This window comes from Prosopis cineraria, unplaced genomic scaffold (genome assembly GCF_029017545.1).
Source record: "Prosopis cineraria cultivar Desert tree isolate PC_DT_omini unplaced genomic scaffold, ASM2901754v1 PC1, whole genome shotgun sequence".
In the NCBI taxonomy this organism is placed as follows: domain Eukaryota; kingdom Viridiplantae; phylum Streptophyta; class Magnoliopsida; order Fabales; family Fabaceae; genus Prosopis; species Prosopis cineraria.
In genome coordinates, this window is record NW_026555332.1 from 22,656,083 (window position 1) to 22,728,171 (window position 72,089).

The following is a 72,089-nucleotide window of genomic DNA, read 5'->3' on the forward strand; positions in this document are numbered from 1 at the left end:
ATATTGAGCATTTGGGAACGAGTTTCCTCCGAATGAGGGAAGTAGGCCTTTAGTTAAATCCACCACTTAAGTGTGCTTTCGGTGTAACTGCAAGTAATTTCCTTGGATTCTTGGTCCACAGAAGGGGGATTGAAGTAGATTGGAACAAAGTACTGGCTATCTTGGAGGCAAAGGCGCCAAGCAATAAGAAAGAGCTTTAAAGGTTCTTAGGACAGGTCAATTATCCCAGGTGTTTCATCTCAAATCTAGCAGGGAAGACAAAAGAGTTCTCTGAGCTCCTGAAACTTAAAGACACCGAAGAATTCACCTCAACCGAATACTATCAGGCGGCCTTTGACAAGATTAAAGAATACTTGACAAAGCCTCTGGTCTTAGCAACCTTGAGGGAGAACACCTCGTTTTTTTTTTGTATTTATCTTCTGCCACCATGTCTATAGGTTATATGTTAGCCCAAAATGTTGATGGGGGACGTGAGCAGGCGGTTTATTATTTAAGTACGTGTTTAACTCCCACAGAGACTAAATACTCAGCTGTGGAAATAACGTGTTTAGTGCTATATTATGCTTGTACTAAATTGAGGCATCATATAATAAATACAGTTGTGTATGTGGTTTTTCATTCTGATCTAATTAAATACATGTTTAATCAGCCAATCATGACGGGCTGAATAGGAAAATGGAGTTTGGCCTTAGTAGAATTCTCATTAATATTCTTGTCTCAAAAATCAGTAAAAGGCCAAGTATTAGCAAATTTCCTAATTAATCACCCCTCAGCTAGACTCCCCAAAGATAAGCAAGAACTACCTATGTTCTCAATAGATTCGAGGCCCTGGGTGCTTAAGTTCAATGGGTCTAGTACTGAACAAGCATCTGGGGCCAAGATAGTAATAACTTCTCCTATTGTGGTAAAAACGATATTGTCTTTTCAATTAGATTTTGAATGTACTAACAATCATGAAGAGTACGAAGTACTACTCACAGGGCTTGAATTTTTCAAGAAATGAGAGTCTGTGATGTGGTCATGAAAGGGATTCTCAATTAGTCATCAAATAATTAATTGGTGAGTATGAGTGTACGAGCCCGGCTCTAGTAATGTATTATGTTGGGGTTTCTCAGATCTTAAAAGGTTTCGAGAATGGAAGGAACATCCCTCGATCTCTCAGCAAGGTTTGATAGTATAATGTGGTGCAGTCTCGCAAGAATTAGCCCGGGATTGGCAAGATGATTTCAAGAGTTATCTACAAAATTCCAGTCAACAATATCCTTACAGAACGATGATACGTGCTTAACACTTTATTCTAATTGGAGATGAATTATACAGATAAGGCTTCGATGTTTGGAAGTTTTGAAAGTTTAAATATGGATAAGGAATATTTAGGAAGATATTTGAAGTAGCTTTGTATCATTGTGTTTTCTTCCTCTATGTTATGTTGCACATCTTAAATATGCTCAAACACGTGTTTATTTGCTTTCACAAGTGAGTTTGATTTAGTTATAATAATACTTTCCCATGATGTTTTCGATTCTAACATTTGAAAAATTATTGTTGAGCTAAGTGATAAGTTAGATTCAATTTTATCTTTTAGCATGGAGTATTATTCAACCTAAGTTTGATTTCTATTTCTTTGTTTCTTAAAGTCATACACTATTTTGCATTTAATTTCCATTTGAGATTAATTGAGTAATTGTTGAAGATAATTTTGATTTTAAATGACATCATTTTCATATGGAGATTTTAAATGTGTGGTTAAATGAACAATTTTGTTCTTATTATTTCCCAAATATAATCAATTAAAACATTTGAATGGTATCATAAGAGATTTAAAGAATCTCTGTAGATATTCAGCTTAATCGCCTCATTGTGAAGGATAATAAGTCCTTGCAATGTCGTGGTTATCAATTTATATAATAAGTAAATAAATGGATATTGTAAATAATAATATAATAAATGATTGTTTTTCTTTAATTATTAATTAATTAAATTAAAGTATTTAAATTATAATCATACTTAGATGGTTAGATCCTCTTGTCACATGAGATTTAAAAAAAATCTCCACAAACATTTTGGATAATCATTTTATCGTGTGAATTAATAAGACTCTGCTAGTATAACGATTATGATTTTTATCATATTTTTTGTCATGAGTGATAAAAGTCCTCGTTGGCACTTTGAATAAATTTTCAATATATAAAAAATATTAAAAATAAAATATTGTGTAAATAATCTAAGATTTCATATTGTAAGGAAAATATAGAATTTTAAAAGGCATTAAGGTCATTTGAATGTTCATGAGTGACAATAAATCTCCGTAGGCACATTAGGAACTTTCTCTTTTAAATTACTTTTCTATGTTGATAAAGTGAATCTTCAAAATAAGAGAAAGTATAACAACGAAAACATTTTCAAAATATAAAATGGGAGTAAAAAAGTGAAACTAAATTATTTTTGCAAATTAAAACGCAGCAACCCACATCTTAGAAAATTGTTTTGTTTGCAATTGATAAGTTATTTTCATTTAACTTTCTCTTTTTTATGAAAATTATAAAGAAAGAAAACCATTGACGTTAGTCTTTATCCCGAATTACGTGGACTTTGATTCCCATCACAGGGTATGTAGGCCTCAGAGTCTGATTTTGAGTCAAATTCTCTCTTGTAAATAAATAAATATTTCTCACTTAATTATTATCATTTTTTTAATCCAACACATGAATAAGAAAGGGATAATTAAAATAACTTTAAAACCATATTAATTTAGCACAACAAACTTCAGGTAACCATTCTTACGAATAGGTGTTGTAGGGTGTCTAATACCTTTCCTACAATCAATTGACTCTCGAACCTATTTTTTGATTTCGCAGCCATCCTTATTCTCCTTTAAATGATTTCCCAAGATTTTCCTCAAAATTTTAGTGGCAACTCATATTCCGCCGGTTCTCTTTCCGAAGGCCAAAACCTCCGCTCTCGCGTGCCGTCTGTGTCACATTTTCGGGTGTAACGGACTTCAAAGCCTTCATTGAGGAAAGTGGGATTAAATTGTTAATGTCCTTCCCATATTACCCCCAAGCAAATAGGCAGGTGAAAGCTTCTAACAAGATAATCCTTAGAATTTTAAAGAAGACAATTGAAGAGAACCCTAGGGAATGGCACGTACGATTGCCGGAGACACTATAGGCATACCGAACGTCAAAGAGAGAAGCCTCAGGACACATACAAGCACGAAGTCGTATTGCCTATGAAAATAGCAATCCTTTCTTTACACATTGCAAACAGTTTAGAAAGACTGTCTAAGGATTACACTGAGGCTATGATGAATGAGGTAATTCAGTTAGATGAAATACATTTACAAGCACTGGATCATATGATCGCTCAGAAGAAAGAAGTCTCAAGAATATATAACAAAAGAATAAAAAAGGAACACTTTCTGATGGACGAGCTCATGTGAAAACTTGTGTTACCACCTAGTTGTAAAGACTAGACGCTTGGCAAATTTTCACCTAATTGGGAAGGACTGTTCAAGATAAGTGAAATACTTAAAGTAAATGTGTATGTGTTATCCAACATTGATGGGACTTCACACAAACTGACTATAAACGGAAAATATTTAAAGAAATATTAGCCGTCATTATAATATAGTTTGAAGAATGAAGAAACAAAGGACCCAAGGCCTAGAATGGCCTCAGGGCATACAAAGAGCAACAATAAAAGAATTTTACTCTTTATTTATAGGAATTATGTTACAAGAGATAGTACAAATTAAAGAATAAAGAATAAAAATGAAGAGTAAAAGTACATATGTCCACTATTTACAAAAAGTACATAGGGTCTCCCACATCGCCAAAGCTGAGTCTAGCTCATCAGATAAGCTCTGATGTCGACTAAGGGCCATCTGAAATTCAAGCATGGAATGAAATGTTTCATTCAAAACGGCCCGTGTATCATCCAGAGCTTTAGTCATAATGTAACATTCCAATTTAAATTTTAATAGTTAATTTGGGTTAATAGAAATTTTAAAAAAAATAATATTTAGAGGTAAGCAAATTAGTAAGAGATGATTATTAAATCTAACTTAGGATATAATTCTAAATTAAAAAAATAAAAAAATAATTAAAAAATAAAAAAATAAAAAAATATTATTAAATTATTATTATAATAAAAAAAAGGAAAAGGTATTACAAAAATGGGAAGAAGAAGAAGAATAAAATTTGCTTTCGACCGCCGCACAACAATCATTATGTATATAATAATAAAAAAAAGGAGAGAGAGAAAAGAAGAAATAATAAAAAAATATGGGACCCACTGAATTTTTATAAAAACTCACTTCATTCCTTCGTGCGCGAGCTGAGGCAGAGTGAGCGTGAGTCGCCGGTGTGGGAGATCTGAGTTTTTAAGGTAAGAGTTTTTAATAGGATATTTAGGGTGTGATTTAAAGTTTTTCAAGACTAAGTAAGTGTTCTAAAATTTTTTCTTAGTCATCCTTCCTCTTTAGTTTCTAATTTTGTGGTGGTAGAAAATTTAGGATCTAGAAGAGGGATGAATTTATGTTGAATAAATATAGCTTATGAGATTGTTAGTAGTATAATAAATGTTTTAGAGTATAAATTTATTGATGATCTTTGAATTTGTGGCTTATGGATCAAATTCTAAACTAGATCTGAAAATATATGTTGATTTATTGAGGTTTAGATGATTATTTGGGATGAGAAATGAATTATTATGGCTATAGGATTATGATTCTAAGCTAGAGACTCAATTTTTAATTTTTAGGTATTTTAGGTGCGAATTTATAAAATAAAAAAAATTTTGATAATAGAAATTAGTTTAAAATTTAATTTTTAGATTATTAATGTTTATTGATAATTAAAAGAGGAGTTAAAAAATTTTACTTAATAATATTAACTTTAGATTTGTATTAAGATTGAGATTAGGAATTATGTTATATTTTTAATTCTATTATTAGAATTATTTTATTAGTTTCAAAAATTGAAACTAATATTTATAAAGAATGTTATTTATAGATTGTATTACTGGTGAAGATTGTGGTGAGAGAGAAATTTTAAGGAATAATTTATTGAAAAAGCTACAAGGTAACCATGCTTTTAATTTGTGATTAGTGTTACTTCATGTTAATTGGGTGATTATTGAGAAAATTATAAATTTTGTAATATTGTATAATTGTGCAATATTATTATGATTTTGTTTGATTATTGTGGGAGGTGTTGGAAGACTTGCTATTGTTGTTGTATTTATGTGCCACGTGGTACACCCCTATTGGAGCTCAATAGGTGGCTTGTAAGGGCTCGGGCTAATCTACCTTTGGCTGGGTAATTTAACACCGAATGAGGGCTACGGCTCGAGGTTAATGGAGGGATATAAGGATGGTTATTTGTGTGTATTGTAATATTTCTTATATTTTGTTAGAATTATATTATTTTTGGTTCTCACTTAGTAAGCACACACTTAACTGTTTGTACACACTATCATAAATTGGCTTTGGTTACTAAAACTTTTGAGTCTCATTATGTGGTTAACAATTTTTAGGAGAAGAGCCACGAGTGACACGTGGAGGAGTCCCAGAGGCTTAGTGGCATAGATCCACTGTCTCTTTTGGATATTTGATTTATAATTTATAATGTGTTATATTGCCAATATTAGGGCTTTTTGTTTATTGACAATTATATGAATATATAAATGTAATCATGCCTTTCAAACTATTTCTATTTTTGGTACACTTTGGATGACTGTAATTTTAATATTTGGTTTACTTTGAATTGATTAAAATGGCATGATTATGAGGCCAAATAACTGGCTTGTGTTGAAAATTGAATAAATTATTTATTTTACTTGTTGGGAGTATAAGGATGGACAAATGTGATTTAGCCTAATGGCATGTGGGAGGTAAAAATTTATCTGAAATGTTATATTGTGTGAGTTGAAGCCAATTATAAAATATTTTATATTGAAATTATTGATATAAAAATGTGTTGGGTGGTTGTAACCCAACTATAATTGAGTTAAATTATTTTTTTTAAAAAAATTGGTGTGTTACACATAACTTCCAGTTCAGACTTAGCTGGATTGTCTTCAGCTTCAGCCCATGCCAACTCCTCTTCAGCTGCTACTAGTTGGCACCTCAAGTCCACCACCTTAGCTCGTAATGCTTGGAGATGATCCACGCGAGGAGCGATCTCCTGGACCTGATTAGTGGTAGCAGTTGTTCGGGTCTTGGCAGCAAGATACTCATCCCTTACAGACCAATTGTTTTTCAAATAGTCTGAAAGAAGGGAGAGTTCTTTACGGCAATGATTGATGATACTATAGCACGCGAGGACTTGAGTTTAAAGGAGTGCCAGCTCAAGCATAGAGACTGCCTTCTCCACAGCCTTGAGAGCCCAAATAATCTCCTTGCAATTTTGCTCGGGCATGAGGAGTGGGTCTCGACTGAGTTGAAACTGCACGACCCTCCAAGCATCAAACACCATGTCTATTTTAGGGACATGAATGTGGGCTAGAAGGGCATTAGTAGGAACCACCTCTGATGAAGCAAGATAAAGAAAAAGAAGCAAGGTTAGCAATAAGAAAAAAAAGAAATAGACTAAAAGGAAAGAACAAAACAAGCTAATACCTGAATCGAGTCCACAAGTGCTTTGTCTTTGCTTGTAGAATGGGGAAGGGTATGTGCAGACCACACAACTGATTACAAGACCTTCTCCACACGGCCCACAAGTATAAAGGAGGCAATTTGACCTTGCACCGAGACACCTTGGGTGGAGGCCAGGGCGACTATTGCATTCTCCACAATTGTCGCCTAAAGTCCTTTTAAGAGCCTCTCAAAACCCTTAATAACTATTAGGGTGCTTGCCAAGTTAGTGGGCAGGACCAAACTGATGGGAGGAACCATCCTTGGAGTAAAGGCAGGACCTTGAACTTCATTAGCCCTAAGCTCCAGCTTTATCTACAAACTCCACCTTGCATTGTCTTTGGGCAGTGGATGGGAAGGCTATCTGGTCGATAGCCTCCCAGTCCAATAGCTCCACATTAGGTTGGGGGAACAGCCCTCGAGGGATGCATTAGCTCAATCAAAACTGACTTACCACTAATTGAGGATGATATGACTCTAAGTAGACCTTCAGAGACTTGGAGGAAGAACCAGTTTACGGTAGCCACATTTTTCTAGGAGTAGTGGCTGAGAGAAAGACCTCATCCCTTAACAATAGGGCAGGCTTATTCTTTTGGTCCACTAGATATCTGTACCAGGTGAGAAGGCAGTGATCTAGAACATTGAAAGCCTTTAAGGTCTTTTGTAAGGGACCAGCTTTGTTGACTGAAGAACTCAAAGTTCTTTAAGTCAATCAGTGGATAACTACCTAGAAGGCAACTGAAGGGGTGGTTGGCGTGGGAGTCTTTAGGGAAGGGCTCCTCATGGAGAAGGGGGAAGTAAGCCGTCGTCCACAGCTTCAAGAACCAGATGGGCCCATGGAAGTTGCTGAAAGGCTTCTTCATCAATGACTCCCTCATGCCATCATAGAGGCGGTACAAAAACATCATCCCCAAAGCTATCTGGTTGCCGCAGAGTAGGGACTGGGCAATTCTCAAGTGCAGCTACACTGGGTTCCCACCCCCGAGGCTAGGATCCATTGGCTTAGCAGGATCTAGACAAAGACCAAGTGCTCCTGGGGGTAACTGGCTCATCGACTGGCTTCTTGAAGAACAGCCCCATGATCTTCATATAGGAGCTCGTGCTCTTAATCTTACTCTCTAGTTCGGCTGAGAAAGTGGTGTAGGAGTCATACTTCTCGAGGATTGTGTGGAAGTTCTCCTCCCCGGTGATGGGTAGCCTCAGGTACATGAAGATGTCCTATAACATGATGAATATAAGGCTGAGCTCAAAAATGAAGGCATTGCAGCCCGGAGCCTAAAAACTCAAAAGGGTCGTCAAAAGGTCGATCGGGATGTAAGCTTTGGCCAGAGACTATTGAATCAGGTTGCAAAGACCCATTTCCTTCCACTGGGGCACATATGTCTGCTTCAAGCGTCTCACCCAATTGACCTAAGTGCGAGGAGATCGAAGCTAGTTTCTCAACTTTTGGTATGACAACTCAAGAAAAGGCAAGGTCGTTTGGGCTAAGACCAAATTGCGGATGGAGGTCAGTAGCCAGGGATTTGGTTGAGTGGGAGTAGTCACTTCAAACAGGTCGGGAGAAATGGTCAAGTACCCGATGTCACTCTTATTGGAGATTTGAAGACTCCAAGGAGAAGTACTGGAGAAAAAACAAAGAGCAATTAGTATATTTCCCCTAATAGAATAGAAGGGTCAAACGAGAAAAGTAAAAAGCTTACTAGAAAGCTATGGAATCATGGAACGAAGAGTTTTCCTGTAAAGAAAATAAAGAAATATCATAATGAGGAACCAATCTAGGGGAAATAAGGGTTTTGACATTCGAATACGTATTGTCACAAACCCGCCAAGTGGGGTAACATGATCCCTAATGGTTTCTAGAGAATCAGGCAAACTTTCGATGGATGTGGAAGATGGAGTGATAGTAGAGGTAGTGGCAGAAGTGGAAGAAGCCATTTGAGAGTGAAGGTAAGATAGGAGCAAAGGAGCAAATGCTTGAAGGTTAAGAAATGGCAGAAAGGGCAAGAGAAGTGACCATAAAAAGAAATGAGTTTCTATTAACAAAGGGTGCTCAGAGATGAACTTACGTTATCAGCCACTGGCACGCAGAGGCATTATTTGGGCTAAAATATGAAACGTTGCTCAGATAGGTCATAGGGCTAGTTGGGTTGAGTAACTAAAGAGTCAGGCTCAATATAAACAAAAGGGCTGGCCCCGAAGCTTAATAAAGGCCGCGATAAAATAAACATGTCGAAATCTCGCCAGTTACAAACATTGGATCATTGGCACAAGAAGACACGATCTTGAGTAATTCCTAAATTCGCAAACATCATGCCCAAGTATCTCGATGAGACGGGCTAATTACCAAAAATGGGGAACTGGGAATAAAGATTGTGCCATGAGTTTTGTGAGATCTCTGATTCCTTAGCAAAACGTGCTAAGTATTAAGGGAGAGGCTACCACTACTCTGACCTTATAAATAGAAGATGAAGACACAGAAGAAAGACAGTCAACACTCAATCAAAGACTCGCATTTTACACTTTTTAGCTTTTAGTTTATCAGTTAATTGTTCTACCAAAGTCTTGTATTTTTTTACATTCGAAGTAAACTATGGCAAGGGAGCTCGGGACCCTTTTTGTTATCAATTGAAACTCAGTGTCTTTGACATGCTTGGTATTTGTTGTTTACCACGAACAACTATATATTGTAATGTTATTGTAATTATAATTTGTAATTTTTTTTACTTATTTGTAAGTTATGTGTTTTATAACTTCATTATGTCAAAATTTCAAAAGTCATTCGATGTAAATGTTCTCTAAATGTGTTTTTTCAAATATATTGATCATGTTAATTTTTTTTTATAGTTGTTAACTTTTTTTCAATCAACCTTTGTTTTAAGTGTTGTAGATATCTGATATATAAAAACAAATAAAATCAATGTTAAAAGTAAAGTAATAAATTAATATAGAATACATAACAATTGTTGCATGTTTTCAAATTGGTAAAGATTTAAGATTTCTAAATTTTTTTTTTGGACTAGCTATGCTCTCTTGGACTTTGTATTTATTCCATTTTTATTTAGAGCAAGTTCTTTTTAAATGAATAAGTTAAATAATCATTCATAATTAAAATTCAATGCAAAACGAATTGATAAAAATTAATTTTGAAATTAAATTAATTGGAATCATTTTCAATTTTTTCCAAATTAGTAAAAGATTAACTTTTTGGTTTATATCTTTTTCAAATTTATTTTGAAGACTACTTTAAACTTAATTGTATCATAATTTTAATTAAAAGAATCTACACAGAAATATCATGTGTTTCATAAATTATTTTATTTAATAATTAATTAATAAAATTTATAATTTTTAATTTGAAACCACCTATACTTTATAAATGTTAATAGCATTTAAAACTTATTATTCTAATATTTATAATTTTTAATTTGAAACCACCTACACTTTAGAAATGTTAATAGCTAGTGTTAAAAACTTACTTTCACATAAAAACATTTTATGTTATGAATAATTATTAAGTATTATTATCTATTTAAAATTATTTTTTTTATTTTTTACACAGCCCATATGTCATAGGGGTCACATATTGATTATTATAATAATAAGTTAAGACTAAATAATTAAGGACTTATTTGACAACCTGTTTTAAAAATAATTTTCTATTCTCCAAAATAAAAAAAATAAAAAAATTTATTTAATAACATGTTTTTAAACAGTATTTTAAAAATAAAATAAAATATTATTTTAAAAAATAAAAAATAAAAAATAAAAAAAACTTTAAAGTATTCTGAAATTACTATTTAAAAAATAATAAAAAACATTTATTTTTATTTTTTTTATTTTTAAAATATATTTTATAAAATATTAATTCTTAAAATAATAAAATAAAAATAATTTCAAACGGTACTAATGATTAGTAACTTGGTGCCCCTGCTCTCTCAGCTCATTCCTCCCTTGCGTAAACGCCCATTCCGCCATCCACTCAGCCCGCAGCAAACGAAGCCCTGGCCCCTTCCCTCCGCCGCCACCGTCGATCGGACGTCTTTTAGTTGCCTCTCCTCTGATCTGCACTACTCCGTCACCTCGCTCCTCTCATTAGCGCCGCCTCTCCTCTGATTGGCGCTGCTCCGTCGCCTCTCTCCTTTGATTCGCGAGGCGCCATCGCCTCTGCTCTGATTCGCATCACGCCGGCTCTCTTGCCTCTGATTCGCACTGCGTCGTTGCCTCTCCTCTGATTTAGATCTCGCCGTCACCTCTCCCCTCTGATTCGAGTTGCTCGTTGTGGGTTCTCTGATTCCTTCACGTCTGCTGGCTCTGAGGTATTTTTGCAACTTGCTAATGTTGTTAATTTCTTGTTCATTATATGAGATTCTCTCATGTTGTGGGTCCTTCGATTCCTTCACGTTCTGCTGTTAATTCGAACATGAATAATGAGTTATGACAATTGTCTCATGTTGTGGCATTTAGACATTGTATTTGAATAGCTAGAACAAACCAGCCCATTTAATAGTCTAAAATTCTTGTGTGTATTGCTGTGAAATGGCAGAGATTAAATTGTTAACGACTCTCTGTTTTTTTATTTAATTAAATTGGCAGCGACTAAGCTGTGAAATGGTTTGTGTGTATTGCTGTGAAATGTTAGAGATTAATAAGTTTTTGCTGTGAAATGGATTATTGCTTTAGGAAAAAATTTGTGAATATAAGAAGGAAAGTTGTGATGTGAATTGTTTTATTTTTAATAAGAATAATTTGATTATTTATATAAATTTAATAATGATAAAAATTTTTTTAAAGATTTTAGTGAAATTATGGTACTCTGAAGAATTAAATTATCATTTTATATTAAAAAAATTTTATTGTTATTTTTTTATTTTTTAGCATACAAAAAATAATTTTTTAATCTATATATTTTATTTTATTTTTATCTTTCAAATATTAGTTGATAGTTGATGTTCATGGTAGGCTACTTCGATGCGATTATCTTCCCAGTCAAATGATAACCCCTCTCCTTTTGTAAGGACTAGAGATCCATTTTTCTTGGCCGACGCTCGACAGAACAAGCATTCTACACTCAGTTGAGTTCGCCGTCTGCTGTTGTCAGAACTGTGTGGTTGTTCTCAGGCAAGTATTGAAGAAGGTTCAAATCCTTTGGCTTTTTCTACTCCCAATATCCTGTGAGATTGATTTGTTCAATCTGGCTTTGAATCTAGACTTTAATGTATTCCTTGCGTCATCTGTTCCATGTGTTGTTACCAACCGTTTGCCGGACATGCCGCACTGTTTCTTATTTTGTTTTAAAATTTTCATTTTAATTTGGCTTTGAATCTGACCGTGTAATCGTTTGACTATTGACGCTTTTGAATAAATATTGAGTTTACTTGTTTTTTTAAAAACTTTTATTACTAGTTTTTGATTCAATTGTGTGTAATCTGCTATTATACTTCTCCCCTCTTCATTTTTGATTACTAGCGACTTCTATGCTTTGGATTATTTGTTGTGCAATGTTGGATTTGTTATATATTGGCATTCTGTTTATTCTTTATTTTATCATCTATTTAGAAAATTCTCAAGGTATTTGTGATGCATGATCTGGTAATTGCTTAGGTCGAGTTGTGTTTAACAATTTAGAAGCTTGAAGTTTAAATTGTCATTCTTCAGTGGCTTACTAAGCATCTTTGTCAAATTATCTGGAGCAAAAATTAAGAGGATACTATATCAATTATTCATATTTCAAAGGGGCATCTGCCCCCTGTATATTTCAATGGTATCGAGTTAGGGATTATTATTCCCAGATCAAACCTCTTAATTAAATTCAACTTGTGCTTGTAAATTTCATCTTCTGTACCTTAGTGAAGTTTATGGAACTGCTACGCTGCATTGTTCTCCTAATTTGTTGACGCATCTATTTTATGGAAATGGAAATTCATTGTCATTTGCTCATGAATTTGGGTTTATTTGAATGGTTTCCGAATCAGGTTGTCTCCTTTGCTGAAATTTCATTGTTCTGCTGATGCATTCCATCAATTTGGTCAGATGTGTTTATCTTGAACTGTAGTTTAGGTGTTTGCCTCATTTCCTATGTAGGGAAGACGAGTTGCTAAAGAAGCCCAGCGCTTCTCACAACTTGAGCGGTATTAGCTTTAGCCAGTTGCTTGATTGGCGGTGCCTTTGGTATCTTCAGCATCAGCCAAGGTCTGAGGCACCTTGCTGGACAGGAAGGGCCAGAGCGGAAACCCAATCCAAATGTTTGAAACATTCATAAGATGAAATAGGAAACTGGAAAATCTAACCTTAGAAGCTCAGACCAATTTTAGATGTATACGAATAATGTAAAATATTGATTCTCGGAAAAAAAAAAAAATCCCCTGAAAGCTAAAGACTAAAATGAGGCAGTAGTTAAGCTGTGAAAGCATCACATGGTGCAACTGGATTATGGAATGTTATTGCAATTTCATAGCAACCCAAATTTTTCCTTTTTATGCTGTATTGTGTGCTCTTGTAAACCTGGCTGAAGAGATGGCCATGGGTGCCACGTGAACCTAGGCTACTAAGTGATCAATTTTATATCCACTTCCCATCCACAAGATTGGGCAAATTTGACTATTCTATATCCTTTCTTTCTTCTATTCCACTTGAAGGAAATGGCATCACTTTTTCCAACAAGAATCAGCCCATGTACTTTCTCACATCAATTCCCTTTTAATTCCTCCAATCTCCCACCATATCACCATGTACTTCAATAGTTAGTGCAAAGACAGCGATGCGCTGTTATTTTAGGGATGACAAATTGTTTGGCTATTATGAGTACCCTGGTATATGTCAAGTATAACTGAACATATCTTTCTGTACCCAGGCCACGTCACAATATGGGGTATGGATATATTAAAGAATATATGTACAAGGTACACAATGGACTTGGTAGGTGTAAAAATGGAAAGGCAAAATAATGGGGGAGACAGGTAAAAATGGTCAGTCCTGCCAGGCACTTAATGTCTAGATATTTTGTAAATTTTCACCATGGTTCTTTGTGGGGTGCATTTTTCTGCTTTTTTCTGGTACATATCAGATGCATGGGTTGGCCAATTTGGAATTACTGTGCTTATGTAATTGACAGGGTTTTGACTTAATCTGCTGTGCATCCCTACTGATAGAAAATGCAATTCTTTGGGGGATCAGAGATCAGTCCATCTCCACCTGCTCGTACAGGAGCAGGAAACAATGCCCATATGATGTATATTTTCAACAGAAATGGGGCATGCTTGCTATACAGGGAGTGGAATCGTCCTCTTTGGACGTTGAATGCTCAACAAGACCACAAATTAATGTTTGGTCTACTCTTCTCCCTTAAGTCGCTAACTGCCAAGATGGATCCTACCAGGTATGTTTATCTCATCTGGGTTTTAAAATACCAGAAGTCTATTATTGTATTGCCATTTTCTTCCAATGAAGATGCATACTATTAGATTCTAACTTTTTAGTTTCTCAAGGCAACAAGTAACTTAATGTGACAAAATTGGTGGAATGATTCATGTGCTATCAGTTTTAAATTTCTTATTTAGTGCAAGAAAGATTGATGGAAATCTACATTATCTTGTTGTAGAAGGTGCAAATGGCTTAAGCTTTCCTTAAAGGTAGGCATGGTTACCCAGATTTGTGTAGAGCAAATGTTTCAGCCTAAAAGTTTGTTAGCATATTAGCCTTTGATAAGGGTCTAAGTCAGCATAACAGGCCCATAATCACTTATCAACACAGAAAGAGGAGGAAGATAACAGAAAGTGATGCTGTTATGCAGATTATGAGGATTTATCTGATTTAAATTAATTATTTTCTGTTATTTTAATTAATTGTTGTTTTGTTTTGCTGTTAGCAGCTGAATAATAGGACCTCAACTTTGTTAGTGAGGTACCGACATACTAGTCAGTTATTCTCTGATTTTTAGGCTATTATTTTGCATTATTTGATATGTTTAGTTGTAATTTCTGATTATAAATATCCTAGCTTCTATACCAGCCGGATATGATTGAGAAATAAACCTTATTTTCCCTTGGAGATCCTCCTATTTGGCTATTAAGTTCATTAGAGTGAGATTCTTGGTCTATTTAATTTAATAGATTTTTCCTTTTCTTTCATAATTGTATCGAGCTTCTACCAAATTGGTATTCAAGCCTCGTTTGATCGATATGGTGACCACTCACTCCGGTAACAAAACTAACCATGCCAACTCCTCTAACAACGCACCCCATGGTCAGCCTAATGAAAACCTATTTGCATCATACCCTGTAGCCATCATTGTATCCAGACTTGTAACACTTATTAAAAGAGAAGGTTGAAGCACTTGAGGTATCTTTTAGCAAAGGTAAAAGACACGTGGGAGGCTCTTGTAGACACTCACACTGGGATGAAGACAGTGATGAAGAGTTAGACTATAGAAGAGGTCCAAGTCCACGACACACTAAAATTGAATTCCCAAAATTCAGTTTAGGTGACCTCTGTGGTTGGATTTTGAAGGCTGAGAAATATTTCAAGTACTATTAGACATCGAAAGACTCGAAGGTTGATATGGCTTCCATATATTTAGAAGGAGATGCTTTGGATTTATTCTGATGGATAAATTTAGAGCGTACCTTGGTTTATTGGACAAGTTAGTCAGAACACTGCAAGCACACTATGGTCCTCTAGAGTATCAAAATCCTAATGAACATCTTGCCACCATCAAGCAGACTGGATCAGTGAAAGAGTTAGTCAGGAATTTGCTAAGTGAGTTGCATGAGTTCATAATGGGCTAGAGCACTGCCTCTTGGGTGTCTTTCTTGGAGGTCTCAGAGATGACTTGAAATCTTATTTGCGAATTCAGAAGCCTCGCATAGTGTATAAGGCCACTAGTCTAGCCTTAGAATATGAGAAAAAGGCACAGCTGCATTGTGGGCCCAAGCCATGCTCTTCTTTAACCCAAACTTGATTCACTATGACCTCCAGCATGCTCGCACTTGACCAATAGGGATCTGCCCTAGCCTTCTTGCTGAACGTGTTCAAGAGCTCTTTTGCGCCTTCTTCGAGTGCAATAAGCAAGCACAGCCACGCCATGCCTTCCTCTCTTGGACATTGAATAGCAGCACCATAGGGATAAGGGGCTTTCTTTCCATTGTGGGGAGCTTTTTCAGCTTGGGCATCATTGCAAGACAGCTTCTCTATTACTCATGGAGATTGATGAAGATAGGCAACCCATTTCCAAGACCATCGAAGGTTTACTAGAGATAGAGGACGAGATTTCTGAGGTAGCTGAGATTTCTTTTAATGCGATAATGGGTAATTCAATAGATGCCACCATGAAGCTTAGTGGGCTGGTTCAAACTCACCACGTGTTGCTGTTAGTTGATAGTGGCTCCAGGCATAATTTCATCTCTAACTCCTTGGTGGAAGAACTGAGTATACTCACATAGTCTGTGTCTACCTTCAAGCTTTAGATTGGCCGGGTCATTCATTGCAAAAAGGTGTGCAAAGATGTTGAAGTAAAATTACCAAGTTTGTCACTTAAATAGGATTTTTTCCAAGGTACTAAAAACTAGACTGGTCATTGAACTGGCGAAGGTTTGGGGTTCAACCTCAATTTGGGATCATATAAACTAATTTATTTTTAGTTCTACATAGATTAATTCAAATAAAATATTTTAAAAACAATAAACTTACCTGATAATAAGATTAAAGTTTTTTTGCAGATTAAAAAATAATAACTAGTATATAATATTAAAGATACATGCAAATATAATTTCATTTAAAAAAATTAAATGAAATATTATATTGTTTTGGTAAAATATAAAATATTATACCTAGATAACTATTAATATTTGTATATGGGAAATTAAAGGTTTTTTGAATATGTAAATAATAAACAATGCTGTTACAGATTTCTATAGGCTAACCCTAGGAAGAAAAAAAAAGTCTAACAGGTAGGAGTAATAAGCAAGGGATACGTGTGTTGTGGTGGCAGAAAAAGTGTGTTGGATAGTGTGAAGGAGATAATTTAAATATCAGCCCGCCCAACTCGCCTGACTCGTGGGGTTGGGCAGGTTGATCTGGGTTAATCCTGGGTTACCTGGGTCAACTGTGTCCACCTTGAAATAGAAACTCGGACCGGATGCACGGCTGGTCCGGTTTTAAAAACAATGATTTTTCCCTTTTTCTCTTGTGGCCACTAATTTAGTATTAGGGATCAAATGGTTGGCTTCCCTGAACACAATTCAAGCTAATTGGAATGAGATGTTTTTAATTTTTTGGGTTGATGGCAAGAGGTACAAGCTTCAAGGAGTACCTTCGACCTCAAACTAGAGAGCTAGTCTTCACTCCATGTTCTTTGTTGAGCTCAAGTTAGGGTCTCCTAGTGTCAAGTCATTAGATGTGGATGAGCTCACGGTTGAATTTGATGGTTTGTTTGTTGAACCAACCATACTGCTAGCTTTCAGAGATTACTTTTGTAATGCCCCTTCCAACATTACAATACTGTGCACTCAACTTCAATAAATACATTTATACACAAAAATCATAGTTTTAAAAGGGTTGGGATCCTAAGGAAAAAAATATTTGAAAACCATTTAGAGTTATTCAAAAGTACACATTTATGCTCAGCGGAAGCACATGGATTACAAACATAGCGTGTGAAGAGAAAATTGGTCATAAACAAAGCATGTGGTACAAAGCCACGAATCCTCATTCTGTGATGTGCCTCGGCGCACGTATTAGATTTTGCTATCAAACAAACACTTGATACGAACTTTCGACATGCACAGTTTTTACAATCGGTGTTCGATTGGGGTGATTTAAGTGCTCACACGAAATTTTTTTCAAATTCTAACTAATGACATCGGTTTCACTTTAATTCGATATTTTATTTGAAAATTTGACATCTGAATGCAAAATGACTGTTTTAAGTCATTTTTCACTCACCCAAGCACCCCAATTTCAAATTATATGTCATTAGCGACTTTTAGGGCCTTGATCACATCCGGTAGAACATTTTACACTTGATTGAACATTCATATTATCAATATCACACATACACACAGTTTAGCTGCCAAGTTGCTCTTACACATACTCACTTGGGCAAAACCGCATATTTACACATGTCTATACACGCTTGGCCAAACTTCACACATCTACCACATCAAACATACTAATGCACTCAACATAATAACGTAGTCCTTATTTACCAAAGGTCATCACACATCACACACATACACACAATAGGGCTAAGTTACACATAATGGCATTAGTGCATTAGACATCACACATATATGCAATTCTAGGGCAACTTATATACAACAACAACAACAACAGCAAGCCTTTATCCCACTAGGTGGGGTCGGCTACATGGATTGCAAGACGTCATTGTGCTCTATCATTTATCAAGCTTTTAGGAATATTATTAATTAAGAGATCGCTTTCAATAACTTCCAAGAGTGTTCTCTTAGGCCTTCCTCTACCTCTTTTAATTGGACTCAAAGTTATATATTCCACTCTTCTCACTGGTGCTTCCCTTGGTTTTCTTTGTACATGCCCAAACCATCTCAACCGATTTTCCACCATTTTTTCCTCAATAGGTGCCACCCTCACTTTTTCGCGTACATGCTCATTTCGAATTTTATCTTTACGTGTATGTGCGCACATCCATCGTAACATTCTCATCTCTGCTACTCCAACTTTATGCTCTTGCTGTCCCGTTAGAGCCCAGTATTCACTACTATATAACATTGCCGGTCTGATAGCAGTGCGATAAAACTTTCCTTTAAGTTTATTAGGCACCTTACGGTCGCAAATAACTCCTTTAGTTTTTCTCCAATTAAACCACCCAGCTTGAATTCTATGTGAAATATCTCCACTGATTTCGCCATCATTTTGAATAATGGCTCCCAAATATCTAAACTTTTCCACTTGAGGTATAATTTGGTCTCCCAATTTCACTTCCAAATTATTGTCGAATAGTCCTTTACCAAATTTACAATATAAATATTCCGTCTTACTTCTACTCAGACGAAAACCTTTCGACTCCAATGTCCTCCTCCATAACTCAAGTTTGCAATTAATCTCTTCTCTTGTCTCTGCTATAAGAACTATATCATCCGCGAAGAGCATACATTTTGGAATTTCCCCTTGAATATGTTCCGTCAAAACATTTAAGATCAAGTTGAACAAATAAGGACTCAGAGATGATCCCTGATGTAGTCCAATCTTTATAGGAAAATCCTTTGTTTGACCACTAGGCGTTCTTATACTAGTTCATTACAATATAATCATGAACTCAAGTTCATTACATCCACTCTATTAAGCTATTAGTAGTCCACTGCTACTCGTGGCCCAACTTTTTCCTTCTACTACTCATGATGTCAAATCCTATAAAAAAGGATAACCATGAGTAAGATGAACATCTTAGTAACCAAAATAACTCATTCATGTCTATTAATAGGAATGATTCTAAATAAGGAAACAAAATGATTATGATGCATTCATGAATACTATTTATATATTTACGCTTATAATCATTTCCATAAAACCAAACACATACTCGCATGATCATTTATCCACCAAACCTTCTAGCTCCCCAATTGAACTCAAGCTCTATTAGACCAATTCTATAAATGTTGATTTGAGCACACTTGTAGTGGTAGAAGCACCTGGCCAAATATTTTCTATCCCACTTTTGGATTGTGGTTTTTCCTTTCAATTTCAAACATACACGATAGGGGTGTTGTTGACTCATAATTGCACCCTTTCAAACACTAGGGAGTTGCGAGATTGCCTTGATGTGCCATGGTAATAGCCTCAAATATGTAGTTGCACTAGATGCCACATGGTACCAGTTTGATCATATGGATTTTATTTTCATGCATCTCCGCATACTCAAGGTGAACTCTGACCGTTTAACATGATCATGCCACTTTCTCATGCAAATAATCACCTTAGCATATTTCACATGCTTATATATGTATATATATAATTCCCTTTTAAAACAATTCGTAAATACTTTAATAGATGTATCAAAACTTTTTTCAAGGCCAAAACATGTAAGTTGCAAAACATGTCGATATAAAAATCATGAATTATATTATCACATTCACTTATAAATATTTAAATTTAAATCAGTTAATAAACATAACAAATTATTTGGTTACCTCAACCTATCTGTACTTTAGAAAGGTTATCTGTGGTGCTATATACTCTCTCCAATTCCTTTTGTTAGGTCAACGTAAAATTCATAGTAATCTACACAATTAAATTCTATTAGTCAATTATCAAATTGACTAAAAGCCTTAATTGTTATAATTAATCACAATTAACCACCAAAGAATCCTTACTTAAATAGTTTAGGTCCCTATCATCCTATTAGTTCATGTTATCACTTTTAACAGCCCTAACACACTTCTTACTCCTTTTCACCCATCAAATTAGGCCGAATCACGCTTATAGCTTCAAAACTGAGCCGTTAACTTTCAAACCTTAGTTTAACTCTTAAGAGTCTTTTTATTACAAAAGGGTAAGAAAACAATCCCTAAAACCTCCTCGATTCAATTTTTCTATACCTCAAACTAAGAGAAATCATTTTAGAATAGGAGCTTCGTGAAGTATGAAACTTACTTGATAAGCAATAGGTCGAAAATACCTCTTAGTGGTCTATTCTTCCTTGCCCCAGTAGAGGATTGTTTCTCCTCCTCCTTCGTTCCCTTTCTCTCTTCTTCTCTCCTTTTACAAGCTGATAACGTCCTTTAAAGTAAATTTTTTGTGCCATGCGCCGCGGCGCATGCAACATTTGCTGCGGTGTGTGGCATAGTAAAGAAAATTTCATTGTTGCTTGCGCATTTTGTTTCGAACCCCCATTCTTTCACTTGTTCCTATCCATTCAACAACTCAAGAAGTCAACACATCAATTTATCACCTAAAATCCTAATTATCTAATTAACTGACTAAATTATTAATTTATCCTTTAGTTAGTAATTAATTTTTGGATTAGAAATTTAGGATATTACAACTTTCATGCCATCCATCTTCTGCAGGGAGCTCAACCTCCTCACTTGTGTCCAATGATTAAAAAACCAGACTGAACCAGGTTGGTCAAGCCAAAAAAAAACCGTTTGGGTAGTTGGGTCGGATTGGGCCACTTTGGACTAGCGGTTGGACCAGGAATTGGGATCAAGTCCGGTTTTTTAAAAAAAATACTTTTTTTAAATTTTTTAATCAATTTTTATTTATAAAATGACCATTTTTTTAATCATTTTCTGTTATGCTGTATCATGTAGCTTGTTAAGTCAGGATAAATTTAAAATATTTGGTTTTATTAAGTTAAGTAGCAATTTTATATTTATTTCTCATATTTAGATTATTATATACATATATAGTTTTTTTAATTTAATTATTACGTCATTGGTTTTGACCATTAATCCAACCCGATTAGACCATGCGAATTGTGAATAGCTGGCCTTTCTGGTTCAATATCCGGACTGGTTCTGAAAACATTGCTTGTGTCCTTATTGCTATCCTTATTTCCAGAAGACTAAGATTGAGTAGCAGGTGGATGAATTATTACAGAAAGTTTTCATATAGCTAAGTTCAAGCCCTTTTACTAATCCGGTTTTATTAGTGTAAGAAACAGGATGACCCCTAGAGGTTGTGTGGACTATAGGGCCCTGAACTAGATCACGGTCCCAAACAAATACCCGATTCCCAACATTGATGAGCTTTTGGATGAGTTACACGAAGCAACTTATTTTTCAAAGATCGACCTTCGCTTTGGTTACCACTAGATACGGGTCTTGCCAGGTGATATTCATAAAACAACATGTTGAACTCATAGTGGACGCTATGAATTCATTGTAATGCCCTTCGGATTGACAAATGCACCAGCCACTTTTCAAGTAGCCATGAATGATCTTTTCTATCCTTATCTTTGGAAATTTGTGTTGGTTTTCTTTGATGACATCATAGTTTGCAGTCCCACTCTAAAACATCATGTAGATCACCTCCAGTTGGTGTTTACTATGCAGCAACAACCATATTATGCCAACTTCAGGAAATGAGAGTTTGGGCAGACTCGTGTCTTTTTTAGGGCATAAAGTTTCAGCACAAGGAGTGGAAATAGACTTTGAAAAGATTAGTACCGTAAGTGAATGGCTAGTACCTACAAATGTTACTGAGCTCCCAAGCTTTCTGGGGCTCACTAGTTACTAAAGAAGGTTTGTCAAGAATTATGGTATTATTGCTCGTCTCCTTACTGGATTAACTAAGAAGAATGCTTTTGTTGGACTCGAAAGTTTAAAGAGCTTTTGAGAAGCTTAAGCTTTATCTTATTAGCCCCTATTTTGAAACTTCTTGACTTCATAGTTGAGTTTGTTGTGGAGTGTAATGCTTCGATGGAAGGTGTGGGGGCTATCCTCATGCTGCAGGACCACCCCATTGCCTTTTTTAGCCAGGGGCTATCTTTCTCTAGAAGGTTTCAGTCAACTTATGATCGGGAACTATTAGCTTTAGTGCTTGCTCTCCAAAAATGGCATCATTATTTGTTAGTAAGACATTTTACAGTAAAAGCCAATCATAGCAGCTTGAAAAATTTGTTGCAGTAGAGAACTTTAACAAATATTCAATAGCGTCTCATCCTTAAGCTCCTTCCATTCAATTTCTCCATTTTGTATTAGGCTGGTAAGGGGAATATTGGAGCTGATGCACTATCCAAAAGGCCACAGCATGCTGATTTTCTCAACTTGGTTGTTCTTGTGCCTTCAGATTTCTTAGAATTAAAAGAGGCTTTGACAACAGATTCTTTTACAGCTTCTATTGTCACTGCTTTGAAAGAAAATCCCAGTTCTTGTCCCTGTTACAGTCTAGTTGAGCAGAAATTTTATTTTAATGGGCGCTTGGTCATTCCCTGCAGTTCCTCTCCTCTCCTCTCCTCTCATCTCTCCAAGTTGCTGCAACAGGCACATGTGACACCTTTTAGGGGCCATGGTGGCTTCTTAAAAACTGTCAAGCATTTACCAGGTATGGTTTACTGGCCTAAACTGAAATATGATGTAAAAGCTTTGGTTCAACAATGCTTTACTTGCCAAAAGAACAAATATCAAACTCAATCGCTAGCAGGTTTGCTGCAACCTTTATCGGTTCCTGAACAAATTTGGGAGGATAACTCTCTTGATTTTATTGTTGGGTTGCCCAAATCTGATGGTTATGATGCTATTTTGGTGGTAGTTCATAGGTTGAGTAAATATTGTCATTTCATTCCCCTTTCACATCCCTATACTGCAAAATCTGTGGCTGCTTGTTTTTGTGAGGAAATTGTTTGGTTGCATGGCATGCCTTGTTTTGTTCTATCAAATTGAGGCTCGCTTTTCTCGAGTTCTTTTTGGTAGGAGTTATTCAAGCTAAGTCAAACTTGCCTTCGGATGAGTATTGCATACCACCCTCAAACCGATGGTCAGACTGAAGTGGTAAACTATTGCCTTGAGATGTATCTATGGTGTTTTGCACATGAGCAGCCACATTCTTGGAGTAAGTTCTTATGTTGGGCTGGATTCTCATTCAACACTAGTATCCATATTTCTGCCAACACTACCCCTTTCAAAGTGGTATATGGTATCCTTTCATTATGGGTGAAACTCACGTTGCTGAGCTTGCTGACCAACTGGAAACTAGAGATCATATGCTGCAACTAGAGATCAATATAGGCGTGAGCTTTCTTTTGAGGTGGGGGATGCAGTTTTCTTGAGGATACAGCCTTTCAGGCAGCATTGTTGTCCCATAAGAAGTATGACAAGCTGTCACCTCGTTTCTTTAGACCTTACACCATATTTGCAAGATTGGATCAGTGGCCTATGAATTGCAGCTACCTTCAACAACTAAAATTCATCTGGTCTTTCATGTCTCATTATTGTGACCAGCCCACGGGATGCCCTCTCTTGATCCTCTAGCAGATTTGCCATTGTCAGCTGATTTTGAGCTTGTTTTGGAGACTGAAACTGTTCTATCTCACCGCTCGAAGGGACCCCAAATGGAGCTGTTAATCAAATGGTGGTCTAGATCTGAAGAAGAATCAAGTTGGGAAGATATGATTTGTTTGCACAGCAATTTTCCAATTTGTGCCTTGAGGACAAGTCGTCTTTTTTTTTTTTTTTTTTTTGGAGGGGGAGTAATGATAAGCGTCCAAGTCAGCATATCAGACCCATAATCACTTATCAATGCAGAAAGAGGAGGAAGATAACAGAAACTGATGCTGTTATGCAGATTATGAGGGATTTATCTGATTTAAATTAATTATTTGCTGTTATTTAAATTAATTGTTGTTTTGTTTTGCTGTTAGTAGCTGAATAATAGGACCTCAACTTTGTTAGAGAGGTACCAATGTACTAGTCAGTTATTCTCTGATTTTTTGGCTATTATTTTGCATTATTTGATTTGTTTAGTTGTAATTTCTGATTACAAATATCCTAGCTTCTATAACAGCAGGATATGATTGTGAAATAAACCTTATTTTCCCTTGGAGATTCTCCTATTTGGCTATTAAGTTCATTAGAGTGAGATTCTTGGTCTATTTTATTTAATAGATTTTTCCTTTTCCTTCATAATTGTACTGAGCTTCTAACAGCTTTGTACAAGTATGCAATGCTAGCATTAAAATATTTTAGACCCGTTTTTCCTTTTTCTTCTTATAAATAGATAAGCCTATTAATCTTTGACTCCTTTCTTTACCTGCTTTAAAAAAAAATTATAAAGGTAACATTTTTTTTGGCTGAAATAACGATACTTATTTACTATAATTGGATCTGTGTTTTTGTACCCTGATTCTCCTAGTTTTATAAGCCCCTTGTCTGTTGTATGCCATACGACAGCCACATGCATGCTCCATGCTTTACCTGTTAAGTTATTTGATTATCCTAACTATCATAGGTCTTATTTTATTCTAATTTTGAATTTGAATCTTTGTGAAAAGAATAATATGCTGATGAAATCACGGGAGGTCTCGTGGCATTATTGCTATGGGTAGGTTTAATATCTTCATTCTCCTCAATTTTGTGCAGTGCAGAGAAAGGAAACCTTGGTGTGCCTCAGTTACCTGGCCAAGGTTGTTCCTTCCATAGTTTTCACACCAATACATACAAACTTAGTTTCATGGAAACTCCTTCTGGAATAAAGGTCAGTTGCAATGATATTCCTTTTATCCCTAAACTTTATAGAGGTCCTTTTGTATGCAGTCTGTTCTGAAATTCTGAATTGGATTATTTTGCTCTGACTTGTTAAATTAATCTCTTTGGTGTTGTGATAGATGGTTACAACTATGGGGCATGTTGCATGCAATATTTTATATAAATTATTGTCAATAGTGGCAGCCATGGTATAATGGCTTGGCTATTTAGATGCTTCTTGCTTTAATACCCTATAGCAAGATTGTTGCTATCTTCAAGTTTTCCTTGCCTCAGCCAATGCACTTACTATTTTTGGATGTATAGTGTCTATGATAAAATGTAGTAGTTAACAAAACAGAGAACCTATGAAGCACGGAAATGCCAAAATGTGCACCGTTTTCGTGTCAGACATGTATCTGACACGGACATGCATCCTGTACGCAGATGCGGCGTGTGCTTTTTTTTTTTTTTTGTTTTTTCTTTGGGCAAAACGGGTGGCTGCCGGTGGACATGGGTGGGCATGGGCAGGATGTGAAACAACGTTTTGGGTGTTTTTGGTCATAAGAACAGTTGCCCAACTTTGCTAGACGTCGACTGATCCCTTTCATTTCCAAGTCCCTCGCCTGACTCGTGTTGCTTTGTCTTTGACCCAGTACCCTCCATTGCCATCAACTTCTGTCCTTCCCTCCTCCTCTGTCCGGTGAGGTAATATTCTCCTCTGTTGCTCTCTATCTTTGGCTCCACTTTCTCAATCACTGTTTCAGTGTCTTCCTCAGTCATTGTGTCACTCTCTGTCTCTCCTCTTTAGTTGTGACTCACGAGGTAATATTCTTGAGCTTAGTTGCTGTTCTTTGTTATTATGTGCATAGAGTGAGCGCTGATTGGAGAGCTATTAAAAAAAAGTTTGGTTTCCCCTTTCATCTATTGACTTTAATTTTGTCCTCTTTCACGATCCTATTAAAAAAAATGTTTGGTTTCCTCTTCTATTTCTTGTCGATATTGGAAAGTCCTTGTAGTTATAATTATGGCAAAGCTTGAATTTTGGTAATTTTTATTTGTTTGTTTTAAATTTTTATTAGCTCTCCTCATGTTAAAACATGCAGGAAATTATTTACAATTTTTCAATGTTTATTAATTTAAGTTGATCATGATCTTTTGCCACTTAATAGTGCTTAATTATTTAATTATTTATATGTGTATCTAAATATTTAATATTTAATTATTTATATAGCCATACTTATGTCCTAAAATTTTTGAAAATTGCTGTATCCGTGTATCATACAGTACTGTATCCAATACTGGTACCCATATCAGTGCTTCATAGCTGAGAACTCTCAAGAAAGCATGCTTCTTTGTGATCTTGTTTTTTGACTTTGAAACAGAGAGTTCCGTAAGGGGTTTCTTATGCCTTTAAATCTTGACTACCCTTGCTGAAATCCACATTCCAGTCTCTAGAGAACTGCTGCAATCTTAATCCAGATTTTCCTTCATTGTTGAGTTTTCTGTACACATCTCTGACTGTAGGTCTTTCATCTCGTAATGACATTGATGATAATAATACTTAGGATGAAGAAAAAGATGGCTGTAAATCCACTGGTAGTGATGAGAGGGATGCGGGGCTGATAATATAGGCTATGAAGATGATGATTTCAACTTCTTCAGAGACTTAATATGAACTGAATGTGAAGAGGATTACTTTATACCGTTTAAGTGTGGCTTTTAATGCTTTACGTGTTGGTAGCAGAATGATAAAATTAATGATTTACATCCCATTGGCCTGTTCTGAAGCAGGGAAATTGAGCCTCTTAGGTGGAGCAAGAAGTGCGTGAATCATGATTGAATAAGTTAACATGTCAAGTTTAATTAATATCTGTTGTATGATAATGTTAGGATAAATTTTAAATTGTCTAGACAAAAAATGCCCTCTTGACAATCAAACAAATATCGCTGGCAGCTAACACTTTTTGCTGATATTTTGGAAAAAAGTTCTGATTTGTGTTCAGGAATGAGATTTTAATGTATTAATATTGATGCACTTCTATTCTGACGTTACTAGGAATTCTACATGATTTTTATGCTTCATGCAGATTATCTTGGTTACTCATCCCAGGACAGGTGATCTGCGGGAATCACTGAAGTACATCTACAACTTATATGTTGAATATGTAGTCAAAAATCCGCTCTATACACCAGGTTCTCCAGTTAGGTAATTTAATTCATATCTAATAAATGACAGTTGTCCAGCTGTCATATGGTCTCATGCAATTTGCATTCCTATCATTTCAAACCATAGTTATGGGCTTTGACACATCTGGCCATCATCAAGCATCCTTCGTACTGATTGCCTACCCTTTACTTGCTAAGTTCATGGCAGTAGATGTAGTTGGAACAAGACTTTTAATATCATTGCATGAATTGGCCCTGCTATCACATGCATTGTGTGTGGATTTCACCGTGATTGGATAATTGAGGTTTAAAATATTCTCCTTTGTCTAAGTTGGAACACCAAATGCATCTGAGATAGGGAGAGTTGAACAGATATTGATAAGGCACTGATCTATTTGCGGATGTCATTAGCGTAATGAGGGAAATTATTGGCTTTCTTCTATTGGAGGGTTGCATTTGGTTTATTTACAGTTGCCATCTCGGTGGGTACTTCATACTTTTAGACTTGAACATACTCCTTTTTTTGTCGTCAGTTTATGTTTATATATATATCTATATATCTTAAACTTTAAGAATAATTACAGGAAAAATAAACAGTAAAGTATCACCCTGCTTCCATCCCATCTCTAAGATAACAGAATTGGTGCCGAGTATGAGTCTTGGGACATTAAAGCATTAAAGAAAGGGGGTTGATCATAAAGAAGTCTAGTATCACTTATAATTGGAGTTGATGAAGGAGGACTTTTTTCCCATCAAGGGAAGAGTTAGTCCTTTATTATAGCAGACAATGTTGATGCAACTGATGTAAAGTCACTGTTATAACCAAGGTATTAAAAACTGGATTGGTCATTGAACTGATTGAGATATTGGGTCAGGGGTTAGTGGTTTAACCCGGGAGTCAAATCAGAATTAGACCGGTCATAATAAAATAATATAATTTAAATAAAAATACATTAATTCTTGATACATTTAGCCATATCCAATACTTAATATCTTATATTATATAAAATAATAATTCAGGTGATAATAATATTTGGTAGAAAATATAATAGTAAAACATTTTCTTAACAAATAATAGGAATAAAATTTTAAAAATTAGAAGATAAAATATAATTAAAAAGAGATATAAATAATCATTTAAAATTAAAAGATAAATATTTAATATAAAATAATAGGCTGCATAAAGCTGTTAACATATATATAGTTTTAGATTATAAAAATAAAATAAAATACAATTTCAAAATAAAATAGCCAGGAGCACTTTTTTCAGCAATTGAATTTCAACATTGTTTTGGAAGATGTGAGACGTGTAGCAGCAAAAAATGTTAGCCAAGAAATGACAAGATATGTACCATCATTTATTTTAAATGAAAAATAAAAAAATCCCTTCCTCTCCCTCTTTTAGAACGCTAGTCGTAGCCACACCTGCTTTAGTTTTTAGGTTTCACTCTTTCTTCTTCTAGCTGTTCGGCATTCTATATCTATATTTTCAAATCTGCTTCTTGCTATTTTTCTGTCCTTGTTTCATCGACTTGTAGTTGTTTGTCCTTTATATTTGTTCTAGATCTACTCAATATCTTGCTGCTCAGATTTGCTCGTCGTTCATATCTGGAATGGAGCAGCATATCTCCGCCGCTAGCTTCTTCTTCATCGCTGCTCTTCTTCTTTTTCTGGCATCAAAATGGAGCCTTTGGAAGGAGGAAAAAGGGACCTGTTCAACTTGCCCAACTCATGGGGTTGAACGGGTTGCTTTGAGTTTTTTCCGAGTCAACCGGGTTAATCCGGGTTGAGCTCTGTTTGATCTATGTAGCAAACCGGACCAGACATGTGGCCGATTTTCCAGTTCACCGATTTATTTAGCCAGTCTGGTCCGGTTTTTCAAACCATAGGTATAACTCCTCTTTCAAGTTAGTTACAGCCTCTTCAATGGGTTAATGGAAGAGGAAAATGGATAGAAATAACTAAGTCTATTACAGTGAATATAGCCGCAACAGGAATTTAAACTAGTGAATGAAACAATAAAGAGACAACTTCCCTGACTTTCGAGAGGTCAGGCCTCCCTCCAGCAAACTATTGTCTGAATGACCCTCTCCTATGGCACACAACCCTAGAAAACAGCCACTGCCTTCCCTGTATTGGGCGTTGGGCCTGACTGTTATCTGTCTTTTCTTCCTCTTAGTAGGCTTCTTTCTTCTATAAACTTGGCCCACTTGAACATGGGCACGTTGGGCCCAACATCTCCCCCTAGAAGTCTCACCTCTGCAATGGGAAAATTGGGAAACTGAGTTGCAATAGTATTTGCATCTTCCCAAGTATTGTCACATTCTGGTAGCTTCTTCCATTTGACAAGATCTTTCTCAGCTTCTTGATATCTTCTGGTTGAACTTACAACTTATAGTCCTTAGAGAGAAAATCTGGAAGGGGCTGTGCTGGTGTTGAGGTCAATAGGGATTTTTTAAGCTGGGATACATGGAAAGTGGGATTGATTCTTGCCGTTTCAGTTAGTTTGAGCCTGTAGGCTACCTTCCCAACACGCTGCAGATTTTCATAAGGACCATAGTATCGTGAGGCTGACTTTTCATGCTTTCTCTTGGTCAAATTTCTGAACTTATAGGGCTGGATGTGCAGAAAAGCCTTCTCTCCAATCTGAAATTCCACATCCCCCCTCTTCTTATCAGCTTGCTCTTTCATCTTAGCTTGAGCTTGCTCAAGATGAAATTTCTACTTCTGCAACACTTCATTTCTTTCCTGAATCTGCACATTAACCTGCTACGCCATTGAGTAATCATCCTTCCATATAGAGCCTTGAAAGTAGTGGTGCCTGGTGATCGATTATAAGAAGAATTAAACCATAATTCAGCCCAGGGCAGCATCTGAATCCATTTCTTGGGACATTCCAGCAAAACATCTTAAGTAAGTCTTCAAGCTCTGATTTACAGTTTCGGTTTGGCCATCATTTTAGGGGTGATACCTTGAACTATACTTCAAGGTGGTTCTGCATTGAGTGAACTACTCTCTCCAAAATAGGCTAATGAATAGTCGCTATCAGAAACGATGGACTTAGGAAAGCCATGCAACCTCACTATTTTTTGCTATAAAAGTATCTGCTACATCTTTTGTAGTGAAGGGGTGTGATAGTGTGGGAATATTACGTTATAATTAGCAGTTATTAGTATTATTCATTAGGCTTTATTATTATTTAATTGGCTTTATCTATCTTGATGTATATATATGTAGGACCTATTTGTACATCTAAACATATGAATAAGAAATATTGTTTTCTCCGAAATTGCATATGGTATCAAAGCTATGCCAACAAAATTTTATAAATAATTGTTTGGGTTTCTGGGTTAAGGATTGCATATTGCATCCTGTACAGAACCTTGGGGTGTTCATATGAGTGCTTTTGGAGGCTTTGTTGATGTTCACCACCAACCCCATGAGGAAGAGGATGCTCCGATCAGCTAAACCTAGGAACGCCACGACCAATGGTGGCGTGAGTCACATGCGCCCTAACAGTGTTAGATGCCAGAGAAGCTTCAATGGCGTGTGGGGGAGCGTGGGTGGTCTGATGTGGCTTCGATGACTTCCTCCAGTGTCGACTTGTAGATTTCGGCTAGATCCTAGTATGTCCTACATCTGGGCAGCCTTCGTTCATGGACTTATGTTTTTTCCCTTGATATTCTACACTGCCACTCTATTTTAATGGGTCTATGGTGTCTCATTTGTCTCGGGTATGGGAGTCTATTTATGTTTGGCATTATAGGATCAATAATATTCCTATGTCTCCTACCAAAAGTTGCCAGAAAATACACCTATTGCATCAGTGGCGAAAAAGGGTTCCTTCCTTCAATCTTTAACAACGTCGCGCAATAAAATAGTGTGGATTGTTGACTCTAGAGCCTTCGATCACATGATTAATTGTCATGAGTTGTTTATCAGCATGTGCTGGGAATATTAAAGTCAAGATTGCAAGTGGCTCATTAGCACCTGTAGCGGGAAAAAGGAGTATTTGGATTTTAGATTCTATAGTGTTTGAATCTGCACTTCATGTGCCCAAGCAATCAAATTGTTATGCTAAATTTTTTCCATCCCATTGTGTGTTTTAGGATCTATCATTTGGGGCAATAATTGGAAATGCGAAGGAGTATGAGGGGCTCTACTATTTCAAAGTCTCCACTCAAGCGGTGGGTAACTCCTCGATTGTTGGTAATTTTGCATCTACCTCTAAAGTTAATAATTTTATGTTGTGGCATAAGAGGGTGGGTTATTCTAATTTCCATTACCTTCATCAATTGTTACCTACTTTATGTCCCAACTTGAATATTAATGACATTCATTGTGAAGTGCTTGAACTTGCCGAACACCAGAGACCGTCCTTTCCTAGAGCAAAATACACACCCACCAAACCTTTCACAACCATTCATAGTGACTTGTGGTGACCATCTCGTACACCCAATCGTACTAAAGCGACATGTTTCATTTCCTTTATTGATGACCACACTCGCGTCTGTTGGGTTTACCTTTTATGGAACCAAAAATTCATGATGTCCATTGTGAGTGTGGAAAGTAGTTTTATGCTCATCTCTTGCTCGAATGCGAATTTGGTGGTATCTGTATTTGAGATCCAGTTTTGAGAGAATAAATGCACCTCCCAATATGTCTTACAACTCATCTTTGGCTAGTCTGGTGTATCTATCTGGATCTTTGATTTTGCTTACGGCCCAGTAACCCACACAATCATTAACTCCCATCTTTTTTCCTCACCAAGATAACGGGACTAGAGTAAGGACTGTTACTGGGCCTTGTCATTCCAGCTTCTATCATATCTTTCACTAGCCTCTCAATCTTGGTTTTGTTCATATATGGATACCTGTAGTGGCAGATGTTTGGAGGTTGGGCACCTTCCTTGATGCTGATTGAATGGTCTTTAGATCTGCGTGGAGGTAATCCAGAAATTGGCGCACGTGCCTTGTATTTTTCCAGTAGTTGCTGAATGTCCCTGGAGATAGGGGTTGCTACAAAATTATGAGAAAGAGTCTTGTAGCTCAGCAATGTTAATTTCCAACACAGACCCTTCAGAGCTTTTCTTAGAGCCTTGATGGTGGCTTGGGATTGGATAAGAGTGGGATCCCCTTTTAAGTAGATCCTTTTTTTTTTCTTTTGTGTGGATTTTTACCTTCATGAAGAGCTGTCCCCAATTCACCCTTATTTCTCCCACTGACACTAGCTAAGCCAGACTGACAACCAGGTCAATATTAGTTAAAGGAAATGGGTAAAAGGTTTGCATTATCTCAAGACCCTGCAAGTTGAGCTCGACATGCTTGCACTCCCATATCATGGGTTGCAATTCTACTCCTGTCTCCTTTAGCATCTGGGTTGATATGAAATTTTTGGTGGCCAAGCTATTTATCAGTACCACCATGGCTCAGTCCTTAAGCACCCCCCTTACCTTGATGGTTTTATAGTTTGTAATTCCCTTGACCGTTGTTTGTGAAAGTCTTTCTTGTCAATTTCATCCTCACTCTCACCTTCCATGATCAACAACTGCAGCTGTTTCGCCTTACATTTTTGGTTAGGTCTGAATTTTTCCTCAGATTTAGAACATAACCCAAGCTCCCTTCGTTGATTAATCTCTGCCCCCAATAATCTCCTTGAGCTTGGATGGGTGCTACTCCAACTTCTGGGAGTAACCTTGTTTGAAGCCTTTGAAGCCTCGACCCCCTTGTTGCTGCCTCCATGTGTCAACAGCGCCTCCACTTTCCTCCAATTGGTTATTTTAATATACTGGTTATTTTGCAATACTTGTCCCAACTCCGGAAGTTGCATGATCACATTTCTCCTAGTTCTAACATTTTGTTGGGCCTCCAAACTATTCCAACAGCCTTCATAGATATTCAGAGTCTTTTGGCCATCTGCAGTGTCAATTGAGGATTATGATTTATCCCCTTAAAGATCACATCATTCCTGTAAACCTATGTAACCAAATGCTATAGCAAATTGTCATTATCCATTTAAAGGTATCGGGACTTTCATGCTGGATATTATACTTGAACCAAGCTGTTTTGAGAATCAATTCTTATTCCTAATGCTGAACCGAATTATACTGCTCTAGGTAGGTCACTCAGGAAAAAGAGATGTTTTATACTCTTACTGTTAACAATCGTAGTTATTTTTTGTTTTTCTTATTTTGTTTTTCTTCCTGCATCTATACTGTTTCATCATCTAGACTATATTATACAAGGAATGAAAACTGAACTAGAACGGTTGGTTGGATAATAAAGCCATTGCTTGATTTGGTCTGGAGTCAGAGGAAGAATCAGGAATTGGTCCAAAATTCGTCGAACAGGCAAAATTTTTTTTTTTTAATTTTTATAGAAATTTAAGCCATGTTTTGAAACCATATTTTATGAATATCTATACAGAATAAGCATTGGAAAAGAAATACTAGTGAGGAAATATGTTAGAAATGTGTATGTATATTATAAAATATTATATAAAATATAAAATAAGCATATACATATAAAAATATTTAATGAAATACTTATTTTATTTTTTATTTTTAGATAATAAAATATTTACTAAATTTTTTAAATTATATTTTTACCTTTAATCTTTACTGACTTTATATTTTTAATCAGTTTTATTGTTTTTTATTTGAAATTAGCTTTCTTATATATTATTGTTGTTATTATTTTATCTTAAAGGAAAATTATTCCGCAGGTCTTGATAGGTTACCTCCATTTTAAATCAGGTCCCTGTAGTTTCTTTTGTTTTTGTTTTTCCAATTAGGCTTTTATAGTTTGATATGTCAAGTTTGTTAATCTTTGAAGATTAAAACTGTTAACAAGAATTAACAGAGTAACCAACACCACTTAGTAAATCCACGTAAAATGAGTTGATTATGCACACATTGATTTAGCTTTTAACTGGCTCCATTTGTGCAGATTTTTGTTTTAAAGGGAGTTGGGTTGTGTCTTACATAGAAGTCGAGTTAGGCATTTGGGAGGAAGGGAAATCAAGCTCGAAATCATGGATGGGGAAAAGTGGAAGAGAAGGTTGCTGGGCAACTCTAACAGTGCTGCCGTTCTGTGGGTGGTCTGAGTGGGGTTTGTCTGTCGGTTTCCTCTTTCTCCTTTTTTCTGATTGATCTCCGATCTGATTTTTCAAATCCACATTCCAATTGTCATGATGGTGTTTGGTCTGATTTGGTGTGCTTGTCAAACAGGGTCCCTGTTTGTTGGTTGTCAGATTGAGTCCTTCGGTGTCATTGGTTCTCACTGTTTGATTTGATTTGGCATGCCTCTCTGCTTCTCACCGTTTGACGCTTGTCTCTAGTTTGTTGAAGATGTCTTTGTGTACCACCATGGCCAATGTTGCTTCTGGCCAAAGGTTCAAGTCTCCTGAAACTGACAGGGACCCCTATTTTATGTCAATGGATGGAAAAAACTTGTTCAGAACTAGCTTCAGGTTGTACTTGACTTAATATGCCTACTGTGTGCTATTCATATGTTTACAGTACTTTTGCAGTCATATAAGAAGTTTCAGAAAGCCATTATGTGTGAATTGGAAGACTGATTTAAACATTGTTTGGCCGTGATGCAATCATTGAACCATGAACCATTATTTCATATAATATCTGATCTGATATTTAATAGCTTGATATTTTAGTTGATTTTCTTACAAGTAAGCTCGTAATTGTATTTGTATCTAGATTTGGAAGGCTGATGATGTATTTGTGCAGGTCTGAGCTATTCAATACAACGTTGGACCAGTATGTGAGAGGCATTGCATAGAGGTTGAAATGTAGTTCCTCGGTCACCGTCTTTCGTCCCCACTTTATGTTGGGTCAGTATGCTTTCTAAAATGAACTTCGAATTTCGGAAGATTGATAACCTCAATGTGTTAATGGGTGAACATATCGCTTATCAGAATTGCACCCTTTGCTTTTGTGTTATTTTCACTAGCATATATTCGGCACATGTTGGGAATTGTCATTTGTCTATTCTAATTCTGTTTGGTCACGGTTATTACACCTTACTAATAATAGTTATCACTTGCATTGGACAACATATTGAGGAAAGTTCACTGTATTGTGAAATTAGGGGCAGGAGGCTATAGGAAAGGAATGCATTTCGGACAAATATGAAGCGAAGGCAGAGAGAAACTTTGGAATACGCAAATTTAATTTGAGGGTTAAATTTTAAAGCTCGTTTGGTTCCTGTAATATTTTTATGGTATGAGAAGATTTTTCCCCCTTACTATCAAACTGGATTTTACACTGGGAAGGGAGATTTTAATGGACATCTTATGGTTAAAAATTTATAACCCCATTTCTCTGTTTTTTTTTTAAAATCAAATTTATGATTAAAATTTCCTCTCCTTTGCTCTTCTATCCTGCCAAATAAGGGTTAAAAATTAATAGAAATAATCATTGAGTAAATATGGACTTGATAATATTAAAACAAATGATGTAAATTCAACTTAGCGACTTATTCAATTAATCATCTATTAAAGTACACACTTTTCGTTTAATTGAATTTTCCCAACACTTTGAAAGTGTACTAAGTTGGGTTTCTGACTTCAGGAAGTCCTGGAAATCTATCACAACTAATCTCATCTTCTAATCTTCCATAAATTTACCTTAATACACTTTATCATGTTTTCGTAATTCACATTTAAGTTGAATAAATTTATGAGATACAATAAATTATATGTGCATAACTTATTTTGTGTTTTAGGCCATGGAAGGTTTATTGATGAATGTGGTAGCCCTTTGCATGAAATTCATTATTTGGAAAATCAAAGTGGCCGATTAGACCGACAAACCGGCCTTATGTCCAGTGCGATTTGCTAGTTTTTAAGGTGAGATTCAATTGAGTCAACTCGAATGACTTGAGGAAAACTCAGATTGACTTGTTTAATTTTACGAGTTGGACAGGTTGAATGGGTTACTACTTTTTCCTCTAAAACCCCAAGACAATGGCATTGAGTTTAAAAAAAATTTAAAAAAATCATATCAAAATCAGATGTAAGCTACATGCTTAGCCAGTAGTGTCTATCTCCTTGTTCCTCACTCATCTTTGTCTTTGTTTCTCTAGCTCTTCCCTTCATTTTAGTAGACTCTCCATTTCAGCAGCATCTTTCTCGTTTGTCATGGGTTTGTTGCCGTCGCCATTACCATGGTGGGTCTGTCGCTGTCATTGATTGTGGTCTTTCCCTCTTCATTTACGTCGTCTCTATTGTAACTAGTTTACTATCTCAACTGCTCTCTCTTGCCTCTTTAGTCTTCAAATGTTGCTTTTCTTTTAACTTTGGGTGTGAATTTTGAAGAGTGGAGAAAAGATGGGCAGATTAAATGAAACAGATTCATTATCCTCTGGACAATTAAATTACACTCTTTATCTTTATCTCGTTTCTTTTCAGACATGATGGCCTAGGTATAAATGAATAGAAGTGGATTGAATTTCTAAATTTTTAAATATGTAATGTTGTAAATAGTATAACAGGCAAGGGCATAAATTTTTTAAATGCCCATTTTCTCTAGTTTGTGTAATTGTGCGTGTATGTATGTATGTATGTTAATAATGACGCTTTATATATTTTTACCTTAATATTGTTCTTAGTCAAAATTTATTTATTGTTTTGTATTTTTTACAAAACATAATATGTAATTTAAAATATATTAATTTCATTATAAGGATGAATAATATTTGAAATATTGTTGTGTTATTATTGTTAGAATTATTATTGTATGTTGTTTGAGATATTAAGTCTTGAATATGGATAAATGTATTAAGAATTAATGTGCTTTTATTTTAATTACTTTATTATGACTAATTTGACCTATGATTTAACTCCGGTTGCACCCTTGGCCCCTTGACTTTTTGACTTTGGCTGGTTCAATGATTAGTTCGATTTTCAATACCTTGATGAAATTTAACCCTTTGGATGAGCTCAAATTATGATCCAAAGGTTGCAAATGGTAGTTGCAAGTGAAAGAAACCTTGAGGACAAAGATGACAATTTGAATTTCCAATTTCATTTCCTTTCTCCATTATTTTTACCATGCATTTTTCAATCATTCCGATCATCTTATTTTCAAAATTTACTCTCCATTTTCAGATTTAGTTTTGCCTTTGATTTTCATTTCCTGCCATTTAAATAAATAATACCAAAATGTATTGTGCATGCATGTCATTGCCATTGGAAAATATCTTTAGATGCACTTGTTCCTCACACCTCTTATTCGCGAGAAGGATGTCGGCCAAGGGTTTCTTTCTCTTTTGAGCTTTCAAAGAAGAAGAAGCTCGCCAAGATTACATTTGAAACAAGGGAAACGAAACTGACTTGAAAAAAGGTTAGTACAGATTTTGAAAGGCAAAAACAGATCGAAAAATTTCCCATTATATAACAAACAAATGAAGTTCTTAGTTCAGTTATAGTTTCGGAAAAAAAACGAAAGAGGAGAAGAGTCGAACAAGCAGTTTATTTGAATAGCATTTCCTTTAGACCGTTGTCCAAATAAAAAAGATTGAAAAAAGAAATAAAAAAAAGGTAAAAAATAGAAGACTAGTGAAAAATTATATTCTTTTTTCTTTTTAAGACAAATAAAAACCACCTTAAGGCACTTTTAGGGAATCATTTCTAACCATTAGATTGATTTAATTTAGCCATTACACTCTTAACACAATTAGAATTTTGAATTCCAGATTGCACACACCCCGTATTCACATTACACTATCATCTTCATCTTATTCTTCATTTCTTCTCAACACACAACTCAAAACCCTCGCTATTCTTCACCATTTCTCCAGCTTTAAACACTCCATTTCCAAATCCAATTACATCATTCAACTCTCCATACAGTCTGCATCATATCCACATAAACAGATTCCTCATCCACTTCATTTTCTAGGCGTGTTCTTGGAGGTGCTCTTCAATGGTGTCTTGGGTTGGTGAACTTTAAGCTTTGGGATCTATGGCAAGGAGTGGCTAGGCTTTTTAATTCCTAAGAGCATGAACAATCCTTCTTGAGCTCTTCAGAATTTTTGGAGATTTCTTGAAGCTTCACCTCTAGTTTAATCCTTTAGATTTTTATGTTTATAACATTGTAATATCAATGAATATTGGATTGAGCCTTGTAATACTTGGCTGAGTGTTACAAGAGGTTGTTTGAGATGTTTAATTGTCGATTGAGGTGCTGTTATGTGCAATTTTGGTGCTGTATGAAATGTAATTATCTTTTCAATTCCTTGTTGGATTAATTGCTAGCTACCTCTTATGTGCATGTGAACGAGTCACAGTTGTGCAGTAGGTGCATTTGAGCTTGACTAATCATTTTTCTAATTAATTAAGGTCTTAATTGTTTGGGGAAAGGGCTAGAATTGACAATTAACATCACAACTATTTGGTTATCATTATTAGTTCCAAGGATTAATCAAGGGCCCTAGTTTGTGGCAAATAGGATACCTTAAAACCAATTGGGGGTCAAGAAGATTAATTAAATAGAGCAAGGATAAAAGAGTGTCTTCATGAGCCTAGGAAGTCCATCACATTGCATTTAATCACACAAATCCACTCATTTTTTCAAACTTTTCTACTATTTGGAAAAAAAACAAAAACGAAAAAAGCTGTCATTTAATTCTTATTTGTTTTAATTCCCAATCACTCAAAAAATGAACTTATCACTATACTTAGGTGAATTTAATCAATTAGGTTTAATTAGGCCAACACCTCAATAGAATCGATCTAGGTTGCCACTATGTTATGTTTGGTAATTCTAGTTTAATTTGTGAAAGAAACGATTATATTTTATAAAGTTTTGACGCCATTGTTGAGGAGTTGATTTAATTGACTCTTCGATCATTTAATTTTGCCTCTTATTGTTGATATACCCCATTTATATCATTTGCATTATTTGTTTGTTCAGTCGTTTGCTTTGTTTTGTTTTTACTGATTTGACTTTTTTCGGACTGACTGTGTGCCTAGAAAATTCTCAAACTCACTAGTTCAAGGTTTTTGGGTATGTTGAGCCAAAAAAAAAAAAAAAAAGAACACTTTAGGTATTAGGTCTTCCCTGAAATAGCTCTATTCGACCATTTTTTTAATGATTTTTTTTGAATTTTTAATATTTTCTCTATTTTGCGTGATTTTTTTTTCCATATTTGGATTTTGTGCCCACCCCCCTTTGCTTTCTTGTTTTAAGTGATTTTCTTTATTTCTTTTGGGTAATTTGAATAGTTTATGTCCAGCATGAGGATTTTGGAACTTCAATTGAAATATCAAAACTCTTCAAAAAAATTCTATATACTTTTTAGTTGGGCAATAATCCACTTAGCTCCCAATTTTCTTCTATTGATTTTGTTGACAAGTCTAGTTTAGATATCATGGCTGAGCAAGTTAAAGAACATGAAGCTAAAATTCATAATGGAGGTAATGGTAATGGTGGTCATCATGAGGTTCATGATGAGGAAAGAAGTATTAGGGATGTTGTTGCTCCTAATATTAATGTTCAATATTCTTATGCGTACTTTCCTGATCGTGATTTTAATTTTCAAATGAAACCTTCATTGATGTCAAGCTTATCAAAATTGTAATGTCCATCTTGACATTACTTGCACAACCACATTTACACCATGCAAAGGAAATTAAGAGTTTAACCCCTAAATTTACCTTAATAGAAGAGTTTAAAATAATTTATAAAAGCATTGAAAACATTTAGAATCCTACAAAACTTTTGAAATAGTGTTTGAGCTCAAACTATAAACCTTTTAAAACATGAGAAGCATGGAAATACAAAACATATAACTAAGGTTGTACAGGGGCAAGGACGGGCTGGGCATCACCCTTGCTTGGGCCCAAGCTCAATGTGCAATTTGAGCTAGCCAGATGCCCAACTGTTAGGGTTAGGTTTGGCTTGATTGGCTTGAAAATATCTTTACAAGTATTTTTTGAAAAATATATAAAGAAGTTTTCTTTGGAAAAATATTATTATTATCATTTAAAATATATTTTTCATAAAGCTAATATTAGAATCAAAAGTAATTTTTTAAAAAGTTCAAATGAACAACAACTGTCAATTATTTTTATATAATAATAAGTTTAAAACAAAATTTAAATTTTGAAAGAGATTTAAAAAATTGTAATGATAAAAAATGTCTAAAAGATCATAAAAATAATATAATTCATGGTGACTTTCAACAAAAAATAATACCATAAGATAAATATTATTTAGAAAAAGTTTTTAAAAAATAGGCACATGTTTAGGTAGTGTTGGATAGGAAGGCATAGCGAAAGATTAAAATTTTAAAGTTCATATCCTGATATGGATCGAAAGAACTCGTTTAAGTCAAAGTGGATAGAAGAGTTATTTTTTTAATTCTTTGAAGTTGGTGCACATTTAGATCTCAAGAACTGACAATATAGATCTGCTCCCTCTATCGGTATTCACACGAACAGCTCTTTAACTCAAACAACGTGCTAGTGCTCTCAATGTCTGTTCTTCTTTGAACGTTAATTTTCTTTTCTATAGGGTGTTTCATGGCTTTCAGAGTGTTTTTACCGTCAGAACTTTTCTAACTCTCTCTCTGCCTTCATCAGGACGTCCCTATCTATATATAGTATATAAGATAAGGGTTTTTGTCTTTCACTTAAAAGCTCACGAAAATTTAATTAAATTTATCTCATAAATTTAATCCATAATATCATATCTAATTTGAATTTATCTTATAAATTTAAATTATAAAATTGACATGATATTCTCTCTTATCATTTTAGTTATTAAATTTAATCTATCATATAAAATTAAATTTAAAACTAACATAAGATAATATAATGTAATATAATATAATATAATATATATCACATATACATATTATATTATATATATACGAATATATATATACATATATATTTCAAATATATATATATATATATATTATCTATATTTAATTTTATATATCATATACATATATCATATATATATATATATATACATATATGGATATATATATATATATATTTCAAAAAATATATATATATACATATATATAATTATATTTTGAATTTTGTACTTCATATAAATATATATATAAGTATTTATCAAATAAATATTCAAATATATATATATATATATATAATTCATTCACCCTATATTACATTCATTGAATATAGACATATTTCAGATTCAACGAACTTGGACATTATAGCTCGAGTTAGGCCGTTCTTGTGTGCGACATTGTAAGCCCATATGAAATTGACAGTGGGCTAATTACGCTATTAGCCCACAAGTTACAAGTAGCCTCTAGCAAGACATTGCAACTACCCAATTCACATGGGGATCAATGATCCAATGTAACCTATCATGCAACCATATCACATCCCTTTTGTCATGCGATATTTTGATCAAGTATGAGACATGGAATTGTTATTCTCCTTTACCTGACCATTACTTTCTAGATCTTTGAGTAGACTGACAATAGCAATGAAAAAACCCTTTCCATTGTAGTATGGCCATATATTTTTTCAGTCTTACTCAACGAGGGGCCTAGGAATATCCCTCACTTAATGTGAGGGACAAATTTCATCTTGACCACTCATATTCCTCTGCATGAATATCACTAAACTCAATCATAACCTTTATGATCACCCGATCAAAGGTGACTTTTGACTAAGTCAAAGTTTAGTGGTCATCATGTAAGAATCCATGATGTTTTCAGGTCAAAGGGCTTAGTGATATAGTTACATATGAGATAAGCTTATGACTTGTACCATGCAGCTTTCTCATAGCGGGTCGGTCCAGCACCTTGTACTCTTTCAAGTGCCTATAACTTTAATTTGTATCTCTAAAATTAATCAAAATTATACCAATCTTGTTTCATTTATGATCCTTCAAAGATAACTGACCTGGGGCATTTAGGACAATCACTATAGTTTGTCCAAGGATATAGTTAATCATATTGAATATGCAATTGTTATGATAACAAAAGAGATATTCATTAAATAATAATATGCATAATACAATGATTGGCCCTAAGGCACAATTTCCAATAGGTAAGGCTTAAGTAAAGGAGGGGGTTACTCGGCCTAAAGCCCAGCCTAGATTTGGGCATGGCCAGGTTGATCTGGCATTTGAACATAGTGTATAGCCCTAATATAACCATACAAGACAACAGGGGAAAAAAATAATCATTTTGTCCCAAAATGACTGGTGCACCATGGCTTAAGTGTCATTCATTGCAATTGATAATAAGAGAGCTATGTCTCCTTTTTGTTCATAAGCCACGGTAGACAACACCTGGGATGACAACCTTAGGCTGTTATGACAACATGTACAACCAGAGACTAATTTTTGATGTGCAACATTTCCTTATCTAATGTCTGATTGGAGGGATTTTAGTGCTCACATAAAACCTGTTTAATAATTAGCTAATAGCACAAGTTTCATTTCAATCTAATATCATATTTGAAAATTAGACACCTTATTGCCAAATGACCACTTTTATGTCATTTTCATGCATCCAAGTGCCAAAACTATCAAACTTGTGCCATTAACGCCCTATCCAGGGCTTAAATCACATCCGATGGACCAATTTATACCTGATTAAGTAGACATATTATCAGATATACAATTTATGCAGAATATGGCCAACTAATACCCTTAAATTCATTCAAAATAGGGCCAACCATCTCATATATCATACTTCACACAATTTCACCAATTCATTACAGCATACCATAATTGTTATATTAATCATGCATTTGTATTAGTATTTTAGCCTCACACTTCCCATGCATCTCAAAACATACATTTCAGGCTAAAATACCGATGTTAGCACACATTTCATACTGTTTAACTATATATTTCAATAATTACAAAATTAAGAGAAGAGGTGTTTCTTACTTGTAAAGATATCAAGATCCATTGATGCAATAAAATCTCCAAGAACATGAAGAATCAAGAAAAGAAGAAGTTCTATATGTTTAGTTATTTATTTCTCTTTGATTCAATGTGAAAACTATGAGAGCTTAATCAGATGTCATTAATTTAAAGTGAATGCATCATTTTAAAATTATCTTTAGGCTCATAAGTCCTTTGATCTTAATTGTCACACATTTAGAGTGCACTTGTGTTTAATTATCCATTTCAAACTTGATCGGGGATGATCCACGCTTGAAATGATCTTTGTTGTGCATTTTAGGACTTGTGTTGGTCAATTCAATCTTGAAAGAAAAGTGAGTCACGCTTAAATTGTGTAACATCCGTCTTGACATTACTAATATTCACCATATAATCACAACAAAATAATGATAATTAGGAGTTATGGATTACTCCTAAGCTCATAGTAAAATACGAAAGGGTTAAAACCAATAATCCTTTAGAAATAATTTAGAGTATTTGGGATCCTATAAAAAACCTTTCAAATAAGTAGTTTGAACTCAAACTTAATGATTTATAAAGATATGGGAAGCATGAAAAAGTTTTGGGAAGCAAAACACTTAAAAACAGGGCCAAAAATGTCATTTTTGTGTATTTTGGTACATATGCTGTGGGTCGTGGTCCATGCATCATGGCATGTGGCACAGAGAGGCCAATTCAACCTCTGTAGTGTATGCTACGGCTTGCATGCAACATGCCATAGTGCACATGTCCCTGTCATGACAGCTTTTCTAGAACTTCAAATGCTCGGTATTTTTGCATCCAATGTCTGATTGGAATGATTCAAATACCCACGTGAAGCTTGTTCAATAATTTGACTAATGGTATAAGTTTCATTATGATCCAACATCGTATGAGAATTTTAGATACTCAGATGTAAAAGTTAGTTTTTAAAATGATTTTCAAGCATCCAAGTACCCAAAACTCAACTTATACCATTAACCCATTTTGAGGCTTGAACCAAGTCTATAATATCGATTAACATGCTAAGTTATAACAAGCTTTAAGATATGTGTAATGCCCTCACTGACATTACCATACGCTCCACTATAAAATTTCTAATTACTTCAGATATTTAAGTTAAATTGTTGAAAACATTAGGATCTTAATAAAAGATTTTTAGAAATCTTTATATAATTAACACAAATATAAATCTTATTATATACAGCAGAAGCAATAAAGCATTATGCATCAAAGATCTATAAAACATATGCATCGTTGAAAAATAAAGTAAAAATTTACGCTGTGTGCTGTGGCTCGTGCCACATGTGCCGTGGCATGTGGCACAGAGGCCACAATCGCTTGCTCTGTGCCATGTGCTGTGGCATGTGAGTACATGCGCCGCGGCGCACACACCTAACTTTACTGTCAAGTGACAGTTTTTGATACGAAATTCAGATGCATGCCATTTCCACATACAAAGTCCGATTGAGATGGTTCAAGCACCCACACGAAGCTTGTTTCGAAATCTAACAAATGACATTGGTTTCATCCTAATCTGATATTTATATCAAAAATTGGATACTAAAGTGCACTTTGATCATTTTCTATCAAATTTTTGTCACTTAAGTGTCTCAATTTGAAACCAATTGTCATTAGCCTCTTTTTGGGCCTTGATCAAGTCCAAAAGGACAAAACACACCTAATTGACCATACACATACACAATGTAACACACATACACAACTTTGGCCTATAAATCGCCCCTTTTCTCCTTTTGGGCTAAATTCACATTTCATTTCTTTAATCTCATATATGGCCAAAACACTACAAATGATCTCCACCCATCTCATATTCACACATAATTACATCCATCCACTAGCCCAACCAATCTTTTCATCATGCACACATATACAAGGGCTAGGGAGTTCAAAATCACAAAACATACCACAATCATATTTCATGCACATGTATAACTCTTATGGCAACTTATACATATACAAGACTAATATCAACCAAATTCATTACACCATATCTTACAAAGATTTAGGTGAGAGATGTTAACTCAACCTATATCCTTTCCCTTAGACCCACTAGTACCAGAACCTAAAAAATGTAAATAACTACGGGTGAGATAAAAATCTCAGTAACCAAATATAGCTCATTAAATATCTATTACCACAAATAACCATGCCAAAGTAACTGAAATCATCATATAGCACATATATACATAGTATATCATAACTAAATTATCACTTTTGCATATAAATTACGTTTACAATACTATTACACCTTAGCATGATCAACTATCCATCGATTCTCCAAAGCTCCCCGACACGAAACCATAGGCTCTTCTGGATCAACCACTTATTGACTCGAGCTCACTTTTGATGGTAGAAATACCTATCCAAAGATAATCTAACCCACATACGAACTATGGTTTCCCTCTTCACACTTGTGATAGAGGTGTCATTGACTCCTAACTGTACCCTAACGGGCACTAGGGGGTTGTTAGACTGCTCGGATCTCCCATGATAATAGTCCCACAACATGCTGTACTAAATTACCCATGGTAACAGCCCATATAATGTTGCACTAGATGTCCCATAGTGCTAGCCCGACCATATGGATTTTACACTCACATATCTCCACACACACACAACCCCATATATCCAAGGTGAACTTCCACCCCCTATGATCATGCTCTTTCACAATTTCCACTACTTATATACCTTTTCACAACATATATTCTTCCATATTATATACATATATATCCATTGAAATCAATAACTTTTTAAATTTATTTCACAATGCAAAGTTTATGCTAAAAACCATTTCAATAACAATCATGCATAAAACTCATAAATTCACAATTTATCATTTAATATTCACTTCTACACAGTTATAATAGTTAATAAACATAATAAACTATATGGTTACCTTAACCCTTCTGTTCGATAGAAAGGGTTACCCATATAACTTTAACCTTATTCAAGCTCCTTTGTCATAATTCGTGCGTCACACACTATAATTTACACAAAATTGGCATTCAGAGTCAATTTCTCTATTGACCAACACTGCCAATTATCGCATTTAAATACTCAATTGCTATCAAATCCACATTTCACACTCGATTATGCACATTACCACTAATCACCCTTCATTTCAAGCTTTAACATTTTCTAGCAATTTTCTCTTACCACTCTCTCTTTAGATTAGGGCAATTCTTGCCTATAGCTTTAAAACTTTATCATTTTGACTACAATCAGTCACAAAGCACTAGTTTAGTTCCAAAGAACCTTTTTATTACTATTGGGTAAGAAATCAACTCCTTAAAACTCCTGAATTCACTTTCTCATTTTTTAAAACTAAGAGAAAATAGGGTAGATTTGAAGGTTAAGGCAGTACGTGACTTATCAATAAATAACGAATCAGAAACACCATCCTTGCTCTTGATTTAGCTTGCCCTAGTAGACCCTTAGCTCTTCTCCTCACCAGACCTCTCCTCCCACGTTTCTCCCTTTAATTGTTTAAGTTGGACATGTCCTTATTAATCTGATTTCTGCTCCATGCGCCACGGCACATCCATCACCTGCGATGACACGTAGCACAGTGAGGGAGGGAAATCCTCACTATACTTCACGGTCTACTTTGGGACTCTGCTCTTTTACTCATATATGTTCATATAACATCCTAATGAGTCAATATAACACTTCACTACTCAGAACACTAACCCACATTAAATCACTAATTCATCCCTAATCAGTGATTAACGCAGGATTAAAAATTTAGGATGTTATAGTTACCTCAACCCTTCTGTTTGATAGAAAGGGTTACTCGTGTAACTTCAACCCTATTCAAGCTCCCTTCTCATAATTCGTGCATCACACCCTATAATCTACACAGAATTGGCATTCAGAATCAATTTCTCTATTGACCAAAAGTGCCAATTATTGCATTTAAACACTCAATTGTTATCAAATCCACATTTCACACTTGATTATGCACATTACCACTGATCACCCCTCATTTCAAGCTTAAACATTTTCTAGCAATTTTTTCTCACTGCTCTCTCTAGATTAGGGCAATTCTTGCCTACAGCTTTAAAACTTTATTGTTTTGACTATAACCAGTCACAAAGCACTAGTTTAGTTCCAAAAAACTTTTTATTACTATTGGGTAAGAAATAAACCCTTTAAAACTCTTGAATTCACTTTCTCATTGTTTAAAAATAAAGAGAAAATAGGGTAGATTTGGACGTTAAGGCAGTACATGACTTACTTGATAAGTAATGAATTGGAAACACCATCCTTCCTGATTTAGCTTGCCTTAGCAGACCCTTAGCTCTTCTCCTTACCAGACCTCTCCTCCCACGTTTGTCCCTTCTATTTTTCGAGCTGGACACATCCCTATTAATCTGATTTTTGCTCCATGCGCCTCGATACATCCATCACCCGCCACGACGTGTAGCGCAGTGAGGGAAATCCTTACTATGCTCACACACTCTGTTTCAGGACTCTGCTCTTCTACTTATATCTGTTCATATAACATCTCAATGAGTCAATATAACACTTTACCACTGAGAACTCTAATCCCATATTAAATCACTAATTCATCCCTAATCAGTCACTAACATAGGATTAGAAATTTGGGATGTTATAATATGCATAACAATCACACCATATATAGTTCACCATAAATAAATGCATGATTGCTAATCATTTGATCCTCTAATACTCTTGATTGATTTGGTTAGCTATTTTACAGAACCAAATCACATGTATGGTTCCCAAGCTCACCATCCATGGTAGGACTACCCAGTTGAGGCATCCTAAACCACTTATGGAATACAGGTTCCCCTTATTACAATTAACTGGGGTTTCGTTACTTCAAAACCGCATCCTATGGATGTTAAGGAGCATAGTCTCCAACTCCACACTTTTTTGGATACTAAGGAGAGTAAGTCTCCAACACCATACCCTTTTCAGGCACTAAGAAGAAATATGAGCTGTACTTGACATCCCAAGGTGCTAGTAGTGCCATATGGACTTAATCTCTACTAACTCCACTTGAATGACTTCTCGCCCTCTAACATGCCACATTTCACTACATATGTCTACTTGACCGCAATAAACCACTTTCTAAACTAATATAATAAATTTTACCACTTACTTCAAAAACATGACATTGTACAAATCAATACTCCACTCATTTTCTAAAACACTTTTACAAAATTTATACATATATACATAACAAATCACGCTAGAACAATTTAAGAATAACTTGCACAAGGTAATAAATAATATAAATTATCTAGTTACCTTAACTCTTTTATTACTAAAAGGATTACCTATGGTATTAAATCTTCTCTTGTGTCAAAGCAAGTTTTCCCACACCATAATCTATAACAACAAGCATTATTAGCTACCAATATCACTTAAATTCTCCCACTTCTCACTCATATTCTCAACAAAGAGGCTTGTCAAGATTACAATTTCTTTACACAATCCTCTCAAGCTTTATCACAACATAACACTTGACATCTCAACTTGTCACACCTTAAAACCCCATAATCAAGCTAGGGCTTGATCCAATTTACACCAAACAATAAATAAGCTTCATATTACTACTTATCCAAGGTTAAAAAACTTAAATCAAACCTTTAGATTCACTTGAAGTCTTTAAAACATAGACTTATAGCTTAATCCATTTAGAACAAATTTACTTACTTCCCAAATCCAATGAAAAAGAGATGTAGAGGTAGAAGAGAAAGGTGAAAAACTTACTCAAGAGTTTGAAGGCACAATTTAGCTTCAAAATCCTCCCAAATTAAAGCCTTAGTAGAGCCTAAATCCTTTCCCTTTGTGTTCTAGGTTTTTCCCCATAAAAACTACCTTTTTCTAATGATTTTCAATTTTATGCTGTTTGTGTTGTGTTGTGCACTATCTGTGGCTTATGATGCAGTGACTAAAAAGCCACTTTTTCTCCCCCTAATACCACCCAATTTGATCTAACTTCTATCCTAACTCAAGTTAGAGCCTAATATGACTTAAAAAGCCAATTGGCAACTCGGGAACATAATTAAATTAATTAATCATTTTCTTAACTAATTTATCCCTTAATTAACAATTTATTCTAGATTTAAAACTTTTGGATGTTACTAATTGGATCATAGAAGTTGAGCTTTACACTACATGATGTTTTAAGCTTGAATTAGGATTGATTTATGCTTGATTTGTCACTTTGGGCACACTGCATGACGTTTCATGCTTGAATCAAAAATGGTCTATGTGTGATTTTTCACCTAAGCATGTGAGACGTCTTGATAAAGCTTTTGTGCTCTAACTCACACTTAAAAGTTATCTGCACACATACTTAAATTGTCATATAGCATCAGATTGCATTTAGAAGAAGTGACGATTCATGCTTGGAAGGAGAATTTCCACCCTTGATTTGTCACTTGATCACTTGAACATAAATTTGGCATAATAGAGCCTAAAGTCAATCAAGCCAATTCAAGCTTGATTTGTAACGTGGTCAAGCATGATTTGTCACTTAAGTGAGCTAAATGTTTCTATCATACTATCTACACTTGAATGCACTTTGGATCTACACGTGATTTGTCATACAAAATGGTTTGGGTTTTCTATCAGCTATTTCACCCATAAGAGGAAGAGAGTTCCACCTATGATTTGTCATCCCGAATGGTTTTGGCTTTCTATTAGCCATTTCATGTATGTGAAATTGAGGGATCCATACTTGATTTGTCATACAAAATGGTTTGATTCTTACATCTTACAAATCACGCATGAATCACCATGTGTCCATGCTTGAATTGTAATCTATGCTTGACTAGAACTTGGCCAAGCTCCATTTCACGTGTGAATCTTCTAGTTCCATGCTTGAAATGTCACCAATGGTTACTTTCACTATTCTAATGGTTTGAACTTCACTAAAAACCATATATATATATATATATATATGACTCAATTTAAGTTTTAAGCGCTAATTTTTATCATTGACTAAGCTATTCTAAGTCTGAACATTCTTGAAAAGATTCGTTTGTGCATCAAAGATCCTACATTCAATGATATAACAACTCTTTGAGAAATTTGTGAAAAAGCTCTCATTAGTTCTTAAATCTTCATTGTATTTAATCTATTCTTTATAAAGAGTTAGTTTTTGAGAGATTTCTTCTTTACAACTAAATTAAAATCTTGAAAAGAGATTTTTCAAGTGAGTTGTAACAACTTACTAATTATAGCAAGGATTGTTGTTGAAATAAGACTAGCTAAGTCTTGAGAGTTGTACTGAGGTTACCAGCACCTACTGAAGCTTTTGATTATAGTTGAAAATCTAAAAGGTGACCTTGAAGACTAGAAGAAGGCCAAGTTATAAGGTTGATGTAATGTCCACCTTGACATTATTAGGACAACACTCATACATGCCATTGTAATAACTAGGATTAGATAAAAATCTCAATTAGAAGTTACCACAACTTAAGAGTTTAAAAGATAAAATAATGGGATCCCAAGAAAATCCTTTTTAAATATTGTTGTTTGAGCTTAAACCATAATTAAAAATTAATTAAGAATAAATATAGAAGCATGGAAATCAAACCACATCAAATTAGGCTAAAACAAGCTGCTTTTCAAAAATTTTGGCTTGTCCTCCGTAATGCAAGCCGCGCCCGATGTGGTAGATGACATAGAGGGACGAGTCCCTCAAAGGCTACTTGTGTCATGGTGCAACTATCATGCACCACGGCACGCACCTATTGTCATGAAAAGCCCTTTAAACTTTTGGAATACACCATTTTGCCATTTAATGTTTGATTTAGGCGATTCAAGTGTCTACACAAAGCTTTTTGAGCCCTCTAGCTAATGACACTAGTTTCATACTCAAACAATCATCCATTTAAAAGAAGGACACTTAAACCTGAAATGGTTTGTTTACACCTCAAAACGTGCATAAGGGTGTCAAACTCACAATACCTAATACTATTAGCCCTAAAGACACATTGACCACCTCAAATAGACCATACACAACATGACAGTTCATTCATATCACACAAATAAGCAATCACACTTAAAATGACTACCAAACCCCCATTTCACAACAATATAAAGGGGTGGATAAATTCTAACATACATGTCAATTGGTCATTTTGGCACATAAATCTCTTCAAATTCTTTACTTATGATTGTAACTTGGCCAAGCACACATTTAATCCACAACATCAACCGTGGACCAAGATACACACATTTATCACAAATTCATACAAGTGATATTCCAAAATAATATCATGTTCCTAAGTTAGCATTATATAATGGCAATATTTATTGCAAACCTAAAAGCGAAAGGGAAAGAGCTATATTACAATGCTCTTTACTCTTCAATTTCCCTTTCTTTCCTCTTGCCCCTACTGGAGCTCTTACCTGTAAAATATAACCACAGGATGAGAGATAAACATCTCAGCAATAGAATAATTTACTACTATTAATTAACATGCACAACCATAAGAGAGTAAAACTATAAAACTCTAAAATATACTTTTAGCATATTAGAACATACTCTTTTTTCATCAGTACAAATCATTTACCACTAGCATGATCATTCTACCATCTGATTTGCCATATCACCTCGACTGAAATTATAGGCTCTTAGACCAAGTGCACATTCACAATGATCCGAGCTCACCTTTAGTGGTGGGATCACTCGACCAAAGGTGTCCTATCTCACTTTTAGACTATGGTTTCCCCCTATTGCACATGAATCAGGGTGTCATTACTCTAATACTATCATAGATGCTAAGGAGCGTCACTTTCCAACATCATATCCCGCATGGATACTAAGGAAAAAATCTCCAACATCGTGCCTCATTAGACACTAAGGAGATATGTGCCATATAGACTTTTAGTACTCCTTCCTACGGGTGAACTCTCACCCTTAACATGATCATGCTCATACTCATCATATATAACACATATACACTTCAAATTTCTTAACCCATTCATATAGATAACTTTTATCATTCTCATCATTTGCAAAGATATTTTTCATGCACATAATCACATTTCACAATATGTAAGGTTATCAAATCTCAAGTTGAAATCAACATATCTACTCACAAATAGTTAAGCAATATAATCAATTAGTGTAAATTATTTTGTAACCTCAATCCTTTGTCACACAAAAGAGTTATTGTGGCTTAATGTTAGCTCTATATGTTCTATATGTATGAGGTAGCTCAAGCAATACAATCAAGTGACAATCGTCAATTATCACTCTGAATAACCCCCAATTCACTAGGTTTTCGGTCCTTATGACACCCAAATTCCTTATCTAAACACACCGAGCATTTTGAAACACTCTAACTATCCTATTAAATATCCTAACATACTAAATTCATTATCCAAATTCCCACATTGTCTCAAAATCTTCAAATTATACCTAAGGTTCGTCCAAATCCACAACAAAAATTCTCAATTACTATAAAACTCATAAACTTAGGGTTAGAAGCTTGATTTAACTCCCCAAGACCTTAAATGAACTAATGGGTTTGGTATAAACCTAAGGGAACCAAAATCAAAGCCCCATTATCCCGAATATCTAGATTTTCACAGAATGAGGAAGAGGGAGAAAAAAGGAAGGTTTACCCAATGTATATGAAGCTTGAAAAACCTCGAAAATTATGTTGGAAGCAAGCCCTAGCAACCACAAAGTCTCTCTTTGTCGCTGCTCTCGAGTTCCTTCTTTCTCTCTTTTATTTTTCGAGTCTGATTCGTGATCTAATAAGTGCAGAATTTGCACATACACTATAGCACGTTGACACACTCACTACGACGCATAGCACAAAAAGCCACACCAGAATTTAAACTCCCTTTCATGCCATGGTTCGCTTGAACATCACCTTAGCCCTCTTCTAAAGCTGTCCAAGGATCTAAAAAGTATATTAGTTTTTCATAAACCTCATTAATCAATAATTTATTTAAATTGACCAAATTATCCTTAGAAACATTGATAATTACTAATTGAGAAACTTAGGATGTTACAGTTGAACCATGATAAAATCATTGGTGTAAAAGTTTTTCTTCCTTGAATCTCTTATTATTTACTACTACTCTTCTTTAAATCCATAAAAATTAATTGTTACCTAATTCACCCCCTCTTAGGTGCCAGCCATATCTGATCTTATGGCTTAATCTCTTGATTTTAGACTTAACAGTTTAAGAGGATCTTATGGCTAGTTTTGGTGATAGTGTTCTTTCTAAGGTGTTGAGATCAATAGGACTCCAGGATTCAATAGTGAAAACTATACTTTCTAAAAGAGTAAAATGAGATTGTTCTTTGAAGCATCTGATCTAAATTTATGGGAAATTGTTGAAAATAATCCTTATGTTTCTATCAAAATAGTAGAAGGAAAACAAGTAGAGAAAGTCAAGAGTGAATTCATTAAGAAAGAAGAAAAGCTAATACTACTAAGCTTTAAGGAAAAGTTTATCATTACAAGTGCCTTGAGCCAACAAGAGTCTTTTTGAGTTAGCAATCATAAGATTATAAAATAATTGCAGGATGCTCTTGAAATAGCTCATGAAGGCACAAAAGGAGTCAAAGAAAATAAAATGAGTACATTAACTAAAGAATATGAGCTCGTTATGATTAAGCTTGGGGAGGGTATCAAAGAAATGTAGATCAAATGTACTCACATGATGAATGAGCTTACTACACTCGGAAAGACATACTCTCGAAAGGAGCAAGTCAGAAAAATCATGAGAGGTCTCCTTGCTAAATGGCAACCTAGAACACTATCATTGAAAAAGCAAAGAGTAAATCAATGAGATCAGTTACTGCAGTATTTGGTAATCTTGCCAAACATGAAGGAAGGTTATCCATATTGAAGGAAGATGTAGAAAAAAAAAAGAAATCATTAGCATTGAAAGCTTCAAAGGAAATTTTTGATTCTAAAACTAGTGACAGTGAAGACTCTGATGAAGAAATGGCTATGTTTGTCAAGAAATTTAACAAATTCTTGAGGAAGAAAAAGTTTTACAAAATATTGTCAAAGAAGAAAGACAAGGAGATTACATGCTTCAAGTGAAAAAAGTCAGGCCACATTAAAGCTTATTGTCCCTTAAAACAAGAGAGCAAAAATTTCAAGCATGACAAAACAAAATTCAAGGCATATCTCTTTTCAATATGGGATGAGACCAATGAAGAGTCTAGAGAAGGAGAAGCAAATCTCTGTCTTATGACAAAAAGTGACAAAGAATGAGTATATGATTCTGACTCAAATGCTACAGTTGACTTTAGTTTTGAAGAAATGAAAATAGCACTTAAAGAATTACATAATGAATAATTTTTGCTTATGAAAAATCTTGCTCAAACTAAAAGAAGCTTGCATCTTTAGAAATGGAACATATGATTTTGAAAACTGAAAATGAATCCTTAAATAAGAAGATACACATTTTAAAAAATAAACTCAATGTATTAATTGCATACTTCAAGTGTCTGAAAAGAATGATCTGAAAGACAAACTTGCTAAATTTGTTAAAGGAAGAGAAAATTTTAACAAAATTTTAAGTGAACAAAGAAGTGTTTTTAATAAAGCTAGTTTAGGTTACAAACCTAAGCAAAAATATAAATATTATAAAAACATCTTTGTACTTGTGACTATGACTAACTCACCCAAGTCCACTTATTTTATTGCAAAAGAAAGGACACATGACTAAATCATGTATTTATAGGAAATAAAGGTTGAGTGAAAATGTTAAATGGGTTCCAAAGGGGTCTACTTACCCATCAGGACCTAAATAAATTTGGGTACCTAAGAAATCCTAATGTTTGTGTAGGTATCAAAGAGAGTCACACAAGAAAAATGGTACCTAAGCAGTGGTGAGAGCGTATGTTGTAATGCCCTTCTCCCAGACATTACTAACTCTTGCACATACCATACTAAGGTAATCATAGCATCGCATGTGTCTGATCTACCTAATAATTATAAATGATTAAATTACATGAATTTATTTAGAAAATAGGGATCCCAAGATTCATTAACAAATTCTCAAAAGTATATAGATATATTATGCACAACGGAAGCATTCGAATTACATAAATACCATAATAGAAATCATATGGGTCAAAATGGCAACTTTGGGTTGAACTGAACCACGCACCGTAGTGTGTGGCGCAGAGCCATATATTCTCATTTTGTGTCTTGCACAGATTTTGCTATCAAAACAACATTTTTGATACTAAGTTCGAACTTGCACAATTTTTGCATCTAATGTTCAATTGGGCGGTTCAAGAGCCCACATGTCTCTTATTTGATAATCAAACCAATGACTCTGGTTTCTTTGAATTCAATATCTTATTTAAAAGTTGGACACCCAAGTGCATTTTGACCAATACTAAGCCAAAATTTCTCACTTGAGCATCACAATTTGAAACCATATATCATTGGCTACTTTTAGGGCCTTGACCATGTCTAATGGGACACTTTACACCTAATTAACCACACACATCACAATAATGACAACACGTACAATTTTGGCCAGTTAGCTGCCCTTTTACAAAATAGGGCCCTTTTGCACGTTTGGGATGTAGACTTACTGCCAATATTACATCTTGAATTTTTTAATCCTGAGTTTAGAGATTAATCAACAGTGAAGTGGAAGTTAGTATAGGATTAGAGATTCGGATGATTAATTGATATTTTGACTTGTTTGTATGTTGTGTAAGTAGATATGGGTGATAGAAGTGCATTTTGGGTCGAAGCAAGTGCGCGTGGAAAGAATAAATCTTGCTGTGTCACGCACTGCAGCTTGTGCTGCATGCACCGCGGTGCATGGACCAAAAATTACCTTCATAAGTCGTGAAATTTCAAAAATTTCAAAGGAGTAAAATTGAGAAACACATGAGATAGAGAGAGGTGAAGGGCTGAGAAGTTAAGTCAAGCTATTTTAGAGCAGTGGAAGGTGATTTAGATTGATAACTTGCCAGGTAAGCTACGTATAACGCTTACCTTCCATTCTACACAAATTTCTTTGAAAATGAGTTATAAGGAAATTGAATCGGTGGAATTGAGGGATTTGATTCTTGCCCAATAGTGATAAAAATATTTTTAAAAGTTAAATTAGAGCTTTGTGACTAATTTAAAGATGAACGGCAAAGCTTTGAACCTATAGGCTCAATTTTGGCCCTTAGAGAGAAAAGTTGGGGCTAAATTTTAATTTGAATGAAATAAGAACAGTTTAGGTGATTTAAAGTAGTAATTGGGTATCATAGACTTAGAATGGATTAATAGAAAAAAGTTTACGGATGAATATAGTCTTAAGTAATAAAAATGAGTTTTTGGTCAAATAGACCAAACGACTAAAATGTGCCAAATGTGTTCAGATTGGCATATTGGATGCGCGAGTAGAGAAAGAAAGCTTGAGATAAATTTTTGTGATAGTTGAAATTCACGGGTAACCTTTCTAGTGACAAAAGGGTTGAGGTAACCGAATAATTTTCTTTGTTTGACTATTTATTGTAACTGTATGTTAGTATGCTATGTAGTACATGAAGCGATTTAAAATTGAGCATGTTTTATAGTATTGAGTGAGTATTGTATGAAATGGCTTTTGGTTGAAATAAGTATGGAAATGTGGATTTTATAATGTAAAGTATTAATTGTATATATTATGTGTAAGAAAGTGTGAAATGATAAATGGGAACCTTAAATGGTTCAGGAAAGCATGATCATAGGGGTGGGAGTTCACCAGAGTGTAGGAAATGATAAAGACCATATGGCAAGGTTTTCTTAGAACCCAGTCGGTTGCGGTGTTGGAAACAATTCTCCTTAGTGCCTTGAAAGGTGCAGTGTTGGAGAAGATCTCCATAGTGCCTATTAAGGTACAGTGTTAGAGATGAGAGACTCCTTATTTGTGATCCAAATTTTAGAGAAATCCAATAGTCAGATAAAGATTTGGACATCCAGATGCAAAAGTGCAGTTTTTTGATAAAAACCATTTTCAAAATTACCCAAATCTCATCCTAATGGTTTGGACATGGACTAAAAACACCTGATAGAACATTTAAATAATAGAAAAACCCTTTATACTAAAATTTGACCACTCGGGTGCCATTTTTCAAAATAGACCTTAAGTCCCCAAAATTCACAAATCACACAATAGGGGCCAAAAACCATTTTAAATATCATATACACATATGAATACAAACGTTAAATATTTTCACTTAGCTTAGAGATCTCTGTGGGGCCCATGCACCCACTTCCTCTATCCAAGGTGTATGTTTGCTCATAGCACACCATTTACAATGCAACTACTTTGCATTTATTTGTGGAATTACATATATACTAAAATAAATATTTTCTTATAGTGGAAACTTGATCTACTAAATAAATCCATCAAAATAAATATACAACTAAGTTTCCTAGCCACAAGTCTACAAGCAAACAAAAATTCATAGAAAAGCCATACAATCCACACATACTCATACACATATATACATAATCACACCCTTATACCTACTTGTACCTCTACGGGTACAAAACATAATCTAAGGTATGATCTAATCCACCGAACTATCTATGCCCCTTCGACGTGAATCTTAAGTAGTCAAAGCTAACTCCCTCCTAGAGCTAGCCCGACTTACTCTCTATATGAGGGCTACCTTGGCCTAGGCACTCAACCTCACACTTCATATGTCGGATTCCCTCCCCCACTGAGAGGTGTCGAACACTCAATACACTAACCACTTTAGTGCACTGAGCTCACAATACATAAGGCAACACTGAGTGTTGGCAGTGTGCCATAAAATATCAAAAGTCCACACCATCTCATTGGTGAAGTCCCACCAAGAACATGCCTTTTACTCATGTCTACCTTTCCCGATTATTGACCACTTCAACACTCTAAGGTAGTATAACATTTATAAATCTCTCTTAAATGATTCCTTAACCTATCTAAGGTACCTTACTTAGTTACACTTCCTTAAGTGCAACTTCTATTCTTTATGATTACATTACATACAAATAAATCTCATTTCCATAAAAACATTATTGTTAAACAATTAAAAAATATATTTTCACTATAATCAAAGTAGTACCCCATAACTCATTATAAAGCACATTTAATCTTTTAAAACATGTAATGCATGATAGCTAGTAATATTTATTCAAAAATAGATAAACAAAGTAATAAGAAATATAAATTCCCTTGTTACCTCAAACCTTTTGTACCAAAAGCGTTCCCCTTGTATAAAATAAGACTTGGCTTGTTCCTTAACTTCTCAATAAGTTCCACCAACAATTCCCTAAAACATATAAGTGATCCATATCACTTTTCATGGAAAATGGCATAAAAGAAGACTATAACTCATACCGCACAACTTGGGTCAATGAGCTATAATCCATTCCAATGGTCCATATATTAAACCAACTAGTCACATATCATTACTTAACCACCAAACCATTTAGTAGTCATTACTAGGCCAATTTCCAAACCATACAATTTTTAATCAATTAAAAACCTTTACTTAGTGTAACCAACTTTCACCATTTGCCCTTATAATGAAAACCAAAGCTTAATTTAAATTTTATTGGATTCAAATAGCATAATTATAACTAAATCAATAGGCTTAAACCATTGAGGAGCAAAACCCAACCTCTTGGGGTTTGACTTTTGCCCTAAAGCTCTATTTTTCATCTAATTGCCCTCTCAAAACATTAGGATATCATATAGAAACTCAAAACAACCTCCTAAGGATCCAAGAAAACTAAAGTTTACGAGAATAAAGCCTTTTGGATCAAATTCTAAAAATTCTCTCTTACAAAAATTGAAGAAAATCAAGAGGGAAGGAAGAAGATTGAAGTAGAAAGTTTACCTATCATGTAGCTGAGCTCGCAACGGCCACAAAACTTCCTAGATTTGAACCTCATTCTCTCTCTTCCTCCTCTCTTCTTCTCTCTTTTGTTCATTTCTTTTCTTTGCTCTTTGTTCTATTTTGTTCTGCGTTCATTTTCCTCTTTAAAATATTGATCTAACACTTTGGAAAAAATTACAAGAAAGGGCCCAACATTTTTTATTATAGCACAAAAGCTTGGGTCAACTTTGGTAATTTTTCCATAGTTAAAAATAAAATATAACTAAACTTTTGCTGAGAAAAATTTAAACTCTAGACCTCTATCAAATTATTCTTAATTTTAATTTAATTATAGATATTTTATTTTATTTTTAAAATAAATTCGAGTCTTAAAATTTTGGGATGTTACAAACGACGCCCTATTGTGTGTATTGGGGAAAACCATAGTCTGTATTGTGCATTAAAACATCTTTGGCTAGGTGATTCTACCACTACAGGTGAGCTTAAGACTAATGAAAGTGTTCAATGGTTTGAGATGAGCCTATGGTTTCATGTTGAGGTGATTTGGAGGTTTGGTTGGTAGAGATCATGCTAGTATTTTATGTGATATGATGAAATATCTTGAGATAACATGAAATCCTTTTGGATTGATGAAAAGCTGAAAATGAAATGTGATACGTGATGTAAACACTACTTTATGAGGTTTTAATAGTATATTATGTTTACTTTCATATTGTTGCATGTAATAGTCAATAAGAGTAAGTTATTCTATTACTAAGATTTTTATCTCACCCCCATGGTTACATGTTTATAGGATCGGGAAGTGATCAAGCTAAGGGAAGAGAGTCGGGACCGGCCTGAGTTGTGAAGTCGCGTACTTTGAGTTTGTGTAATGAACTGAATTGAAAGATTGTATATAATAGTGTATATGAGTTGCCATAGGGTTACTTGCATGTATTGAATTGAGCTTTTGTAAAGTCTAGCCCAATTGATTATATATATATGTTGTTTGAAACAAAAAAGGGCTATGACTTGAAATGTTTATGTTGAATTGGTTGTATGTGTTGGTGAATCTTAAGCCAAATGCCAAAATTATGATGAAATAAGTAATTTGAGGTCTAAGATTGTATTATGAATATGATTGCATATGTTTGTACATGATTGAGTTGAGAAGTAGCCAAGTGGGCTATGTTATGCCAAGAAATGGCATAGTTTGTGAAATTAGTAAATTGTGGAAATTGGCAGTAGAGGGGTCAAATTCTGATATATGTGTATGATTGTAATTAATTGTGGTCAATCAGGTGTGTTAGATCCTTTTGAACTTAGTTTAAGGCCTAGTGTGGTCTAATGAGAGTAAGGAATCGATTCAAGCACTTGGTTGCATAAAATTTTCAGAAAAAGTGACTTTTTGCACCCAGGTGTCTAAATTTTGATCAAACTATTAGATCATGTCCAAACTTATCTCATTAGTTTGTATACGAGCTAAGCTTCGTATGGGCACTTGAATCACTCCGATCAGATGCCGTATGCGAAAATGGTGCACGTTAGAAGTTCATCATTTTTGCTGTCAAAATAACAGGAGAAGTCTAGAAAAGCACGCCATAGCGCATAGAGATGCATGTCATGGCACATGACACAGACAGGGCAAGCGTGTGGCTCTCTGCCACATGTCGTGGCATATTGATCGTCCGCTGTGATGCACGAACCAAAACTTTAGTTTATTTGTGTGTTGAATTGCATGCAATTGAGATAGAAATTATGGTGGGTTATGTCCACTATGTTTTTTAGTGGTGTATGATTTACTTTCGCTATGTTTTCTTTGATTGTATTATGATTTAATGGATTTTATAAAGCAAATCTTCAGCTGAAGCTTTTGAAATGAATTTGATTATTGTGAATGATGTGAGTTAATGGTAACACCATAGTCTTTTCTTATATTATATAGATATATGAGAAGAGGTTACAATCATAAAGGCTATGATTGAGTTTAGTGATATTCATGCAGAGAAAGATGAGTGGTCAAGATGGAATTTGTCCCTCACATTAAGTGAGAGATGTTACTGGGCCCCTTGATGAGTAAGATTGAGAAAATGTATGACAATACTACAATGGAAAGGGTTTTTCCATTATTATTGTCAGTCTACTCAGAGATTGAGAAAGTAACGGTCAGGTAAAGGAGAATGACAATTCCATGTCTCATACTTGACCAAAATATCATGTGATAAAAGGGATGTGATATGGTTGCATGATAGGTTACATTGGATAATCGATCCCCATGTGAATTGGATAGTTGTAATGTCTTGCTAAAAGTTACTTGTGACTTATGGGCTAATAGAGTAATTAGCCTACAACCAATTTCATATGAGCCTACAGGGTCGCACACAAGAACAGCCTAACTCAAGCTATAATGTCCAAGTTCACTGAATCTAGAATATGTCTAGATTCAATGAATGTAATATAGGGTGAATGAATTATATATATACATATATATTTAAATATTTATTTGATAAATATTTATAAACATATATATATATATATTTATATGAAATATGAAATATAAAATATAATTAAATATATATATTTTTGAAATATATATGTATATATATAATATAATATGTATATGTGATATATATTATATTATGTTATGTTAGTTTTAAATTTAATTTTATATGATAGATTAAATTTAATAACTAACATGATATGAGAGAATATCATGTCAGTTTTATAATTTAAATTTATAAGATAAATTCAAATTAGATATGATATTATGGATTAAATTTATGAGATAAATTTAATTAAATTTTTGTGGGCTTTTAATGGAAAGGTGAAAACCCTTATCTATATACTATATATAAATAGGGACGTCCTTTATGAAGCATGAGAGAGTTAGAAAAGTTCTGACGGCAAAAAACACTATGAGAGCCACGAAACACCCTATAGGAAGAAAAATTAACGTTTAAAGAAAAATGGATGTTGAGAGCGCTAGCACGCTGTTCGAGTTAGAAAGCTGTTCCTGTGGATACCGGTAGAGAGAGTAGATCTACGTTGTCAACTCTTGAGATCCAAACTCTTGAAGAGAACGTGCGCCAAGTTCAAAGAATTAAAAGGTAACTCATCTATCTACCTTGACTTAAATGAGTTCGTTCGATCCATATTAGGATAGAGACTTTAAAATTTTAATCTTTCACTGTGCCTCCCTATCCTAACAGTGGTATCAGAGCCAGGTCAAATTTTCATTTAAGTTGGGTTTTAGTGATTATGTTCTTAAAACTTCATGTGATAAACTTCTTGAGATGAATGTTTTTTTGAGATTTTGAAATTTATATGTGATATTTCGAAAGCTATATATATCTTTCATGTGATATTTTCAAAACATATATATATATATAAACTCGTTTTATATATTCAAATTTATATGAATTTAAATAAATTAATATGATTAATATTTAGCTATATGATGTGTGTTGTCAATAAGTTAGGACCACTGTGGCTAACTCTGTGTAGTGCAACCTAATTCACAATTTATAGCTTTCATTATATATGAATTGTTTATTTATTGTGTTTTCTTAGCCTTAAAGTTGTTTGGGTATGGTGACACATATGACTCTAGTTTTATGAGGGTTGTAAATTTTAAATATGGCTTGCGTGTCGTGGCTCTCTCTATAAACTCTAAATGTACATTCTCTTCTTATCTCAATCCCCTCTCATATGAATAAATGAGGTTTCTTGATGTAATTTATCTTCTTAGAGAGGTCCTCTCATTAGCTTGGGATGGACATAGGTTAGGTGAGCCATATTGTGTCACATTTAATTATGCTTTTAATTAGATCATAATATGCATAATTTTGTATGAGATACAACCGCTTTTACTTTACACATTTATTAAATTAATAAATCAAACCCTCTAATTAAAATCTTAAGTCATAATGCCGTCAATGAATGAATACTTGTCAAAAGCTAGATCACTCAAATGTAGCATCCACCAAAATGGATATATTTGGGTTATCTTGGTGAGACAAGCATGAGTAATGGTGCTACTCACAAAGATTCATTATTGTTTGACTTAATTGAGATTATCAAAATAGTTTTGGATCTCAAGGATGGGATTGAATATGCCGGATCATATGATGATTGAATCCTATAAAGATCTAAGAGTTACCTGTGATGTAATTGGTAAATTAGTTACCTACCTAAATAACTTAATTTTAAGCGTCCTGCCAAAGTGGACTTAAATTTAAGTGAAATATGGGTCTTAGCTCACTAATCAAATTTGAGGGTTGTAAGTTTTAATGGGAGATATAAAATTAACTTTGTGTATTTTATTGTAGAATCATGTCGACTAGTAACACTACTACACTATCATTGCGATCAGTCATTAAGAAAGGACAAACTCAATGGGACGAACTTTCTTGACTGATTCAGGAACTTGAGAATTGTTCTCAAGTAAGAAAGAAAGGCTCATGTCCTAGATGAACCCATTCCTGAGGAGCCTACGGCCAACGCTCCAAGAGCTCAAAGGGATGCTTACACAAAGCACACCCATGACTCAGTGGATATATGATGCCTAATGCTAGCTACCATGGTTCTAGAACTTCAAAGAGATTTGGAACACATAGAGGCTTATGAGATGATTGTACATCTTAAGGAAATGTTCCAGCAACAGGCAAGGCAAGAGAGGTATGAGACCACAAAGGCCTTACGCTCTTTGCAAGATGGCTGGGGGTGTATCAGTTAGCACTTATGTTTTAAAGATGAAGAGCTATATTGATCACCTTAAGAGGCTCGAATTTCCCTTAAGTCAGGAGTTGGCTACAGATTTGATCTTGAACTCACTCTCAGAAAGTTATGACTAGTTTGTTATGAACTACAACATGAATGATATGGAGAAATCCATTTCTAAATTGCATGGGATGCTTAAAACTGCTGAGCAAAACATTAAGAAAAAGCCTAGCACTATTTTGATGGTTCAGAAAGGAAAGGGTATGAAAAAAAAAAGGTAAAGGCAAGGGGAAGGGAAAGGGTAAAGGCTGAAACCAAGCCTCCAGTCAAGAAGGCAAAGCCTCCAAAGGAAGGAGTTTGCTTCTTTTGCAATGAACTGGGTTATTAGAAGAGGAACTATTACAAAAGCCCACTGGAAGGAATAACTCCTTCACTGTTGAATTATGTGGAACAAGTTGCTGTTACCAAAAATATAACTCCTCCTTTGTTAAATGTATATGTCTTAGCCTATTAATAATATCTTCGACATAGCAATTGCTCTTCGATCAATTTATGATATTGTTATAATCTGAATGTGCAAATGAATTGCTTATACCTGAATTGGGTTAATCATTGTTGTGATTAAGATCAAATTATACCCACAAAATAAATAATATAGGGTTAAAATACATTGGTCTACCTTTTCCTTATGTTTTAGGTTTATAATTTTGTCATCCTACCTTATAAGTACATTGTTAAAAATTGTACACGACTCTACTATTTCCCTTATAATTTTACCAATTAAATAGGTTCAAAGTATCTATACATTAAATATGTCTTAGATATATGTCTTACATATAGCATTGGTGCAATTTTAGGTGCTTGTGACCTCCATGTGTAACTTTATATATGTATCTCTCTTGCAATTAACTTTTCCTTTTTCTTGTAGAAAAATGATGGCAAAGTTGACATTGGTGGCTCTCTTGGAAATTTTTGTTCTGTCTTTGCTAGGGTTTAGGTTAAGGGTGTTAATTATTTTGACATTTCTACATTCGATGGAAACAATATATATAAAAACTTAATGAAATTGTCTTTTCTTTCAAGAATTTCAAGGTAAGTTTTGAGTCTGAATATGTATTTTGCTGGCCTAAATTTCAAACAAGCATTATACATTAATGTATTATGATATCCTTATAAATGTGAGTGACAATGATATAGTTGTGATCATGGTGAACATTTCTACTTTGATGGTTATCTATACTATATAATTTTTGAAGGAGGCATTCATGGTTAATGGTTATATACTAGCAAGTGATTAAGTATGTATATATATTTCTTACTATTTATTCATATATTTTTTTCATAATTTCATTTATGTTTTCATTGTTTTTATATTTAATATTTAATAATTTTATTTTCTTGACATTAAAATTTATCTATTTACTAACATGTATCTTTTATGTTGGCTTGTATTATTATTCTTTGGTGAGAACAACTATGGCATGCTTGTATGTTGTTATACTATCTATCATTTAAAAGGTTATATAAATTTTTTATAATATAAATAAAATTTTATAGTGTCTTTTGATATTCAAATATATTGTCATACTGTTCTTATATTTAAGACTAATGTAGTTGTTGAATTTTTGTTAACTTGTCTTTATTGGGATTTATGTAGGATTTATTTCTATTAAATCCTAAGGATCATGGACACTAACCATGATATGACAAGTTTCAAATATACTAGACATTGTAGTTAAGTTTTTACGTTAGTATCTTCTTGTGTTTTAATTGATGAAAAGAATTATATATATATATATATATCTTGAAATAATTTAAACGGCATTTTTATTTATCTTATGAAATTCATTGTATTTGGAAGTTTTTAAATAATGTAATTATTAGAATTTATAAAGTTTATTAGTTATTACGAGATATATTAGAATTTATGCATTGATAAAAATATAGGGAGGTTTCTTTTTTTGGAGTGAAGGTGATCTCCAATAAAAAAAATTGCTCCTATTTTTTTTAAATATTATTTTTTACACTAGTTGTAACTAGAATCAATGTAACAAAGATGGGTATAGAAAGTCCACTTTTATATCAATTGTACTTAAAACTGGACACCAGTTGTCTTTATTGAACTGGTGTAGAAAGTCAACTTTGTACACTAGTTACAAAACTAGTGTACAATGTCAAGAGTTACTATACCCTCTACATGTGTGGTGTTGCAAAAAAATTTTTTTTTAATAGTATTGATCTATACACTTTGTGTCTTGTGAGATTTTTTTTATTCACATTCCTTTAATTCTCTCACCTAAGCCTAATGAAATATTTCATATTTTAGTCCAATTAAATAAATGATATACTATGATAAATTAATTATTTAATTAAACTGTGACATAGGTGGAGTTTGTAACACTTGCCCATAGTGTTATCTAAAAATCACACAATTCAAATAAATTAAGTGTGGTTAAGGAGTTGATCCTAAAATCAAATTAAGAAACAAATTATTTAAATCACTAAACAGATACACGATTGTAAAATAAACATTTAAAGCCTTTAAAAAAATTTATAAGTTCTACCTATAGCACACGGAAGCAAGCTAGGCAAAAGTGGGATAAAAAGATGCTGTCATGACAGCCCTCCCAGGCCAACTCCCGGGAGGCATCGTTCTATCATCCGGTTCCCGATCGAAGTAATTTTAAAGCTCACACGTCACATTCAAAGGGTACTATAAGTGTACCAAATTTTAAAAAAATCCAACGGTCAGATTAAAAATTAGACATGTTATAAGTTTGGTCATTTTTGCTATCATGATAGCTTTTTAACTATCATGACAGCACCTCCGAACTAACTTCCAAAGTACACCATTTCATCATCTGACCTCCGATCGGAGTGATTCCAAATCCCACATGTCACTTTTAAAGAGTACTATTAGCATACAAAAATTTTGAAAATATCCAACGGACAGATTGAATTTCGTGCATGTTGCAACATCATCACTATTGCTTGCTGTCATGACAGCTCCTCCAGACTAAATTTTGGAGTGTGCCGTTTCTCCGTATGGTGTCCGATCGATGTGATTCCAAACTCACATGAAAATTATAAAATTTTTTACTTGTGACCCAAATTTTAGAGAAATTCAACGGTCGGATTAAGATTTAAACACCCAAATACAAAAGTACAGTTTTTTAGTAAAAACTATTTTCAAAATTGTCCAAATCTCATTCTAATGGTCAAAAACCTGTGGGAACACTTTGGACACATCAAATAGGACTAAAAACACCTGATAGAATATTTAAATGATAGAAAAATTCTTTATACCAAAATTTGACCACTCGGGTGCCATGTTCCAAAATAGACCATAAGTCCCCAAAATTCACAAATTAAACAAGAGTGGTCAAAAATCATTCTAAATATCATATGCACATATGAATACACATGCTAAATATTTCACTTAGCTTAGAGATCTTCGTGGGGTCTACGCATCCACTCTCTCTATCTAAGGTGTATGTTTGCCTATAGCACACCATTTGCAATGCAACCACTTTGTATTTTCTTGTGGAATCACATATATATCAAAATGAATATTTTTTTGTAGTGAAAACTTAGTCTACTAAATAAATCCATCAAAATCACACACTATAGCCAAGTTTCCTAGCCACAAGTCTACAAGCAAACAAAAATTCATACACAAGCCATACAATCCACACATACTCACACACATATACATAATCACATCCTATTGACACCTTAATTCTAAATATATTACAATAGATTTGCTCAAAAGAAAGGGGTTGCAGTTCTTTACAATTCACAAACAACCCATAGCTCTACTCCTTTCCCCATCCTCTACTGGTTCCTTCGCTTGGACCTGGAAATATTGAAAAGAAAGGGGTGAGACAACCACAGTCTCAGTAACAGAGAAATCTATATTGATTATTACAAAGTAAGCTATAATTGAATAAACAAATAATAAATTCAACATGGTATATAATTTAACCATTTAAAATGCATGAATGCATGACATAGGCCGGTATGGCCTTTCATAACCAACAGAATGCCCCCTGGCACTCTTTAATTCACAGGTAAAACTTATACCCACTTGTACTTCCACAGGCACAAAACATAATCTAAGGCATGATCTAATCCACCGAACCACCTATGCCCCTTCGATGTGAATCCTGAGCAGTTGAAGCTAACTCCCTCCTAGAGCTAGCCCGACTTACTCTCTATATGAGGGCTACCTTGGCCTAGGCACTCAACCTCACACTTCATATGTTGGATTCCCTCCCCCACTGAGAGGTGTTGAACACTCAATACACTAACCACTTTAGTGCACTGAGCCCACAATACGTAAGGCAACATTGAGTGCTGGTAGTGTGCCATAAAATATCAAAAGTCCACACCATCTCATTGGTGAAGTTCCACCAAGAACATGCCTTTTACTCGTGTCTACCTTTCCCGATTATTGACCACTTCAATACTCTAAGGTAGTATAACATTTATAAATCTCTCTTAAACGATTCCTTAACCTATCTAAGGTACCTTACTTAGTTACACTTCCTTAAGTGTAACTTCTATTCTTTATGATTACATTACATATAAATAAATCTCATTTCCATAAAAACATTATTATTAAACAATTAAAAAATATATTTTCACTATAATCAAAGTAGTACCCCATAACTCATTATAAAGCACATTTAATTTTTTAAAAACATGTTATGCATAATAGCTAGTAATATTTATTTAAAAATAGCTAAACAAAAGGTGAAAAAAATGTTATGCATAATTTTTATGTGAATGGTTGGTTTAATATATAGACCATTAGGATGTATTATAGCTCATTGACCTAAGTTGTATGGTATAAGTTATACTCTTCTTTTATGCTATTTTCCATGAGAAGTGATGTGGATCACTTATATGTTATAAGGTTTATTGGTAGAATTTGTTTGCAAGTTAAAGGATAAGCCAAATCTTATTTTTGCACTATAGGAAACCCTTTTGGTACAAAAGGGTTGATGTAATAGGGAAATTTATATTTCTTATTGCTTTGTTTAGCTATTTTTAAATAAATATTATCAGCCATCATGCATTACATGTTTTAAATGATTAAATGCAATTAATTTTGTTTTTTAAGGACTCATAGGGTACTATTGGAATAATAGTGCATATATGTTTTCTATTTGTTTCACAATAATTTTTTTATAGAAACGACGTTGTTTGCATGCATTGCAATTATAGAGAATGGAAGTTGAACTTAAGAAAGTGTAACTGGGTTACACTTTAGATAGGCTAAGGAAATGCATAAGGAAGGAGTGGTATATGTTATATTACAATAGAGTATTGAAGTAGTCAATACTCGGATAAGGTAGACAAGAGTAAAAAGCATAATCTCAGTGGGAGTTCACCAATGGGAGGTGTGAACTTGTGATATTCTATGGCACACTACCAGTACACTAAAGTGGTTAGTGAGTTGAGTGTTCGACAACTCTCAGTGGGGGAGGAAATCTAACATATGAAGTGTGAGGTTGAGTGTCTAGGCTAAGGTAGTCCTTACATGGAGAATAAGTCGGGCTAGCTTTGGGAGGGAGTTAGCTTCGACTTCTCAAGATTCACGTGCACAGGCAATTTGGTGGATTAGATTATGCCTTAGATTATGTTTTGTACCTATGGAGGTACGAGTAGGTATAAGGCTCACCTATGAGCTAAAGAGTACCAAGGTATTCTATTAGTCAAGAAAGGTCATACCATCCTATGTCATGCATTTTAAGTGACTAATTTATATGTTATGTTTAATCTATTTTTCATTTATTTGACTATGGATTACTTTGTAATAATAAATGAAGATTTTTTTGTTACTGAGATTGTAGTTGTCTTACCCCTCTCTTTATAATATTTATAGGACTAGGTGAAGGATTTAGTAGTGGAAAGGAAAAAGAGCCAATCTAGGGGTTTGCTTGTAATTTGTAAAGAACTGTAATCCCTTTCTTTTGAGCAAATATATTATAATGTATTTAGGTTAGGGTGCCAATAGGATGTAAGTATACATATATGTAAATATGTGTAGATTGTGTGCCTTTGTATGAGTTTTGATATAAAACTGTAAAAATGCACTTGGGTGTCCAATTTTTGAATGGAGTATTAGATTTAAATGAAACCAATTTCAATGGTTAGAATATGAAACAAGCTTCATGTGGGCTCTTAAATTACCCCAATCAGACATTGGATGCAAAAATGGTGTACATCTAAAGTTTGTATCAAATTCTGCAATTTGACAATAGGATTCTAGTGTGTGCACTACAGCGCATGTGTCAATAAGGGACAACATGCCAAGTGCATGGTATAGAGTGTGCTGCTAAGGCTTTATGCCACAAGTTGAGGTGTATGTGACACAAGTCACAGTGCATGTCCTACTTTTTGTGTAAATTGTGATGTTTTGAGTTGTTCTTTAATGTGCTTATGCCTATTACTTCCATTGTGTAGTGTTTTGCAACTTGAGTATTATAAGAAATTGTTTTAGAAATGTTTTATTTAGGATTCCAAGCTTTTTAAAATAAATGATTTTGAATTGATTAGTAGAAAGCATGAAATTTTGTATGGTAATGTCATTGAGGACATTACAAATATTTGGTATTAGTTTCTCGAGTTTCGAGATTTGGTGATTGTCTTTATTTCTTGCATTCATTCTAGAACTTTGCAACTTATATATTATTCATTACACCTCTTGCTTAACTTTCTTTTATTTTCATCTGTAGGAGGGGAGAAAGTGAGAAGAGGTACTCAGGCTTCGAGAAGTACTCAAGTGTCATAATGTCTAGTTGAGAATGAGCCTATGCCAGAGGTTTAATGGAATAAGCCTCAAGTTGATAGGAGAGATGTTCTCTTGGAAGAACTTAGATACATAATGATTGATATTCAACAAACAGTATGAGATCACGATGTATTACTAAGGGATAAAGAGCAAGTAGATGAGAGGGAAGGTCAAGGTAGAGCAGTACAAGAGGAAGCTCACAGCATACCTTAGTTGTCTCAAGCTTTAGCTAGTAGGTAGGCTATGGTAATTGTTGTTGACCCGTCTATTGACCGAGCTTGGAAGACTTTTGTAAGGTTCAATCCACTAACATTCGACAATAGTATGAAAGCATGGATTGACTAGTGAGAACATTCATAGATTCTTGCGGTCCCAATATCTTGTTTGTAACGTAATAAAACTAATGTAGGCAGTAGATGAAGTCCAAGCTAGATTGTTTGTTTTTTGTCTTAAGGGCAAAGCCAAAGATTGGTACATGAATCATCCTCCTTATATTAAGGTGTATACAAGGAACCACTTAGAACACTATTTCTTGAGATATTTCTTCCTTCTTCTAAATTATCTAGCATGAGAAAAGAAATAGTTAGTACAGTACAAGGCTTTGATGAGTCTTTTTATGAGTACTATACTAGATTTAAAGGATTGCTAGCAAAGTGTCCTCATCATCAAGTACCTAGCGAGTGTCTTGTGTAATATTTCTATGATGGTTTGGTTGATAGAGATAAGATCATGATAAATGCCGCTTCAAATGGTGCTTTAGTTGACTTGTCACTTAATGGAGCTTGGGATTTGATAGAGAAAATTGCTCAAAATGGTGCCCAATTTGGGACAAGAGAGTCTAGGGTAGCTTCGGTTAACACTAGCCCTCTCATTATTAACCCTTTTCATATTGATGAGATAGCTTATAAAGTTGGCAAAATGCTTAGTCCTACATTCAATGCTAATGTGCAAAATGTGAATGTGCCTCCTAATACTTGTATTGTCGTTGTACCCTATCTAGCCACATTTATAATTCTTCCATGCATGTAGAGGCATGTTGTAACATCCTGACCTAATCCTATGATTAATAGTTAATCAAGAATAAAGTGGTAATTAGTAAAGGATTAGAAATTTGGATGATAAGTTGATAATTTTAAATGTACAGATACAGGTGAGAGGATTGCATCTTAGGTTGAAGCAGGTGTGCGTGGTGAGAATTCTTCTCATTCTGCCACACGCCATGGCTGGTGTTGCCTACGCCACGGTGCATGGACCAAAAAATGACCCCATATGTCGTGAATTTTAGGTGAACTTGAGAGAGAGAAATTAAAAAACATATGAAAGAAGAAGAGGAGAAGGGTTGGTGTGCTAGGGCAAGCCATTTTAGATCATTAGAAGGCACTTCTGATAAGTAACTTATCGGGTAAGCTATGTATAACCTTTACATTTCATTCTACCTAAATTTCTCTGAATATGAGTTATAGAGAAATTGAATCGGTGAAATTTAAGGGATCTGATTCTTACACTGTAGTAATAAAAAGGTTCTCAAAAATTAAATTAGAGCTTTGTGACTAATTTAGAGCTGAGCAATAGAGCTTTGAACCGATAGGCTCAATTTGGCCCTAATTCAATAAGATTTTAGGGTGAAAATCATGTTTGAGTGAAATGAGACTAGTTAAGGTGATGTAAAGTGGTAATCAAGTAGTAATGGACCTAAAATGGATAAATGAAAAAGAATAGCTAGACGGTTAAATATAGCTATAAGTAGTAATTATGTACTTTTGGTCAAATTAGACCAATTAACTAAGTTGTGCCAATTGTGTTTAGGTTGGCATATTGTGTATTTGAGTTGAGAAAGGAATCTTGTGAAAAGCTATAGTGGTAGTTTA

General features: G+C 34.5%; 1 protein-coding gene across 13 annotated transcripts; it reads left to right on the plus strand.

Annotated features, from left to right (window-relative positions):
* The first annotated feature begins 10,564 nt into the window (after positions 1-10,564).
* On the plus strand, positions 10,565-35,286 carry LOC129316503 (uncharacterized). 13 transcript variants are annotated; one of them, XR_008594797.1, is made up of 8 exons: positions 10,566-10,953; positions 11,653-11,755; positions 13,749-14,012; positions 24,688-24,802; positions 26,880-26,998; positions 34,297-34,428; positions 34,703-34,806; positions 35,064-35,286. XR_008594797.1 is itself a non-coding variant. In XM_054960973.1 (7 exons), the coding sequence occupies exons 3-7, from the start codon at positions 13,789-13,791 to the stop codon at positions 34,752-34,754; spliced, it is 642 nt and encodes a 213-aa protein (XP_054816948.1). In that variant the 5' UTR covers positions 10,566-10,953; positions 11,653-11,755; positions 13,749-13,788; the 3' UTR covers positions 34,755-35,030. The 13 variants fall into 13 exon arrangements, 10 of the variants coding, with proteins under 10 accessions (XP_054816915.1, XP_054816908.1, XP_054816925.1 ...); XR_008594798.1 differs by lacking the exon at positions 34,297-34,428; XR_008594799.1 differs by lacking the exons at positions 34,297-34,428; positions 35,064-35,286 and adding an exon at positions 31,068-31,145 and having other exon boundaries at positions 34,703-35,030.
* Positions 35,287-72,089: the final 36,803 nt, after the last annotated feature.

Coding starts and splice junctions, on each gene's coding strand:
- LOC129316503 (XM_054960940.1), top strand. CDS start 13,789: ATGCAATTCTTTGGGGGATCAGAGATCAGTCCATCTCCACCTGCTCGT. Junction 14,013..22,547: donor GCCAAGATGGATCCTACCAG/GTATGTTTATCT, acceptor CATTCCCTGCAG/TTCCTCTCCTCTCCTCTCCT.